Below are 72,089 nucleotides of genomic sequence, written 5' to 3' on the forward strand. Positions count from 1 at the left end.
ATTCAATACACAATGGCAATTACAACAATGGAGAAAGAAACATGATATTCAAAAAAATGACAAAGGTTATAAGGTTAGTTTTTAGTAAACTAGAAATCCCCCAAAGAGACTTCGTCCTTCCAACCACAAGAATCGAACGCGAATTATTCGGTATGCCCCATCTTTTGCTGCTTTGTCGCAAAACTTACCTCGGATGCCTACCAACGATTATCTACCACGTAGCGCCAACTACAGGGCCTCAAAAGAGGCGGTAATAATGGGCCTTGCCCAAATCCCTCCTTACACCAAATACCTACGGTCCAAATACAACCGCTCCATTCAAGGGTTCTGAAACAACCGCTTGCGCAAGACTTTACTTTCAAGGGGAACACGTCCCGCTAATTAATTCAATTTGAACACAATTTTATCTCATAATAGTACTCGTGTAATCAAAACCCCATTAGCCTCCCCATTAAGTTTTCCATTTGGATTAATGATTTAAGTTAGTTAGCACAAACAAGTAACAAAATAATAAATTTGCATAAATGTGAGCATCATCGAAGGACTAAAATAAAAGTATACAATCATGACATATGTAATATCATACCAAGACATGATCATATATTAATAAGTATATTCATGAACACAAGAGCATAAAATACCTATGCCAAACAGAATTTCTAGATTCAGTACCACTTAAAGATTGAAATCAAAAGGGCTATTTCAGATTTTTCCCGAACTTGGCCTTCCTATGGTTCGTAGGAAATTTAATCTAGTTTTTAGAACATGTTTCGGAAATGTGATAGCTTTTCTAGATTTTCAGTTCTTTAAGAAATACTCCAGCGCTGTCCAAATTCGTCAACCATTATGAAAATCGAATTTTCTCACAAACTGCTCGCTCTTTTTCGATGAATTTTTTTTAATTGAAAGATAACTATTTAAGGAATATTTTTACATAAAAATGAAGTCCAAGATATTTTTATACATTTTCCTAAAATTCTCGAAAGTTGGCTGTAAAATAGATTTTTCATGCACAATACTCAAAATAAGAAGATTGGTGAGGAAAGAGGCCAACTAAGGGAAATTTTTCACTTATTTTGTAATGAAAACATACTAAATAATGTACCAATAACTTAGATTTTTAGAGTGATGGTATGCCTTTACAAAAATGTGAGATATGGGAAGAAGAAGATAGTTTTGCATCTATTAAGAGGACATACGAATAAAAGAAGGGTTAAAGCCCACTTCATCAACTTTGAACACATGAACACCATTACAACACTTCTGAAAATATAGTTTTAAGACTCTAATAACATGTATTTGAAAAAGGAAATAGAAGGAGAGATGGTGATATGGCTTACTCAATTACTAGTTTTGCTAAAATGGACAAGTTTTGCCTTTCCTTTCCTCCTCCTCCACCAAGGTTCTCTTCCTTTCCTTTCCTCTCTTTCTCTCTCTCTAGCCAAAATATGTGTGTGTGTGTGGGTGTGTTTGATATGCAAAAATGCTAGGGGAGAGGTCCTATTTATAGAGAAAAAAAATTTATGGTGGAAAGTCTAAAAAGCCCTTGGTTGGAATTGGATGGAAGAATTTGTAATTAGTTGGAACGGAATGAAATGGAGGTTGATTATGAAGATTAATTATAACTTGGAACATGAATCCTAGTTTGGTCAAGATAGAACTAGGTTGAAAATTAGTACAAACATATCTCCCTGATTTAGGGGATTTAGTCAAAATTCTCCATGAAATCAAGCATTCTTGTCCCAAAAAGTACACAACAAAGGGTTCCTCTAAGGTGGCCAGCCACATGATGATGATTTGAAGGAATTAATTTATTTTTTTCTTGTGTACAAATGTTGAAAATTGCAAAATATGGTGTATAAAATAAGTTTTAAGGTATAAGTGTATATATATATATATATATATAACAGTACTTGTTTGGGGTCAATTAATGATTTAATAAAAATATGAGGGCTTTGGGTTTAATTTATGAATTGGAACACTTATTTTAGTGTAGAATTAAACTAAATTAGGGTTACAGTCTAATTCGGTTTGGATTTTTTGTTTCGAATAAAAAGGCGATCAACCGACGAACGTGATAAAAACCAAAAAAACCTAGGGTTTTCAAGTGGTAATCCCATATTTAGGAGGTCAATTAATCAGTATTAGGGTATTAGAAATTATTCATAAGTTATCACAATCGATTAGGCTTTGCGAGTTTTTAGTTAGCGCATGTATTTTGATCCTAGGGTTAAAATTGCAATTAATTAAAAAATTGAGGGACTTCAAAGAAAAAAAAATTAAAAGTAAAGGACTTTTAAGAAAATAAGGTTGCGTTTGGTAGAGCTTTAGAATTATGATTTGAGAATAGAGTTGTATTTTGAGTTTGTGAGTTTTGGAATTATGATTTGAGTGTAGAAAATTTGTTTAGTTATGAATTTTAAAAAGAGTTTTAATTAAGTGATGTGACATATGATATTGAAAAGTTTGTGTTTTGAAAAGTGTCTTGAAAAATGGGTGTGGAATTTAATTTTTTAAAATTGTAACCAAACAACACACTCAAACTAAGAGGTAGAATTAAATTTCAAAAACCCACCAAATAGAGCCTAAAATTTTTAGGGGCCTCACAGACAAAGGGTCCACTCGAGTGGTCAAGCTCTTTTCAGCATATTTTTGAAAGATATTCTATGTTCATATCTTCGTTCCCATCTTCTTCTGAGCATGTCTAGGCATGAATTATGATTCCTTGGGAAATAATAAATAAGAAAACAACATAAGTAATTGAAATAGAAAAGAGAAGAAAGAATCATTCGATTCGAGCAATGTATTACAATGTGTATGGGTTATGTGTAATGTGTAGGTTAAACATTGAAGTGGACCATTGGATTAATCAAGGTGAGTAATGTCTTTGTAACGGTATTTTTGTAAGAACTACTTTGAAATTACTTGTGTTATACGATAGTTTATGAAACCTATACTTGGTACAAGTTATGAGATATGACAAGATTTTCAAATAAGTTCTTTGAGACGCTAAGTGATCCTTTGAAATTCCGAATCGTGTACAATGTGATAGGTTTTTCGAAAACGAGATTTGTTAAGAATGAATGAGTTTCCTTTTGAACAACAATTATGAATTATGCTTTGATCATTTGGTAACTACTAATTTATCTATGATCTATAAGTGATGTTCTGTATAAGTTAATGAACCGTTGTAAATGTTCTGTATGATGTCGATCTTGATGATTGTTCTGCATGACTTCGATAGTAATCATTCTGTATAGAATCTATACATAATTGATGTTTTGTATGCCTTCAATAGTAATCGTTCTATATAGTATCTACACGTAAAAGACGTTCTAAATGAGCTTATCAAATGTATAAGGCATCAATATGATGTTGCGCATTCTGTATAAGGCATCATTGTGATGTTCTGCATTTTGTATAAGTCATCAATGTGATGTTCCGCATTTGTCTCGTTTAAAATCTATTTGGATTTTTTGTTCGGATCCAATTATTGAGACAATTGAAAGGGCGTTTCCTTATTTTGGGATCATCGATATTTTCTTTGTTTTAAATCATTGGGTTTTGACATAACTTTGGTGATTCTTAATCCTTTCAAAATGGCAGCAACATATATTTTTTTGTGATTTCTTTCTATCAAAGAATCATATAAATGATTGATTCCCACACGATGCACTTTGTATCGAAAGAGTTTTATCAATTCCAAGAAATTTACCTTTTGGGATTGGAAACTTGTAACCCTTTTGGTTTCTATATTGAAGATATATTTACGAAGTTGTTCCAATTTATTGATTGGCATTAACCCTAGATCCTTACCCTTGAGAAATGAATCAATACCTTTTACTTGAGCTTCATCGTGGACTATTTCCATTACAACCCAACAAAAAAAGAGGGGTTCTAGTGGGACAGAACAAATGATGTCGAGCCAAGAACACCTTCATTCTTATATAAAATGGTGGATGTAAGAATCCACAATGGATTGTGTCCTTCAAGTCGTATAAGTCATCAGATGTGATATTCTGTATATGTCGTCAAGTGAGATGTTCTGCATGAGTCACCAATATGGGTATTTCGAATAAGTCATTCTATCTGAATGTTCTGCATGGTATTTCGATAAGTTAAATAAGGCCTTCGGGCACTTCGCTATGTGTTAAGTTATGAAAGGTTTAACAAACTGTATTTGTTATTATATATTTCCAAAACATGTTTTCATTATGTCAAGAACTTCGTATTATTTTGATAAGTTACGGAACTCATTCAATAACCCCTTATATTAAGATTACTCATTAGGCTTCCAGCTCACTTCGTTTATATATATATATGTATGTATGTTGGTGAGCATTTGGAAGTTCACGTTTTGGAGTTAGCCTTCTTGTGAAGTCACCTGAGTCGTGCCTCCGCGTCAAGGCCTTAGTGTTGTTTTGGCCAAGCTTGAGAAGCTTTAGCTTTGTATAGTTGCTATGCTATAGTTTTGATCTTGTGTTATGTATATATAATGAATGTTGTAAATATTATGATATGACGTGCGGTATGTGTTGTATGTTTCTGTTTATAGCATATATGCATAGCTCAATGGACAAATTTTTTATTCTGCTTTCGTTTCAGGCCTCGTATATTTAATTATGTTTTTGTTGATTTTGTCTTTGAAGCTTGGTAATTTGAGATTACTGGCCAGTTACGGCCCAAACCTCTAGGGGCGGGTTTGGGTCTTGACAATCTTCATCGGCAAATCCCATTAATTACATCATAGCCACTTCCTCCAAATCAAATCAATTACTATAACACTTGTTTTGGCTAAGGTTTGTTGATGGATTTGGAATAGAAAAGGGGCTGCAAGCATCATTAATGGGTGTTGTAATGCCCTTCCTTTCTCCAATACTAACCTCTCTACCGAATTAGTTATTAAAATTCCAACAGTGACACTAACAACCAAATACTATGCGCCAAACCCAATCTAATCGCCCACTTCAACCCTTCATTTTCCTTTCTTTGCTTGTTCGTCTCACTATATAAATTTTTATACATAAACATTTAACAACAAAAAAAACTTATGTAAACATATACCCTTAATTGGTGGTTGAGGTGGGTATGGGGCAAGGTGGGAGTTTAAGATGTTAGAGATGAGAATAAAATTGGAATGTCAAAATATAACGAGATTAGGGGTCGAAACAAAAAATTGAGGTGCCACTAATAACACTCACTAAACACTCAACTTCTTACTCACACAATATTAGATAATTTATATTTTACGTTGGTTTCTTACTTAGTGGTGGCCAATACTATGTATAAGAAGAGAGAAATACTTAATAACCTTAAGAGTAGGTCATTTAGGAGCAAAATAAATTAGTTTCTAGTAAGAAAAGTGGACCGTCTAAGATGCAACAACTGTAAGGTGATTCTTGCAGAGAATCTAACGTCTCAACATAGGATTTTGGTACTAGATTTATGATTTAAAGGGCAACACCAAGCTAGGAAGGATAGTAAGTGCTGTAGGACGAGATAGCGGGACCTAAAAGGGGATAAACTAGAAATATTTAAGAATAGAATGGATAAAGAAGGTACTTAAGTGTCACGACCCAAACCCGTCTCTATAGGTTTAGCGTCGTAATCGGCCAGTAACCCTTGGATTACCGAAGGCCTCGTAATAGAAAAACATATAATAAGGGGTTGCAGAAGCAATAAATGGTAATATACATAGTCCATTGAGCTGTGAAGACATACATGAGACAGATATTCTTAAACTTCAATAAAGATGTGTGTGACGTCAAAAGATACAGTTAATACACGTCACTCCAAGTATTGTACATATAAGCAAAAAATTGACCCATAATTAAAACAAAAGAACCAAAGTCTTAAACACAAAAACATAGCCACAGGATTTGACATGATTTGGAACCTCCTCGGGAGGCACAAAGGGTGGATGACAAAACGGAATTTTAGGCCATCAACTCTGGGCCTAGTCTCGCGCCTGATCACCTACATACATAAATAATATAAATAGTGAGCTGGAGCTCAGTGAATAATAACAAGGTAAAGATTTTAATGAATGATGTCCATTATAGAGTTAGAAATCAGAGTTTTATGCATATACAAATTTTAAATCAGAAACAGATTCATATACTTGATCATGTTCATTTTCAGAGTTTATACATTTCACATCATAGTACGTGACACATCCATTAACGTTAACAAATCCGATGACCCATAAGGGACAGTCGTGAAGGCATTCTGATAACCCATAAAGGGACAACCATAAGGCATTCCGATGACTCGTATGCACAGAGACGTTTTCGATGACCCATAAAGGGACAGCCGTAAAGGCATTCCGATGACCTATAAAGGGACCTGATGACCCATAAAGGAACGCATATCATATGATGCTAAGGATGCCACCAATACATTTCAGATCATTCATTTGCACAAAACATAGCATTTCAGAAACTAATCGTGTTGTATCATCAAAAAATAGTTAAGCTTAACATAACTTTATAGAGTTATTACTAACAAATAACAAGTGGCTCCAAACAGACAAAGAGAGTAGACAACTAAGATATCTTGTGGCGCGTGACCTACACAGGTACAAAACGAATTCATATTGAATTACACACCTGAAAACATTTACTTTGTTCTTTCTTATCTTGGTGTTGTACTACTTCTTTATCTTCATTATGATGTCTTAAACTTAGCCTAGGAATGCCTAGGATGGAAAGATGATACAAAAATGCACTTGAAAATACTTAACCAAAATTGCTGAAAATAGGGTCCTTGCTCGAGCGTAACTTCTTATGCTCAAGCGGACATGCAAAATGTGAGTGGTCGCTCGAGCGCAAGATCCGTCGCTCAAGCGGTCTGTAAACTTTTGTAAAAGTGCTAGTTGCTTGATTTTTCTGCTCGATGCTCGCTCGAGCGTAACTTTTGTCACTTGAGCGGATTGCAAAACATAAGAACTTTTGAGAGCTTGCATTTCGCGCTCGAGCGAACTTCTGGTCGCTCGAGCAAAAGTACACGCACTCAAAGTAGTCGCTTGAGTGTGGATTCCTTTGCTTGAGCAAAAGTGCAAAATATGGAATTTCTAGATTGCACTCCCTAGCTCAAAATTCAAATCTAACTCATCAAAACATAACTTTTGGCCCCTAAAACTTGAGAAAACAAGTTTAGACTTTGAAAACATTAAGAATTAAAGATCTTTTCACAAAATCAAGGCCCAAGAGTAAGTCAATTGTGCAAAAATTCTACTTGAAATGTAAGAACATGATATGAACATGACATGCATGTATTCACTTGGGTTCATGGCTTCCAAAACATGATCAAATGAGATCCAATGGTGAGGAATGGTATGAATTCTTCAAACCATGCTAGAATTACAACATGCATGAGAGAAAATCTTTGAAGATAACTTCAAAATGTCATAAAATATGCATTCATGCATTGCATGATTTATACTCCTTCATTCTAGTTCAATTTCAACTTAATTCTCTTGTATTCATGAACTTACTAACTCAAGAGCAAGACTAAAGGCTTGAATTATTACCTTATACTTTGGATTCACAAGTGTAGAGGCTTAAATTTCTAAACTCTCCTCAAGTTTCCAACAATTCCTAGCAATTCACCCCTTCTCCCTTGATGACCTCACTCTCACTTGGTCTCTCTCTCTCTCTTTCTCCACATTTATAGCTCAAAAAGAATGAAATGAGAGTGTATGGATGCATATAAGAGTCCATTAGTGCCTTAGTTAGGCTTGGATTAAGTAATTCATCAATTAGTCTTAATTGAGCACTAATTACTCTAATTTAATCGTTCCGAATCGAATTTCAATTAAACCTACCATAAAATTCTAAAAATTCTAATTAACACATAAATCAAGTCAATTTCTGAATCGGATGCTGATAAGACCTTCAATTCGCAACTGAAACGAAAACATGTACAGATTTTTCTTCGTTAAACATATATATACACATATAAGGCAACATATGATGCAAGAATTTACTTTAACTATTTATTAGGCATAATTAAGCATGGATTAACGTTAATCATAGGTCCGGATTGTTACATTAAAACTTAGAAGATGATGCTAATACTATGTAGAACTCGATAACCACTTGTATAAAGAGAATCTCAAAGGAAGTCCTTAGAGAGTCGAAAGGAAATGGACCCAACTCTAAGGAAACTTGGTAGTGGAGGGATGAGGTTCAAACGATAGTAAAGACGAAAAAAGAGTGCTTTAAAAAATGACAAAATAATAAAACAGAGAAAAACCTTAAGAGTTACAGACTGGCTAATAAGAAGGTCAAAAAAGTAGTGAGAGAGGCTAAGTTGAAAGCCTATAATGACCTATACACTAAACTTGATAGTGAAGAGAGAAAAAAGAATATGTACAAACTTAAGAGAGAGAAAAACAAAAGATATTAATCAGGTTAAGTGTATTAAGAGTGAGGACTCAAAGGTGTTGGTAAAAGATGAAGAGATTAAGAAGAGGTGGAAGAACTATTTTGAGAATTTAAATGAAGAACATCAAGGAAGGTCAAAAGGGGAGGAAATAACCAGTAATACAGAAATCCAAGACTACAGGTTCTATTGCAGGATTAGGAACTTTGAAATGGAGATTGTACTCAAGAAGATAAATTCGAATAAGGTTTTAGGACCCGATAATCCCTATTAAAACTTGGAAATGTTTGGGTAAGAAGAGGGTTACTTGGTAGACTAGGTTATATAGCAAAATTTTATTGACTAGGAAATGTCAGAGGAGTGGAGGAAGAGTATTTTAGTGCTAATCTATAAGAATAAAGATGTCCAGAATTGCAACAACTATGAAGGAATCAAGCTGATGTGTCATATATAATGAAAGTGTGAGAAAGAATGATGGAATATCTATTGCAAGATATAACAAATGTGTTAAAGAATCAATTTGAATTTATGCCCTGTAGGTCAACAATGGAAATGATATATCTTTTGAGAAAAATAATAGAGAAGTATAGAGAGAAGAAAAGAGACATTCATATGATTTTTATCGATTTTGAGAAAGCATATGATAGTGTCTCGGGATATAATCTGATAGGTGTTAGAGAAGAAAGAACGTGGCAAAAGGCTATATGGATGTAATTAGGGATATGTATGAAGGTGTGGTGACTACTATTAGATCGCCAGTTAGAGAGGCAAGTGAATTTCCAATTATTGTGGGGTTACACCAAGGATCAACCTTAAGTCCTTATCTTTTTGTTTTAGTTATAGATGAGTTGATGAGAAATATTTAAGATAATGTGCCATGGTATATATATATATATATTTTGTAGATGATATTGTGTTAGTGGATGAGATTAGAGAAGGAGTTAACACTAAACTGGAGACTTTGAGAGAAGCACTTGAATTTAAAAGATTTAGGATAAACAGAACTAAAACAGAGTACATGGAGTGTAATTTTAGTAATAGTAACAATGGAAACAGAAGAGAAGTAAAGATTGAGAACCAAGAACTACCTAAGAGTGGATTTTGTCATTATTTAGGATCAATTATCACAACGGATGAGGAGATTGAAGCAAATGTGGTCCATAGAATTAAGGCATAGTGGCTTAAGTGAAGGAGTGTATTTGGGGTATTGTGCGATAAACGAATACCCAAAAGATTAAAAGGAAAGTTCTATAGAACTGCTATTAGACTAGCAATCTTTTACAAGACGAAATCTTGGGCAACTGTAACAACCCTCATACTGTTTACCGATTCATGACTGATTGATTACCGATAACCATCGATTACCGTTAAACTGAATTGATTATGACTGATAATTGGACTGGTTAAAGTACTGAACTGACTGACTGAAAAACTGGAACTGAATTGACTGAGTCTATCTGTTTAATTGTGCATCTATCTGTTCGATTAATTATTTGATTTGTTCGTGTTTTATGTTTAAACTGCTAATTGAAGGCCTTATCGGCGGCCGAACCAGGAATTGGTTAGTGTTCTATGATCCTCATAATTAATGTGATTTTATGGTATATTTATCTGAAAACTGACTAGGTATGATTAAATTAGATTAATGGTACCAAATTACATGAATTGGACTTATTACCAAATTGCCACCCTTAGTGGCCCACTCAATATAACATATTAGAGCCCTTGCATACTTGAATCAAAACATTTCATTAGTTCCTTCTCCTTGTAATTGCCGACCATAGAGAGAGAGAGACTTGAGGAGTTGATTTCATCTCAATTGTGCTTGTGAATTGCTTGGTAATTGAAGTGTAGATTGCTACTTTGAGCTCCTAGACCTTGAACACAAGACTAAGGTAGGACATTCATCTTCTTGTTGTTGTCATAGACTTAATTCTTGCATGATTCATGCTTCAATTGTAGAGTTAAGTCTTGTTTTAGTTCATACATGTTGTTATAGAGCATAATTCATGCATGCATGTTTGAACTGGTGAGTTTTGAGTTGAATTCATGGTAAAATTGTACATGCATGTTCATACGTATGTTTAAGTCCATGATTTCATCATGTTTTGGAAACAATTGGCTCCTTAGAGCATCAAATTGAAGCTTTGGAATGGTTTGAATTCACGCATGTTTGCATGTTCTTCTTGTTCATGAAAATGGTTTGAAACTGGGTTTCAATTAAACACCCTTGGGCTTTGATTTCTCAAAATTGAGCTTTGAACTATGTTATTCTATATGTTTACAAGTGTTTTTTGGAAATTCAGCCCAAGAGGATCGGTTTTGATGCTTTTGAACTTGGTTTTTGGCTTGGAGGTGCAATCTGGAATTTCCAGATTTTGCACTTCCGCTCGAGCGGAGTAAGTTCCGCTCGAGCGTGGAATCCGAGCATCCAGTATCTCTGCACTGTTTTACAGACCGCTCGAGCGGAGGATTGGGCGCTCGAGCGGAGTCATGTGTCTCAAGCTCGAGCGGGCGTCGAGCGTCCGTTGAGCGGAGATTCCACCCATCCAGCACTTTTGACTGTTTTTGCAGAATGCTCGAGCGGGTGATTATACGCTCGAGCGGGTACCCTTGTCTGCATGTCCGCTCGAGCGGAGTTATCTACGCTCGAGCGTGAACCCTGTTTTCTGAAAAATCTGAAAAATGCTTTTAAAAGTACATCTTTGCATCCTCATCCCATTCTAGGCATTCTTAGACCTAGTTTAAGGCATCTTATTGAGGATATAGATGTAGAACACACCGAGGCAAATTAGGGATTAAGTTATGATATTTCCCAACTGTGCAGCTTAGTGTGTGTTCAATCTGTGAATTGTGTAGGGTTGGCGACTGGGGAGACACGCTCTAGCATACTGTAGCCTAAACTCTGTGAGTAACAATTGTGTAAAGATATGTTCAAATGATTATCTTCCGAATACTGAACTGAACTGTTTACTGAACTGATATTGTTTACTGAATGAATGTATGTCCTATATTCTAAACTGTACTGTGGCATCCTTGGCATCTACTGTTACTGTTACTGTTACAGAGATCTCTGTCGGTTCCCTCGTGGAACCACTACTGTTTACTGATTGATGGCCATCATTACTGTTCGGTCTTTAAGACCTACTGTTTACTGCTATGCTAATGGATGTACCACATATGACTGAATAACTGTTCTGACTGAAAGACTGAAGTATTGTTTAATGAACTGATTTCATTACTGTAAGGACATTTCATTCATAACCCCTTTACGCATTATGTTATTCACTGGGCTTTAGCTCACTGTTTATATATATATGTAGGTGTTCAGCCACCAGATCGGAGCTAGGAGCGTGGGTTAGACTCCAGTTTTGTCAAGCCAGCCTTTGTGCCTTACTGCGAGGTTCCGAGTTGCCATGCTATGGCTTTGGGGTGTTTTGTTTTTCCCCCGTCTGTCTCCATACTGTTTGGATTACTGTATAGACTGTCAGCTGCTAACTGTACTGTTATCAAGGGATTAGGTCCCTGTACTGTGTGACTGTAAATTTTGTATAGACTGTACTGTTTGGATGTATGAATGCATGAAAAATCTTTTTGGCATACAGACTGTCACAGCTCAATGGACATTATTCATTTACTGTATTGGTTTCCGCCAGGCCCTATACTCTGTTTTACTGTACTACTGTTAAGCAGGCCTTCGGTAATCTCAGATTACTGGCCGGTTACGGTACTAAACCCATAGGGCCGGGTTTGGGTCGTCACAGAGTGGTATCAGAGCGATACTTAACCACGAGTTATACCGCACACACGTGTCCAAATGAGCTATAGGGTGTCCTAGAAAAGTGATTAGGGCATTTCATGAACTTGAAAAGTGTGTGGCTATGTTATGACTGAATACGTGTTAATGTGATAACTGTCTAAATATGCAACTGTTTATGTTACAATTGCTGTAACTGCTGTAACTACTTATAGTGAAATGGACAATGCAAATGAACCTGAATCCTCATTTATTGAGGCAAGAATGGAAAGAATAGAAAGAATGATGGAATTGATAACCGCTAGACTTGAACAACAACAGAACCAACAGCCCCCACCTCCTCCTCCTCTTCCTCCTCCTCCGGTACAGCCGGAACCTAATGTGAATGTGAATGACGGGGATATTATTGCTCTCACCCATAAATTCAGCAAGATGAAACCGCTATCCTTTCAGGGAGGACTGGAACCGCTAAAGGCTGAAACTTGGGTGCTTGAAACAGAAAAACTATTTGAGGTGTTTCCGTGCTCAGAAGCGAATAAAGTATTGTTAGCTACCTTCACCCTACAAGAAGAAGCTAGAAGGTGGTGGATGTTGATCCGCGATACAAATACTGTTATGACTTGGGCTCAGTTCAAGGAGTCCTTCTTTGAAAAGTATTTCCCTCAGTGTGTCAGGGATAGAAAAGTGACTGAATTTGAACAGCTAAAGCAGGGCACAATGTCCGTTGCGGAATATGAGACGAAATTCACCGAGCTAGCTAGATATGCACCGCATATGGTGGATACTGAATATAAGAAGGCCAGGAAATTTGAAGGCGGCCTTAATGTTGCAATTCTCGACAGAATAAATGTTTTGAAGCTACCGAACTATGTAAATGTTCTTGACCGAGCCTTGATGGCTGAATCAAACATTGAAGCACTGAAAACTGAAACACCAACGTCGGAATGGCGTAGTAAGAGGCAGGGTTTCAAATTCAAGAAAGGCAAGCACAACCCGGCCAACAAGAAATAGAATACGGGGTCGACAACCAACCCCAGCCAAGGGAGTGGGTTCATACCACCCTGTTCTGAGTGTGGCAGAAAGCACAAAGGGGTCTGCTACAAAATATCTGGTGCCTGTTACAGGTGTGGCAAGGTGGGTCACATGGTTAAAGACTGCCCCTCTGTCCCACAAGCCAGTAGTAAAGCTGCACCAAGCGTGGCAGCATCAACTGTAGCACCAAAGCCTAACCCCAAAGCTACCGGGAAAGAGCCCATGAGGCAGGGCCGAGTGTTCGCCCTAGTACCGGGAGACGTGCAAAATACAGAGACCGTTGTGTCAGGTATCCTCTCTATTTGTACACAAAATGCATATGTATTGATTGATTCGGGGTCTACACATTCTTATGTATCGCATGCTTTCTCACGGAAATTGAATAGACCCTTAGAACCCATGAACTATCTGCTAGCCGTATCATCACCCGTAGGAGGATCCATGACATGTGCTTATATGTACCCCGCATGTGAAATCGTTGTTGGGGATATGCATCTGTTTATTGATTTACTACCATTGAACATTGATCATTTTGATGTAATATTGGGGATGGATTGGTTACAAAAATATCATGCCACTATTGATTGTGTGACCAAGCAAGTTGTTTTCCGTCCACCTGGTTTGCCTGAATTCGTGTTTAATAGGAGTGGAGTAGTACCTCCTCCGTACTTGATTTCGTCAGTGAAAGCGGTTAAATTAATTAGAAAGGGGTATAAAGGATATCTGTGTTCTGTGCTGACTGTATCTACTGATGATAGTGTTAAAACTGATGAGAATTGTATTCCTATAGTCAGGGAATTCCCAGATGTATTTCCAGATGATCTACCAGGGGATTTGATTGACAGGGAGATCGAATTTACCGTTGATGTGATTCCGGGTACACAGCCGATATCGAAAGCTCCTTACAGAATGGCCCCAACTGAACTGAAAGAATTAAAAGTGCAACTGCAGGAACTGCTGGATAAGAAGTTTATCAGGCCTAGCACTTCGCCATGGGGCGCTCCTGTTTTGTTTGTAAAGAAGAAAGATGGCTCATTGAGATTGTGCATTGATTACCATGAATTGAACAAGGTAACTGTAAAAAATAAATACCCATTGCCACGTATTGACGATTTATTTGATCAGTTACAGGGTGCACAAGTGTTTTCCAAGATTGATCTCAGATCGGGGTACCAGCAGTTGAAGGTTAAACCGGAAGACATTGATAAAATTGCTTTCAGAACGAGGTATGGCCATTATGAATTTTTAGTTATGCCATTCGGAGTCACAAATGCCCCTGCTGCTTTTATGGACCTCATGAACAGAATCTTTAAACCATACCCTGATGATTTCATTGTAGTATTTATTGATGACATACTAATTTACTCCAAAAGTATAGAACAACATGAACATCATCTGAGACTTGCCCTACAAACCTTAAGAGAACAGAAACTGTATGCTAAACTTTCTAAATGTGAATTTTGGCTTGACCATGTTATGTTTTTAGGGCATGTTGTTAGCAAAAATGGAATTTCTGTTGATCCACAGAAAATTGAAGCTGTAGTGAACTGGCCTAGACCAACAAATGTGACTGAAGTCCGAAGCTTTTTGGGATTGGCTGGATATTACAGAAGATTTGTCAAAGATTTCTCCAAAATTGCCCTACCATTGACTCAGTTAACTCAGAAGGGGACATCATTTGACTGGACTGACCAAAGAGAATCTGCTTTCCAGGAGTTGAAAACTCGATTAGTGACAGCACCGGTTCTTACCTTACCTTCAGGTACGGATGGTTATACTGTATTTAGTGATGCTTCTCATAAGGGTTTGGGATGTGTTTTAATGCAGAATGGGAGAGTAATTGCCTATGCTTCCCGTCAACTGAGACCGCATGAAAAGAACTACCCGACCCATGATCTGGAACTTGCTGCAGTAGTATTTGCACTGAAAATCTGGCGTCACTATCTGTACGGGGTGACATGTGAAGTATATACCGACCACAAGAGTTTGAAATATTTTTTCACACAGAAAGAACTAAACATGAGACAGCGGAGATGGCTAGAACTGATTAAAGACTATGACCTACAGATTCTGTACCATCCGGGAAAAGCCAATACCGTTGCCGATGCATTGAGCCGGAAATCGATTGGAAACTTAGCATGTTTGCTTACCGAACAGAAAGAGTTGCTTTGTGACCTTGAAAAATCTGAAATTGAAATTGTTTTACGAGAACAAGGCGGAACCTTAGCTGCTATTTCTGCTCAACCGGCACTGATTGAAGAAATTAAAGAAAAACAGCAACTGGATGACTTCTTGAAGAAGATCATCGAAGAAAGAGAATCTAAACCGAGACCGGGATTCAAATTTGAGAACAATGTACTGAAATTTCATGAAAGACTGTGTGTACCAAATGATACTGAACTGAAAAGAAAAGTTCTGCAGGAGGGCCACAACTCAAAATTGTCTATCCACCCGGGGAATACGAAAATGTACCAAGATCTGAAACAGAATTTCTGGTGGCCGGGAATGAAGAAAGAAATTGCTGACTTTGTGTCCAAATGTCTTCATTGCCAACAGGTCAAAGCTGAACATCAACGACCTGCCGAATTATTGCAACCCCTACCCATACCAGAGTGGAAATGGGAGCATATCACCATGGATTTTATTGTGGGATTGCCTCGTTCCAGAAAAGGTATGGATTCAATTTGGGTTATTGTTGATAGACTAACCAAATCTGCTCACTTCTTACCTGTCAAGACAATCTATAATGCGGACAAATTGGCTGTTATCTATATTGATGAAATTGTAAGACTGCATGGAGTGCCTGTGTCTATTGTTTCTGACAGGGATTCGAAGTTTACATCGAGGTTTTGACAAAGTCTACAGACTGCATTGGGTACTGATTTGAGGCTGAGTAGTGCCTATCATCCTCAGATAGATGGCCAATCAGAAAGGACCATCCAAACTCTGGAGGATTTACTGAGAATGTGTGTCCTTGATTTTCAGGGAGATTGGGAAAGTCATCTGCCATTAGTTGAATTCGCCTACAACAACAGCTACCATTCGAGTATTGGTATGGCGCCTTTCGAGGCATTGTATGGCAGAAAATGTAGATCTCCGATTTGCTGGGCAGAAGTTGGAGATGGGCCTTTGCTTGGGCCCGAGATTGTTTATGAAACAACTGAGAAAGTGAAACTGATACAACAGAGATTGAAAACTGCACAGAGCTGTCAGAAAAGTTATGCGGATGTCAGAAGACGGGACAGAGAATATGAAGTGGGTGATCACGTTTTTGTGAAAGTGACACCAATGAAGGGCCAGACTCGTTTTGGAGTCAAAGGCAAGTTAGCGCCAAGATACGTCGGACCATATGAGATTATTGAGAAAATTAAGTCGCGCTCCCTCCTGAAATAGAGCACATGCATAATGTTTTTCACATTTCGATGTTAAGAGATTATCTCCGGGATCCCTTCCATGTGATTGAGCCTACTCGAGTAGTGTTGAGTGATGACTACACTTACGAGGAACGGCCTATACTGATTGTAAATAGACGAATCAAGAAGTTGAGAAACAAAGAGATCCCATTGGTGAAAGTCGACTGGCAGAACCATGGTGGCATGTATGCCACTTGGGAAAGGGAAGACGACATGGCTAAAAGATATCCTGAACTGTTTCCACTGAACCCTGTTTTCTTCCAGAATGAAGGTAACTCGAGTTTAGAGGACTAAACTCTTTATAAGGAGGGGAGACTGTAACAACCCTCATACTGTTTACCGATTCATGACTGATTGATTACCGATAACCATCGATTACCGTTAAACTGAATTGATTATGACTGATAATTGGACTGGTTAAAGTACTGAACTGACTGACTGAAAAACTGGAACTGAATTGACTGAGTCTATCTGTTTAATTGTGCATCTATCTGTTCGATTAATTATTTGATCTGTTTGTGTTTTATGTTTAAACTGCTAATTGAAGGCCTTATCGGCGACCGAACCAGGAATTGGTTAGTGTTCTATGATCCTCATAATTAATGTGATTTTATGGTATATTTATCTGAAAATTGACTAGGTATAATTAAATTAGATTAATGGTACCAAATTACATGAATTGGACTTATTACCAAATTGCCACCCTTAGTGGCCCACTCAATATAACATATTAGAGCCCTTGCATACTTGAATCAAAACATTTCATTAGTTCCTTCTCCTTGTAATTGCCGACCATAGAGAGAGAGAGACTTGAGGAGTTGATTTCATCTCAATTGTGCTTGTGAATTGCTTGGTAATTGAAGTGTAGATTGCTACTTTGAGCTCCTAGACCTTGAACACAAGACTAAGGTAGGACGTTCATCTTCTTGTTGTTGTCATAGACTTAATTCTTGCATGATTCATGCTTCAATTGTAGAGTTAAGTCTTGTTTTAGTTCATACATGTTGTTATAGAGCATAATTCATGCATGCATGTTTGAATTGGTGAGTTTTGAGTTGAATTCATGGTAAAATTGTACATGCATGTTCATACGTATGTTTAAGTCCATGATTTCATCATGTTTTGGAAACAATTGGCTCCTTAGAGCATCAAATTGAAGCTTTGGAATGGTTTGAATTCACGCATGTTTGCATGTTCTTCTTGTTCATGAAAATAGTTTGAAACTAGGTTTCAATTAAACACCCTTCGGCTTTGATTTCTCAAAATTGAGCTTTGAACTATGTTATTCTATATGTTTACAAGTGTTTTCTGGAAATTCAACCCAAGAGGATCGGTTTTGATGCTTTTGAACTTGGTTTTTGGCTTGGAGGTGCAATCTGGAATTTCCAGATTTTGCACTTCCGCTCGAGCGGGGTAAGTTCCGCTCGAGTGTGGAATCCGAGCATCCAGTATCTCTGCACTGTTTTACAGACCGCTCGAGCGGAGGATTGGGCGCTCGAGCGGAGTCATGTGTCTCAAGCTCGAGCGGGCGTCGAGCGTCCGTCGAGCGGAGATTCCACCCATCCGGCACTTTTGACTGTTTTTGCAGAACGCTCGAGCGAGTGATTATACGCTCGAGCGGGTACCCTTGTCTGCATGTCCGCTCGAGCGGAGTTATCTACGCTCGAGCGTGAACCCTGTTTTCTGAAAAATCTGAAAATGCTTTTAAAAGTACATCTTTGCATCCTCATCCCATTCTAGGCATTCTTAGACCTAGTTTAAGGCATCTTATTGAGGATATAGATGTAGAACACACCGAGGCGAATTAGGGATTAAGTTATGATATTTCCCAACTGTGTAGCTTAGTGTGTGTTCAATCTGTGAATTGTGTAGGGTTGGCGACTGGGGAGACACGCTCTAGCATACTGTAGCCTAAACTCTGTGAGTAACAATTGTGTAAAGATATGTTCAAAAGATTATCTTCCGAATACTGAACTGAACTGATATTGTTTACTGAATGAATGTATGTCTTATATTCTAAACTGTATTGTGGCATCCTTGGCATCTACTGTTACTGTTACTGTTACTGTTACAGAGATCTCTGTCGGTTCCCTCGTGGAACCACTATTGTTTACTGATTGATGGCCATCATTACTGTTCGGTCTTTAAGACCTACTGTTTACTGCTATGCTAATGGATGTACCACATATGATTGAATAACTGTTCTGACTGAAAGACTGAAGTATTGTTTAATGAACTGATTTCATTATTATAAGGACATTTCATTCATAACCCCTTTACGCATTATGTTATTCACTGGGCTTTAGCTCACTGTTTATATATATATGTAGGTGTTCAGCCACCAGATCGAAGCTAGGAGCGTGGGTTAGACTCCAGTTTTGTCAAGCCAGCCTTTGTGCCTCACTGCGAGGTTCCGAGTTGCCATGCTATGGCTTTGGGGTGTTTTGTTTTTCCCTCGTCTGTCTCCATACTGTTTGGATTACTGTATAGACTGTCAGCTGCTAACTGTACTGTTATCAAGGGATTAGGTCCCTGTACTGTGTGACTGTATATTTTGTATAGACTGTACTGTTTGGATGTATGAATGCATGAAAAATCTTTTTGGCATACAGACTGTCACAGCTCAATGGACATTATTCATTTACTGTATTGGCTTCCGCCGGGCCCTGTACTCTGTTTTACTGTACTACTGTTAAATAGGCCTTCGGTAATCTCAGATTACTAGCCGGTTACGGTACTAAACCCATAGGGCCGGGTTTGGGTCGTGACAGCAACTAAGAAACAATATGTAGATAAGATAAGTATTGCTGAGATGGGGATTCTAAGGTGGATGTATGGCAAGTCTAAAAAAGATAAAGTTATGATTGAGTATATTCGTGAATGGGCAGGAGTAGCACCAATAGAAGATAAGCTAAGAGAGAATAGATTGAGATGGTTTGGTCATATATAACGAAAACTAATAGTGATAGTAGTGAAGAGATGCGATACAGTGACAGTAGAGAGAAGTATTAGAGGAAATGGTAGACCTAAATTGACGTATGCTTGTGTAGTAAATAGATATATGAATCTCCTTAATTTAACTAATCAAATAGCCTTTGATAGAATCTAGTGGAGAAGAAGGATTCATATAGCTAATCCCATTTGATGAGATTTAAGACTGAATTTGGTTTGGTTTGGTTTGGTATCTTCTTATCCACATTCATTTTCAAAATAGTGAAGACAAAAAACAAGTTTTTCTTTGTATTTTGTTCAAATTTTGAAATGACCTTTTTACCAGTCAAATTAAGTTTTAATAGTTACCAATTTGGACAATCGTCTATAATTATATCACATTAGTTGAAATTAAAAACTCTAAAAACTAAATAGATACAATTAATTTAAGAATTAAATTAAAAAAAATGTCAGTAATTTAGGAGATAAAAGTGAAATGAAGTTGATGTTGACATGTAATGTATTTACATATGGCCCAAGCCCAAAATGGCAGAGAAAACCCAGGAAGGCACAAGCCTATGGTACAACCAACCTGAGGAGGTCCAAGCCCATAATATAATTAGCCCAGTGGGCAGTGGAAGAGACTCCAGTGATTTCTTTGAATTTAGAAATGCTATCTACTTCTTTTAAGACCATATAATTAGTTGAATACTAATTTACTTACCATAAGCCCATAAAGCTTCACAAAGTGGTCCAATTAAAAAATTGTTGAAACCCACATAAGAGACCAATTTGTTTTCTCTAACAAAACTGACACAAACAAGTAAACTATATTATTTGTTTGTTGCAAAGTTTTTTAACATGTGGGTTATCAATAGCTTTTTAACATGAGATAGGATTGAGGTTTTAGTAATGCTAGGTTCATAGAAATAAAACACATATAAGTGTATAAAACAGTTTATTATGGGGATGAGATTTATTTTAAATGTTTCACATTACACTTAAAATAAATTTTTACCACACAATACACTTATTGTGTTTTTTTATATTCTATTTCTGTACATTTCATATTATTGTTAAGTTTGTTTTTATATAAAAGTGTGCTTTTTCAAATTTTTAGAGAGGTCAAAATCTTTATCGGTCATCCTTTCGTCCTATGTATATGTGTGACATTTTCCATAATTAGAGAAATTCTAACTACCATAAAATAATTATAAATTTACCTTTCTTATTGTTAGAATGGTTTAGAAATTCTAGGTTAATAACAGAAATTTTTTCCTTGGTCTATTTTTTAGGTGGGACTCGTGCGTCAAAATTGACGGGTCAAAGTGGTAACGCGTTCTATGCCACGTATGGAAAATTGAAGCCAAAGTGTGCTCCATAGAAATAGAATTTTGGTAGAAATTCCTTAAGGTTGGAAAATGACTTGTCCCACATTGATTTGGTGAGAAGTTTTGAATGAGTTTATTAGGCATGAGATTGGAACTTGGAGTGTGCCCCAAGGGGTACCTAAGTTTTGTAAAGAGTGAGGTTATGGGCTAGATCCATTGGACCCAAAAATCACCACACGCGCACCGCCGTCCGATCGGGCCAGGGTTGGACTTGTTCAGCCTAATACTAATCTTTTTGGATAAAAAACATTTGAGTTTATCTTATTTATTTTGAAATAAAATCTGTCTGTTTTTATTTCAAAATTCTGGGTTGAAATTAAATTCAAATTTTGTAATGCACCTCTCTATAAAATTCTGTCCAAACCGAATACAGAATACAGATTTCGAATTTGTTTAATTTTCAAATTCAAATAGATTCGGTTATCTGTCCAATTCAAAACTCAACAGGTACAGTACCTGTTCAAACAGGTTGCACCTGTTTAATTCAAAACCTGCAGCCACCAATACATCTATAAATAGACTAGTTCTCCATTTGGATTTACATATTCACTAATTTCGTCCTTAATAATTCTGCAAACATTCTCTTCATATTGCTGCATTATTTTCTTCCGAGAGAGAGTATAAATACTTAGTGCGTTCGTTGAACAAATAAATTGTAGTGCTGCATTTATTTGTTGATTGATCATTTCATCCTAGAAGATAGACGTCCATTTTCTCAAAGCACCGTGGAGAGGACGAATCTGTCTTAAGGAGACAGTGTTGAACACTAGACTTGATCAGAATAATATTCAAGATATTAATCAAGTAAGTTATTTATTAATTTTCTGTTTTTATTATTTATTTAAATCAAATTTTAATTTTATTTTTGTAACAAGATGAAATCTGTTTTTATTTATTTAATTCTATTTCTAGTTTGATTTTTGTAATCAAACATTCTCTCTCCTTTCTTATTTTTCTTTTATATTCTGTTTGTCGTTTAGTACCAAAACAAAATTAATTAATTAATTTAATTACAGTAAAGATTGTCCAACACTTTTTTATAATCATTAAATATAGAATGAAAATTCTCAATGGAGACGATCAAAGTCTCATTTAGTAAGTGGTGGCCGTGGCTAAAACTAGCATTTGTCGTTGAAAAAACTTGGCAATGACAACTTCGCCGATGCAAAAAAAGATTACACAACCCTAGCACTTTTTTACCCACATTTGTCGTTGTCACGCCATCACAAATTATTTATTAATGCTGTATTTAGTTGAGAGATTTGAGGAGAGATTTAAAAAGAAAAATAGAAAAGGTAAGTGAAATATAAATAAAATATACTTATATTTCACCTAATTTTACACACCTTTTTCATTTCCCTTTCTAAATCTCTTCCCAAATCCCTTAACCAAACACAACGTACAACAAAAATAGTATTTACAACGGCAAGTTGCTGATGGAAAAAAAAAAAAAAAATGAGTGTAATGAATAATTTTGGTATTTATGTAAGAAGTATATAAAAATATATATAATGTGTATTTAAATTTTAAATTTTATATTATTTGAGCCTTAATTGAAACTTATTGGGAAAATAACAATTCAGTATATATTTATAACATAAATGTCAAATTAGTGATAAACTTTACAAATTTTAATAATTTAAATTATAAATGTTTTTATGAATCAATAATTATTTTTGAAATATAACTCTCATATGTAATTTCCCAAACTTATTCAGTGGTGGTCAACAGGACCCATACTAGTTTAAGTTGAACAATTTTATTAATGTTCTCATCACTGGAGCATCTAATCTAATGGCATTACTTAATTTCTTGGAAACCGTACCTCATGTTGGGTTTTTGGTGGCTTCCAAAATTGTTGCTTCTGTGCTGCCCTCAAAACAACCAAACACATGAAACATATTTGCTGGATCACAGGAAAAATAGTTATATCTAAAGTTCAGGTGAAGCTAACATGGATAAGGTTTTCAACAAGGATAACAAGTCAAGGGCCATAGATTCTAAAGCAGACCTCTAGGAACCCAGTTGCCACTCACAGTCCATCTCCGGCAGAGACAACACCCAAACTTGTCGGAGATAGAACCATTTTCATATGAACCACAGAGCTGAGATCAAATAACTAAAATAATTCATGTCATGGACAACCAAAGCTGTAGCTATTCTGAACTTCATGAAGAGATAGGATAAGAAACTTCACCTTAGGTCTTAGATATTCATGAACCTGGAAAGTCACTTTTGTAACCTGAATCCATATTTTTGTCCCACACCACAGCTAAGAAATCAGAAAGCAAAATCAAGCAAAAACTAAATTGCTAAAACAAGTACATAGTTAACCATTATGGCTTATACAATTAAAACACCACTGAACACCAACATGATAAATAACAGCTGATCAAATGAAAAGAAAAGACAAAAAATGTAGTTCATACTATTTCATGTATGAAATAATTTCAGGAAAAACTTAAATTAACAATCTCAATATTGGACTTAGGGTGAACTATCTTTGATTGCTGGATATAAAGATTCAAAGCACATTACTTTTTAAAAGAAAAGAAGAAGAAAAAGATGTGAAAAAATATGAAATGCATGAGTCTACAGATGGAACTTCCATTAACAATCAAATTAACTTTTCTTAGTACCCTACTGCCATATTTGTTCCATGGATAGGATAAAGGGTAACTTAGTGATTATTGCAAGAATGAGATGCTCTTTTTTAACCTCAGGCATTGATATACAAAGGTTGTCTAGAATTCTGTTCTCAGGATTTTTTTGGCAAACAAACAAAATATTAAACAAATCGGAAGACAAGAATAAGAAGAACAAAACATAGAAATTTGACAAAGAGAAATTGGGAGAAAAAGCACCCCCTGTGTGTTTCAAAACTATCAGTTAAACGAGAGAAATAATATAGAACATAAGGATAATATAGTAACAAATAATATACTCATCAAAGGAAAACCAAACCAAAAATAATTTATTAAAATAAAATAGTAACTGAAAAATTGTAAGATCGGAATAAGAACTACGCAAATTAAGCAATACAAATTAAATAACAAAATAGAAATTTGAAAAGTAGAAATTGGGAGAAAGGCACCTATGTCCATTTCAATACTATCATTTAAACAAAAAAAATTGGGAAAACAAAATAGAATACTAAAAAGTTAATTAGAAAATAAAAAATACTGCACTTGTGGTTGTAAAAAAAATCTGAGAGAGATACTTACTCTGAACGGAGATTGCGAGAAAGAGATGTTCGTTTTTTCTAATCTTCAACATTGAGATCCAAAATATGAATTCTTATCTCAAGATTTCTTGGCAACCAAGTAATAAATATATATATATATATATATATTGAAAAAATCAAATAATTTGAGAAATTTAATTAAAATAAAATATTAAACAAAGAATATAAGATGGGAAATAAGAACTACGGAAATCAAGTGGTACAAATCAAAGAATAGTTGGATGGAAGCCAGGAGTTGAAATCAAATATCTGCAAAATCAAAGAATGGTTTAAGAATTGGAGTAAGTTTGTGGTAGAATGGAAGCCAGGAGTTTATCTAGAACAAGAGAGATGTGTGTGGTTGAGGTGTTATGGCTTACCTCTAAGTCTTTGGAATAGGGGCACATTCAACAACATTGGAAGCTTTTGGGGTACTGTTCTAAGCTTGGATGACGATATTTGCCAACCAAAGTCCTTCTCCCATACCAGAATCAGAGTGGCTACATCTTCTATGGAGATTATTAACAAAAATATATTTTTGGAGTGCAAGGGTAAACTTCATCCCATTCTTGTGTGTGAAGAACATTTAGCAGATTGTAGCATCATGAAGCACGGTGGTGTGGAAGAGTGCAGCTCCAACGAAATTTGTAGCAGTGGTGTGGAAAGAACAATTCCAGAGGGATGCTACAGGGAGGAGGGAAAAAGTGTGATGGAGGTTAACACAGTTGTTGAGGAGTCAAAGTGCAGTGGAGTTTTCAGCGGAGAAGAGGAAGCTTATTCCAAGGAGGTAGAGCAGAGGATAGAGCCTAGTGATTGTCATTTGGGAGAGGAGGTTAACACAGTTGTCGAGAAGACCGTGATGGAGGAGTCAATGCACAGCCCAAAAATTAATATTAAGCAAGCTTTTACTCCTGGTTTTCCCAGGAGATTTAGAGGATCTAGAGATGGGCATGGTCTTGGCCTATGAAGCACGGACACCTCTCCGAGGGCTCCGTACCAGTGTCAGACACGTGTCGGACACGGACACGCGTCGGACACGCAGTGGACACGTGTCCGACACGCATGGGAGAGTGTCCCATTTTTTTTTTATTTTTTTACATCTGGACACGTTTTGGACACGTTATAGACACGTTTGGGACACGCGCGGGGCAATTTCACAGTTTAATAAAAAATTTTGGGGTCAATCTGAAAATAAACAAAAGCAGATCAAATTTGCCCTAATCTGTTTAGCCCTAATCTCTTCGAATTGACTATGGAATAGAAGGTAAACAGCTGAGAAAGAGAGAAAGAAAGAAGACCTGACTTCGTCGTACGTCGTCTCTCGTCGATCGTTGCTCCACGTCGGTCGTCGCTCCACGTTGGTCGTCTGTCGTCTCTCGTCTGTCGTCGGCCGTCTGTCGTCAGTCGGCGATCTTCGATCTTCAGTCGATTTGCAGGTACGACTCTTCGATCTTCTTCGATCGCACCCTCTCTCTTCGATAGCCCTCTCTCTCTCTGTCTCATATCTCTCTTCGATAGCTCTCTCTCCCTCTCTGTCTCTGAATTTCTTTTATTTCATTTTTTTTTCCTTTTCCTTTTATTTCTTTCTTTCTTTTATTTCATTTTTTTTTCCTTTTCCTTTTATTTTGATTTTGATTCTGATTTTTATTTTTTTTTTCTTTTATTTTTTTTCTTTTATTAATTTAATTTTTTCTTTTCTTTTTCTTTAATTCTGATTTTGTTTTATTTTATTTTTTTTTCTTTTATTTTTTTTATATTCTGATTTTATTTTTTCTTTTCTATTATTTGAAGATATAATTTTAATAATGTATGTTTATTAATTTTATTATAGGGACCAATTATTAATTCTGAAACAATGGCTACGGGTGGTAGTTCTAATGATATACTTGATGATGATTTTGATGAGAATAAACCATTGTGGAAGTATATAACTAAATTAGCAAAACCTGGGGAAGGAGGAGGAAATTACCAATTACAATGTAAATTTTGTAATAATACTTTCAAAGGTTCATATACAAGAGTAAGGGCACACTTGTTAAAACTCCCAGGAAAGGGAATTGGTGCTTGTAAGAAAGTGACAAGTCAAAAACTTTCACAACTACAAAATGAGAATGATGCTGTTGAGCTGAGAATTAAAAATGCTCTTCCCAAAAATGTACCATTGCCTCCTTCCACTGTATCAGTGGGTAGTAGTTATGCTTATGAATCAAAGAAGAGGAGAACATGTGAGAATGGGAGTGGGAGTGGGAGTGGGAGTGGGAGTGCGCCTGGGAGTGGGAGTGGAAGTGCTATTGAGAAAGCATTCAACTTGAAGGATAGAGAGCAATTGCATTTTGAAATTGCTAGGATGTTCTACTCGGGGGGGGGTACCTTTTAATCTTGCAAGAAATCCTTACTATGTTAGCTCTTACACATTTGCTGCAAATCATAATATTCCTGGATATTTGCCTCCCGGTTATAATTTGTTACGAACCACATTACTTCAAAAAGAGAGGGCAAACATTGATAAATTGTTGCAACCAATTAGGGGCACATGGAAGGAAAAAGGGGTGAGCATTGTTAGTGATGGTTGGAGTGATTCTCAAAGGAGGCCTTTGATTAATTTTATGGCAGTGAGTGAAAGTGGGCCTATGTTCATTAAAGCAGTTGATTGTTCTGGAGAAACTAAAGACAGATATTTCATTGCAAATTTGATGAAAGAAGTGATTAATGAGGTTGGGCCAAGTAATGTGGTTCAAGTCATCACGGATAATGCTCCTAATTGTAAGGCAGCCGGACAACTCATTGAAGCTCAATTCCCTCATATTCTATGGACTCCTTGTGTGGTGCACACATTAAATCTAGCTTTGAAAAATATTTGTGCCGCAAAGAATATTGAGAGGAATGAAGTCACATATGAAGAATGTAGTTGGATTACTGATATTGCCGGAGATGGTTTGATGATTAAGAATTTTATCTCTAATCACTCAATGCGATTGGCTATGTACAATGAATTTGTGTCATTGAAGTTGCTTTCGGTTGCCGAAACACGATTTGCCTCCACAATTGTTATGCTCAAGAGGTTAAAGCTTATAAAACGTGGTCTTCAAGCAATGGTAATTAGTGACAAGTGGAATTGCTATAGAGAGGATGATGTTGGGAAGGCAAAATTTGTGAAAGAAAAGATTTTGGATGATGTGTGGTGGGATTACATTGATTATATTCTTTCCTTCACGAGTCCTATATATGACATGCTTAGGGCTTGTGATACGGACAAACCTTGCCTTCACTTAGTATATGATATGTGGGACTCAATGATAGAGAAAGTGAAGATGTCAATTTATAGGCATGAAGGGAAAAGAATAGATGAGGAATCTACATTTTACAATGTGGTGCATCAAATTCTCGTGGATCGTTGGAATAAAAACAATACTCCTCTCCATTGTATGGCACATTCATTGAATCCAAAGTAAGTACCACATTTAAATTTGTTTTACATATTTCATTTTAATGGACTTATCTAGTCTTTCTTGAAATAATTATTTTTCCTATTTTGGATTGTAGGTATTATAGTGATGAGTGGCTCCATGAGGATCAAAATAGAGTTCCTCCACATAGGGATGAAGAGGTGACACGTGAGAGGAACAAGTGTTTTAAGAGGTATTTTGAAGATATCACGGAGCGAACCAAGGTGATAACTGAGTTTGGAAAATTTTCGGGTTATGTTGAAGCATTCTCAGAGTATGATTCCATTCATAATAGGTGGCACATGGATCCTTATACTTGGTGGTGTGCATATGGTGCATATGCACCATCTCTTCAAAAACTAGCTTTGAGATTGCTTGTGCAACCTGCCTCTTCATCTTGTTGTGAGAGAAATTGGAGTACTTACTCCTTTATTCACTCAGTGAGAAGGAACAAGATGGTCCCTCAACGCGCGGAGGATTTGGTGTTCATTCATAGCAATCTTCGTCTTTTATCAAGGAGGAGCTCCCAATACTTGCAAGGAGAGACAAAAATGTGGGATATTGCCGGAGATAACTTTGACTCACTTGATGATATTGGAATGCTTGGGATAGCTAACCTCTCACTTGATGAACCGGCTATGGAGGCGGTCCTATTTACAGATGAAGGAGAAGATGGAGGCGGTGGTGAAGATGTTGTAATAGTTTCCTCTACTTAGGTTGATATTTATGGATTTTGTAATAGTTGTTGGTACATTGGATAATTTTATATTTTGTGGTTTGATTTTCATGCATTTTTGGTTGGTAGCTTCGAATGACATGTTATGTATTGATGGAATGCTATTTTATATTAATTGTGAACGATATATATGATGTTAAATCAATTAAATGTTTATTTTTTATAATTTTAATAGTGTTATTTTGTATATTTTATTACCTTTATTTGATTTTTTTTAATAATTTTATGACATATAATAAATAAAATTAATTATATATATTGAACGTGTCCCCGGCGTGTCGTGTCCCCTATTTTTTGAAAATTTGCGTTTTTGCGTGTCCGTGTCGTGTCCGTGTCGTGTCCGTGCTTCTTAGGTCTTGGCATTAATCTTGAAGTGGATTTGGCGCAAGCACTTGAGTATGAACTTAAATGGGAAGGGTTTTCTGAGCCTAAATCATTCAGGCTCAGGGAGGCAACTTGCATCTGTCCCTAAACTCTTGCGGAATGAGAAGAAAAAAAGAAAGAAGAAGGTTCAGCTAGAGGGGTTCTCCAGTTTTGCTAGACTTCATTGGCATAAAGCTGCAGCAGCCAGCAAGCACACCTCTAAGTCTGTCATCTTCAGACCAATAGCAACTGCGATAGCTCGTTCAGATCTATCTGAGGGTGTTACTAGCCCAAGCAATCTTCTCCTCAATGAAGCTAAAGCCACTTTACATTTGGGTATATCTCTTGGCATTAATTTCAATGGAAAAGAAGAGGATGTTCTGAATAAGATTATTGAGTTAGAGTTACAGGACAAAGAGAGGTCCAAATAGGAGGGTTAGGTCTAAGAAGGAAGTAGAATGGCAACAAGTAAGCAACATTGGAGCATGTAGTGAGTTTTGTGATTTTGTTAGATATCCTTTGGGTGGTGGCATCAAGTTGATAAGCTAGTTTTTGGGTGGTGGTTTTTAGTTAGATAGTGTTGGTTTCTCACCAACACCATGCTTGATTTCCTTTTTCTCCCTTTTCCTTTCTCATCCTTATTGATGTATTCCTATATGTAATGTATGGTTTCATCATCAATAAAGATTTTCTTTGTTGATCAAAAAAAAAAAAAAAAATAGTACAAATCAAAGAAAGGAAAAATAAATTTTTTTAAAAAAAAGAAATTGGTAGAAAACCAACTATTTAAATTTCAATACTATTAGTTAAACAATGGGAAAAAATCAAAAAATGAAAAAAAAAATTTGGAAATAATCAATTCAAAACTAATATACAAATTTAAATGCAAAGAAAAGTGATACAAACCTTACTCGCAATGAAGATTGCGAAAAAGAGATGTTCATTTTTTTACCTCAAGTATTGAGATTCAAAAGTTTGGAATTAGGTTCTTAGGATTTCTGGGCAAACAAACAAACCAAAAGACAATGAAAAATCATCCACCAAATATATCAAAAAAAAAAATATCAAACAATAAAAAAAAATTATTAAAATAAAATAGTAACAAAAGAATCGTAAGACATGAATAAGAAACTACAAAAATCAAGCAATACAAATTAAATAACAAAAATAGAAATTTGAAAACAACAAATTGGGAGAAAGGCACCTACTTATATTGCAATATTATCAATTAAATAACAAAATTGGGAAAACAAAATAAAATATGAAAAAGTTAATTAGAAACTACTAATACTATACTTTTGATTACAAAAAAATCTGAGAGATACACTTGGTCTCAATAGAGATTGTGAAAAAGAGACGTTCGTTTCTTCTAATTTCTAACATTGAGATCCAAAATATGAATTCTTATCTCAGGATATCAAATATATCTATCTATCTATCTATATATATATATATATGTATGTATGTATTTATTGAAAAAAAAACAAATAATTTGAGAAATTTTATTACAAGAAAATATTAAAAAAAGAATATAAGATAGGAATAAGAACTACAACAATCAAGCCCTACAAATCAAGAAAGGAAAATAAAATTTTAAATTTAAAAAGAAATTGGGAGGAAAGCAAGCCTTTTAAATTTCAATACCATCAGTTAAAATGGGAAAAAAATGAAAAAAAATATTTAAGGAAACAATTAATTTGAAACTAATATATAAATTTAAATGCAAAAAAAAAAAACTGATACAGAAACTTAGTCACAATGGAGATTGGGAGAAAGAGATGTCCACTTTTTTTGACATTTTGTTCCAAATGTTTAGAATCTCTTTCTCAGGATTTCTGAGCAAACAAATAAACCAAAAGACAATGAAAAATCATCCACCAAATAATAAACTTATAAAAAAAAAATCAAAATATAAAAAAAATATTAAAATAAAATAGTAACTAAAGAATCATAAGACATGAATAAGAAACTACAAAAATCAAGCAATTCAAATTAAATAACGGAAATAGAAATTTGAAAACAACAAATTCAGAGAAAGGCACCTACGTATATTGCAATATTATCAATTAAACTACAAAATTGGGAAAACAAAATTGAATGTCTAAATGTTAATTAGAAACTGAGGAAAAGTAAAGAATGATGAATGATCTTCATGGATTTCTATATTGAGTTATACATTTGCTTATATACACAGAAGTGGGTTTGTTATAACAAACCTCCTCTCTCTAACCTCTATATATCTCTAACCTCTCTCTCTCTAACCCCTTACTTACTACTTACCAGTAACATATTACAAAATATCTCCAACTGTTTATGCCACACGTGCTAGTGGCTTGCATCCTCATAAGCAGTAGTAGATCGTGTTGTGATGAGCTACTTGGACTTGCATCTCTATCAATAATACTATACTTTTGATTATTAAAACAATTTGAGAGATACACTAGGTCTCAATGGAGATTGCAAAAAAGAGATGTTCGTTTCTTCTAATCTCTAACATTGAGATCTAAAATATGAATTATTATCTCAGGATCTCATGGCAATCAAAATCAAGTAATCAAATATATATATCTATGGGATATATTTTTTGAATGACAACACGTGACCAAGGTGACGCTGAAGTGTCAGCCGAGGTGCTACGTGTCTAAGTCATGATGCCGAGGTGATCTCGGCTAGACCGAGGTTATCTGTGGAGAAATCGGAATCCGAGATGAGCGGATAAGGAACAAGAGTCCTAAAATGGGAGAAGACCTTAGTCTGGATAAAGATAAAGCTTTTAGGGAGTTTATCTTTATCTAGCTGGGAGTCCAGGATGAGCATGGAGCAAGAGCCTATTGAAGCTAAGCTTCTACAGGGATCAGGTTAGTAATAGCTATAAAAGTAAGGCACCATCGTGGGTCTAAGGTACGCTTTTTGTATTCTGACTAGTGAGTCAAGCACTATTTGCTATCTTTGAGAGATAACTGAGTACTGACTTGATCGTCGGAGAGCCCCCTGGTAGACAAACCACTGCTAAAGTCTTATCTTTCTGTGACAGGTTGTTCGGACGTGATCTATTCTGTCTGTGCTCTCATGCTGAGTTCTTGTTTGACAATGTGGTCAGAAATTAGCACCCACAATTTGGCGTTGTTTGTGGGAAACGTAAGGAGAATAGATGGCCAACGACGGGTAGAAAGAAAAGATTGGGGGCGACATCCCTAGTGGGAGTGGTAAAAATGCCGATCCTAACGTTGAGGAGAACAACTGTAATGAAGAACCTTGGGATAAGAATCCCGGAGAAAAGGACGTCAGCCAAGAGGGAGACGCACCGAAGAAAGCATGTCAAGGCGGGTATTACAACAAAAGCAACCTCCAGGTATGGAAAGATAGATGTTTGAAGAGGGACGACGAGATGAAGGGAATGGCAAACAAGTTGGCAGACCTCCAATCGGTTGTCAACTTCATGATGCAGAACGTCATGCAGTCGCCGTTTCCATTGGAGGACACGCCGATTCTAGCGGCCAAGAACGATGCCCAGAAAGGGGGACAAAAAGCAATTCCTGCAGTCCCTCAGCATGACAGGGCAAAGGAGCATTCGCATCGGCCTTCACGGCAGGTCGGGCAAGGAGAATCGATGAGAGGAGAGTCTCAGAAGACACCTCGTGTCAAGGAAACTTATGTCAAGAAACATCGACATGTTCAAGGAAAGGAGCTTGTTTTGACACGATGAATGAAGGAAGGTCCAAAAGGACTCATAACGACACTGGGAGCAGCACACCAAAAAGCCTGAAATCTGTTGACAGCCGAGCTCCTGGACAGACTAAGGAGGATTTGAAGGACTACCTCCAGAGGAAGCGACAAGATGCCGAAGTAACATCTCCGGTCAAGCCGAGAATGCCATTCTCAGTAGAATTGGATAAGTTTGAGGCCTCGAAAAGGTTCCACATGCCGAGATTCTAGATATACAATGGTAAGTCTGATCCTAACTTTCACGTCGGCTTATATTTGAACTCAATGGCACTATATACTGAGAACGAACCGTTGCTCTGCAAAGTGTTCCCCTCATCCTTTGGGGATATAGCATCAGATTGGTTTTACAAGTTGCCGAAAGAAATTGTGAAAAGTTGGGAAGGCCTGGCCGAGATGTTTGTGGCTAGGTTCGTTACAAACAAACTGCAGTCGTTAAGAGTAGACTCCCTGATGGCTCTAAGAATTGGCGAGGATGAAAGCCTCAGGGCTTATGCCAAAAGGTATTATGAGGATTTTAATCGAATACGAGGATGTAACCAAGAGTTGGCGGTCGTATCTTTTAAGAACGGCCTGAACGATGACTGCCTGCTTTGAAAGTCATTGGCAAAAACGCTGCCAAAAAGTATGGAGGGACTCATGGCTAGGATCAAAAAATATGCGAGAGCTGAAGAAGACACACTACGGACAAAGGCGTCGAAACAGGAGAAGAGAAATGGCTCGTCAAAGCGAGGCCAAGGTAATACTGGATATAACAGACGAGACAGGACTGAGGATCGCACAGGCAGTCACCACTATATTCCGGATTTCGGTTTATAAAGTTCTGGAAAGAATTAGGAACCAGCCGTATTATAGAGCACCATATAAGATTCCTGGCGAATTCATGGGGAGAAACCTGGGAAAGCACTGTGCTTACCACAATGAAGATAAACACCTGACATAGGGTTGTAGAGCCCTAAAAGCACATTTGGAAGATCTGGTAAGACAAGGTCACTTAAGGGACCTAGTAGATGAGGCCAGAACAAGGGAAGGGCAAGCAAGGCTGCCCTAAGCACCGGCAGCACCACCTCTACCATCACCACAACCGCAAGCGGACGGACCTCGAGTGATCAATGTGATTCACTCGAAGGTCAATGAGAATGAGGTACGTGGGGAGACTCAGAGTTGTACAAATCAAAGAAAGGAAAATAAAATTTTAAAAAGAAAAAAGTAGGAGAAAGCAACATTTTTAAATTTCAATACTATCAGTTAAACAGGGAAGAAAATGGAAAAATGAAAAAAAAATATATATATATATATATATGGAAATAATTAATTCGCAACTAATATGTAAATTTGAATGCAAAGAAAACTAATATAGAAACCTAGTTGCAATGGAGATTGCGAGAAAGAGATGTCCATTTGTTTTACCTCAAGCATTGAGTTCCAAAAGTTTGAAATTTCGTTAACAAACAAACCAAAAGACAACAAAAAATCATACAACTCATATAATTATCAAAAAAAAAAAAAAAAAAAAACCAGGAATTAAAAAAAATATTAAAATAAAATAGTAACTAAGAAATCAAAAGAAAAGAATAAGAACTACGCAAATTAAGCAATACAAATTAAATAACTACAAACTGGAATTTGAAAAGAAGAAATTAGGAGGAAGGCACCTATGTATATTTCAATACTATCAATTAACCAAAAAATTGGAAAAACAAAATAGAATACGAAAAACTTAATTGGAAGCCAATAATACAATACTTTTGATTGCAAAGAAATTTGAGAAAGATACTTAGTCTCAATGGAGATTGCAAGAAAGAGATGTTCGTTTTTTCTAATATTCAATATTGAGTTCCAAAATATGAATTCTTATCTCAGGATCTCTTGGCAACCAAAATCAAGTAATAAATATATATATATATATATATATTGAAAAAAACCAAATAATTTGAGAAATTTTATTAAAATAAAATATTAAACAAAGAATATAAGATAGGAATAAGAACTACAAAAATTAAGCCGTACAAATCAAAGAAAGGAAAATAAAAATTTAAAAGAAGAAATTCGGAGAAAGCAATCTATTTAAATTTCAATACTATCAATTAATCGGAAGGGAAAAAAGGTAAAATAAAAAATAAATATGGAAATAATTAATTTGAAACTAATATATAAATTTGAATACAAAGAAAAATGAAATACAAACTTAGTTGCAATGGAGATTGCGAGAAAGATATGTCCATTTTTTTAACCTAAAGCATTGAGATCCAAAAGTTTGGAATTTCGTTCTCAGAATTTCTTGGCAAACAAACAAACCAAAAGACACTGAAAAATCATACAATAATAATATACTTATCAAAAGAAAACCAAACAATGAAAAAAATTATTATCTCAAGAATCGTAAGATAGTAATAAGGGCTATTTTTGGAAGTGGGTTAAAAGTCACTTCCCAACTTTTTACCCACTTCCATCTTTCACAAAAAAGCCAAAAAGAAACTTTTAACCATCCTCTCAAAATACATGCAAATTAAGCAATACAAATTAAATAACGAAAAACAGAAGTTTGAAAAGGAGAAATTGTGAGAAAGGTACCTATCTATATTTCAATGCTGCCAATTATTGAACAAAAAAATTGGGAAAACAAAATAGAATACGAACAAGTTAATTGGAAACTAATAATACTATACTTTTGGTTGCAAAGAAATTTGAGAGAGAACTTAAGTCTCAACAAAGATTGCGAGAAAGAGATGTTTGTTTCTTCTAATCTTCAACATTGAGATTCAAAATATGAATTCTTATCTAGAGATCTCTTGGCAAACAAAATCAAATAATAAAAAAATATATATTGAAAAAAAAAAAAAACTAATTTGATAAATTTTATTAAAATAAAATATTAAACAAAAAATTGATAGGAATAAGAACTACGAAAATCAAACCGTACAAATCATAGAAAGAAAAATAGAAATTTGAAAAGAGAAATTCGGAGGAAGCCATCCATAGAGATGGCAATTGGAACCCGGCCCGACGGGGACCTGATCCCCCGACCCCGAATTGAATGGTTATTCCCCGAAAAATACCCCCGACGGGCCGGGGATGGTATTAAAATTTTAATCCCCGATGACATTCGGGCCGGGGACGGGGATGCATATTTCAGTCCCGGACCCGGCCCGACCCCGACCCCGATCCCCGGCCCGGTTTCCCCGACAGGAAATTACTAAGTTACCCCCGTCTATATATATAATATATGTGTATGTGTTAGGGCTTGGTCAACACACTCCTCACACACATACACAAACTGTCTCTCCTTTCTCTCTCTCTCTCTCTCTCTGCAGGTGCTATTCACTCACGGTCATGGCGATCTCCTCCTCCTATCACGGCTCCTCCCATCACGGCGATCTCCTCCTCCTATCTCCCCTCACGACTCCTCCCATCAGGTGCTACTCACTCACGGTCATGGCGTCGGCAGTGGCGGCGGCGGCTCCTCCCATCCCTCCTCCCATCACGGCGATCTCCTCCTCCCATCTCCGACGCCTTCTTCCTCCTCCCATCTCTGACGTCTTCTCCCTCCTCCCACCACGGTGATCAGTGTTAGATCTCTGTGTGTGTGTGTGTGTGTGTGTGATCTGATCTGGTGATGAACAATATATATATGATCTGATCTGATCTGAATATATATATATATATATATGTTAGATCTTTTTTTTTTTTTTGTTGAGCTCATCAGATTGTTAATGGTGATGAACAACAGATCTGTTAGATCTGAATTTTTTTTTTTATTTACATTTGTTACATCTTAAATCTTTGAGCTCATGAGATTGTTAATGGTGATGAACAACATTGTTAATAATTGTTGTTGTTGTTGTAGTTTGAAGAAATCATGGAACTGATTTTTTTTTTTTTTTTTTTTTTCTTCTCTTTTGGTCGGGGACTTTTCGGGGTTGGGGAAACCCGATCCCCGTTAAGGGGCGGGGGCGGGGGCGGGGGCGGGGGCGGGGGCAGTGATGAGCTCCCCGTCGGGGTCGGGACCGGGGACGGGGGGAGTTTCCACCATCGGGGATCGGGATCGGGGACGGGGAGGGTGATCCCCGGCCCCGCCCCGCCCCGCCCCGTTGCCATTCCTAGCCATCCATGTAAATTTCAATACTAACAGCTAAACAAAAAAAAATTGACAAAATTTCAAGCATTGAGATCCAGAAGGTTGGCAGTGCCAAAAGTAATAAATAATAAATTTATTTAGCAGGACCAAAAGTTCTATTTAGGGGGGTTCATTCAACAAATTATCAACAAAATTATTACATCAAAATTTTAATTATGCACAAACTTATCAAATTCAACTTTCGCATGATACATTATCCACAAAAATGCTCGTTGAAAAGCAAAAACTAAACTTATAACATAAGTATCAGGTACTAACAAGAAAGAGTAATTCTCAAATAATGTACTATTTAAATGATAATTTTAGAACAACTTCAGTAATATGTTATTGTTCAATTTCATATGATAGACACTAAAAATGCACTCCAATAATGTACTGTTCATGGTAGTTCTTATACTATTCAATTTCGCAGGATGAAACTGACTTCTTTTATATAATTTGTGTCATATTTTGTTTGTTATCTAATGTGACACACATCCATAAATAATTGGTATAATAGGTCCCTCAAGAATTCAATTAATTTTTAACAGAGTTGTGAGTATGTCAGTCAGGTGGTTAAATAACATGTGGTATAAAAATATAGTTACCCTCCCTAATATTTGTTCTTCTAGCAATTCTCAATGGTGTCTGATTATAATACCTTCCTAAAAATTTACATAACATCACAAAAAAATTTCTCAAAGTTGTGTGAGTTCTCCGCCATTGTTCATCAAAAGGAAATCAAATAATTTGAAAAAATTTACTAAAATAAAATACTTAAACAAGGAATTGCAAGAATAAGGACTACCAAATCAAGTAGTTCAAATCAAATAATGGAAGAAGAGAGAAATAGCAGTCTCACAATACTTGCATCCTCAGAATTTAGAACAAAAACAGAATATATAGATGCAATTTTTAGATTGATATCACGCACAGTATCATCGGAGATGTGGTTCAGGAAATTCATACCTGAGTTCGCCAAATCTCCTAGAAACGTAGAAAATCTTCATCAATGGAACACTCTCCTTCGAACAAATCAAATTCTCGCAATCCATCACTGCAAAATCCAAAAAGAAAAACAAAACAATCCACAATTAGACAAAAGACCTTAGATCAGATGAGAAAATGAGTGAAAATCATAGAAGAGTGATAGCGATCGAACCAAAATCAAACAATTTGGGGCAACTGAGTTTCCTGCCAAATTGCCTGTCGAGATTTTCTCTCTCTAACCCCATCTTCATCCCTACTTTCATTCTTTAAATCTGGCCTCGTTTGTGAACCTCTTTTTTAGTCAAAAAGTCAAAAAGTTACTAAATTAGCTAAAAAATCAACAATTCATACCAAAAATTTAAAGATTCTCTTTTCTCTCTACTTTTTGCACATCTTTTCGTAAAAAGTCAAAAAGTCATCCCAAACATATTAGTTTTTTTTAGCTCATATTTTAGCCAAATAGTCAAAAAGTTACTAAATTAGTCTGTTCCCAAACGAGGCCAAGAGTCTGTTTATTTGGACAGACTGAATAAGAGACTGAAATCCTTCGGATTGTTACGCTGTGTTTGGTTAGGAATGTAAGAGGATGTTTGTTTAGACAGACTGAATAAGAGATTGTAATCTTTCGGATTGTTATGCTGAGTTTGGTTAAGAGTTGTGTTTGGTTAGGAAATTTGAGAAGGAAATTGAAAAGAGAAAGATAAAAGTTAGATGAAATGTGATTAAAATATACCTATATTTCACTAAGTTTTACATATCTTTTCTCTTTTCCTTTTCAAATCCCTTCTTAATCTCCCAATCAAATACAGTATTAGTTTTGGGATATATTATCTCCGGACTATTTGGTTGAATTAAATTTGTATCCAAGGTTTGTATAGTCATGAGATTAGATGTCTGGATTAAATTATTTTTAGTGAATCTAATGTTTGGTTGGACGGACTAAATAAGGATAAATGTTCAAAAGATTATTTACTCTTATAATTTATAATTTATATTTAATATATAATTTTAAATTTGTAATCTATAATTTATAATTTATAATTTAATAACACTAATTTTTTTTTATTTATAAGGTCATAATTTTTAATTTATTATTTTCAATTAAATTAAATTTATAATTTATATTTTTTATTTAATACATAATTTTAAATTAACAACACAAAAAAATAATTTTATTTAATATATAAATTTAATTTTTTAACAACACTAAAAAAATTTAATTTATAAAGCCATAATTTTTAATTTATTATTTTTAATTAAATTAAATTTATAATTTATATTTTTTATTTAATATATAATTTTAAATTAATAACACTAAAAAAATAATTTATAAATGTTCAAAGTACTATTTTATCCTTTTTCAATTATTTATTAAGTAATAACATAAGGGTAAAATGAATATTTTACACATTAGTCCCATGGGATACCAATCGTATGAAAATAATTACACATTTCCTAGGATACAATAATCCCTATGAGAAACTAATAGCCCGAAAAAACTATTAGACCGGGGCAAAATAATTCAACCAAACAACAGACGGTTAATTCGGAGGGGCTAATAGTTTAATTCCATGACCCAATCCATCAAAACAAACGCCACATAATTTTCTTATTTTTATAAAAACATCGACTTTAACCTTTTGCTTTCAAATCTGATGGCCTTTGTTTATTTCCAAATCTGGTCCGTTCATTTTACTTTGATTAAACGCTGACGGTTTTTATTTTCTCTTTGCCTTTGTTTGGGAAGTTGAGGTTGGGGCTTTTTTTAGTTAAAATAGTCAAAAAAAAAATTAAATAGATTTTTTAGTTTAATAAGATAAAATATAATATTTAACTCATAATTATTATATTTTTTCTCTCAAAAAAGTCAAAAAAATCAAAAAAATCCTTCCAAACTAGGCTTTTTAATCGTAGGATAAAATAACTAACAAGCTAAAAAGTAAAAAAGCCAACCCACTTCTCAAACGAACTCTTTATAAACCGTGTTATGCACCGACTTAAATAAATATATTTAAATATTAATTTTAAATCTAAATAATAAAATCATTTCTTACATACAATGGAAAATTTTTTTATAATTAAATAAATTAGAGCTACACTTTAGGTGTGAGTTTTTTTATTCATTATTGCTAAGTTATTAATGGTGTATACCAAATACATATGTCATAATTTAATTGGTAAAAATTTTTTAAAAAAATAATTGAATAAATTATACAAATTATATTTATAATAAAATATAAATACATTTCATTTTATACATTTTTTAATTTTAGTTTGCTTATGTTAGCGTTGGTCCGATAATATAGTTAATCACATTTTTTTAATTTTTCAATAAACCCTTTTCCCATGTTGTAAAATTCAATCACCTTGTTTATTTTGTAAAATTTAATCTATCAAAATTAATTTAAGATTTTGTTTGTTTCAACGTAAAATGTTTTCTTCAAAAATATTTTATGCATTTTATGTTGTTTGGTTGAACAAAAAACAAAGAAAACATTTATGGAAAAAATATTTTTTGTCATGGTCCTCAAAATGACTAACCATTATATTTTTTGTAAGTCAATTTTTAATGAGTTTGGATCCTTTGTATCACTAAATTTGTAATGCACTGAAACAAAATCATTACACCAAAAAAAAAAAAAAAAAAACACCAAAAAACAGAGCTCATTTTCTTTTGCTTGCCTTATTCCTCCCTCTAATCCGCAACCAACACCACTTCAACCTTCATTGCTTCAACCCCTGCCCCCACTTTCTTTTTCTCTGCTGTTGTGCGATTATTTTCTCTCTTTATCGCATGATTAGCTAGGCAATTGATTTCACAGAGTCAATGTCGATGATAGCTAGGGTGGCGTGAAACTTGGTCGACGGCATAAGAAGGGTGAAGGGCTTGACATAAACCCTAGATCAATGATTTTCATATTGCAACACAAGAAGAAGAAGAAGAAGAAGAAGAAGAAGAAGAAGAAGAATAGGAATAAGAATGTGTAGCTAATAAGAGAATGTTAGAAGTAGTGCAAGGGTGGCTAGTAGGTATAGAGAGTTGGAGGTGATGAAAATGTGTTGTTGGTGGCAGCCGGAGCAAAAGGAGAGTATAAGGGAAAAAGAAAGGGGAAAAAAGAAAGAAGGAGAGCATGGGAATTGCTGAAGCTGTATCATTCTTCTTCCTTCGTTTTTTATTTTTATTTTTTCTTCTTATTTTTGTGGACTACAAATGCTCCATAAAGTATCCAAGTCAACCGATCTATGGTAGAGAGAACAGAGGCAAGTCCATAGCTGCCTCTGTGATGCAAAATGGAAGTAAGTCGTATGCTTAGGTTGTCAAAGAAAGTGGATCCTCATCCAAACCAACTATTACCATTACGGCAATTGAAGAAGGTAATGGTTGGTTATATGAGAGTGTGATTATTAGGCTAAAATCTACTTGTTCTGCAGCCGAGTTTAAGAAGGAATTGCAGAACAAGGGCCTAAGGGATATCAAGTTTACCCTAGGTGGTGGAAGAGATGTCCTACTCTCTTTCAATTCAGTGACATTGATGAAAAAGAGTCTCAAACATTTGGATGGGTAGATTAAGGAGTGGAGTGACTTGGTTAAAGAATGGAAACTAGGCATGGTGCTTTACCAGGAAAGGCTTGTGTGGTTAGCTGCTATAGGGTTCCTCCAAATTTGTGGAGTTACAACACCTTCAGTTGCATAGGAAGGCTGTAGGGCAAGGTTGTTGGACTAGACGATGATACACTGAGCCTTAAAAACCTTCAATGTGGTAAGGTAAGGATAACTACATCTTGTATGGAGTCCATCAATTACACTATTAACCTGGACTGCAAAGGTATATTATACCCAGTGAAGATTTTCGAGGAGTAGATCGTGATTTCTAAGGTTGTTATGAAGCAGTGCAATTGTCATCCCTAGCAAGGGGATAAGGCTGATCTGAGTTCACATAAGGAAGAAGACATCCTGAGTTCAAATAAGGATGAAGACGACCTCACCACACGAATGGTTAGCTTCAAGGCTGTCCATTGTGGTGATGTAGTGGGGGGTCAGAAAGCTGTCAACATGGCTGCAAGGGAGATAGAGACGGCATATGTGGATGATAGTCAGCAGAGTGTGAATAGTCGGCAAAGTATTTCCATGGTGGAAGAAACAAACATCATTATGGCAGTGTCAAATGCTGGAGGCGCACGGGATATCAGTGTTGCAGACAAAATGGTGGGCTCTATGCATGGTATGAGTGATGGAAAACGTATTATGGAAGGTGAATTATTCACGCTAGGCTTCATTAGAAGTATGAGTGGATTTGCAGGTTATGGGCTAGGATTAAACCTAGAAGTTGTGCTGAGTAAGGCCCACGGTGGGGGGAACTCTGTTAGTTTGGCCCAGAAATTTAGTGGTCCTAGTAGCCCAGGTAATCCAACTACTTCTGAGAATAATAATCAAGCTGCTAGTGGGGCCTTAGATCATGACCAGGTCCAAATGGGAGAAGGTAGTGGAGTCATTCTTGGCAAGTTTAGGGAAAGTTCCTGTTCAGCAGCCCAAAAAAAGAAGGCTTGCACGAGGAAGAAGAGTAAAGGTGCGTGAAGAAAATTTTGGAACAAGAAAGGTGGTCTTGAGCTTGGTCACAACATACTAGGGCCATCTATTAATCTCAGGAAAGGAACAGTTTTTAGATCTGCTGCTATAGCAATTTCTCTCTCTATGGCAAATAAATCTGATCAAGGTAGGATGCTACTCAATGAGGCTGAAACAACTTTACAAATGGGGAAAGCTCTTGTGTTGAACTTTGAAGATAAAGATAAGGAGGTTGTGAGAAAACTCGTTGAATTGGAAGCAAAGGACATGGAAATGGTTCCAAAAAAAAAAAAAAAGAGAGAGAAGGGAATAGTCAGTTGAATGACTATTCCAGGAGGTTCAGGAGTGCTAATTTTTATTAATGAAGTTGTTATCTTGGAATATTAGGGGGCTAAGAAGGCCTGAAAAAAGAAGGATAATCAAGAAGGTTCTCAAGGAAGGAAAGATTGACATAGTGTTGTTACAAGAGACTAAAAAGCAGGGAATCAATGCAGAGTTTGTGAACTCTACTTGGGCTGGAGAAAAAGTGGAATTCATGTCAGTTGATTCAGAGGGGGCAGCTGGGGGGTTACTCTGCATCTGGAATCTTGAGGGCTTTCAGTTCAGTCAATGCTGTTGCAATCGTAATTTTCTTCTACTTGCAGGTACAATCTTTTTTAACTTTAATTGTGTAGTGGTGAATGTCTATAGGCCAGACGATCCTGACAAAATGAAAGGGGTGTGGGATATTCTAGTGAGGCTCATATCACAGTTCTTATTTCCATGGTGTTTGGGGGGTGATTTTAATGAAATTAGGCGCATCTCTGAAAGAAAATGATGCTCTGGGAAGGATAAGGGGATGAGAGAGTTCAATGAAATGATTGAGCAGTTAGAGGTGCCTGATTTATCAATGTGTGGAAGGAAGTTCACATGGTGTAATTCATATGAGAATGAAAGATGGAGCATGTTAGATAGTTTTTTACTGAATTTAGATTGGTTGCAGTCTTTCAATTTCAAGTTATGTGGATTACCAAGATTGTTCTCTGACCATTGCCCCATCCTTCTAATGGAAGATGAGAGAGATTGGGGCCCTAGACCTTTTAGGTACCTTAATACCTGGTCTATGCATCCTTAGTTCTTATCATTTGTTAAGAAAACTTGGTCTGAATTGCAAGTGATAGGTTAGGCTGGTTTTAAATGTTTAGTCAAATTCAAATCCTTGAAATCTGCCCTAAAGAAGTGGAACATCGAGGTATTTGGAAATATGGAGAATAAGTGAAAAGCTACAGAAGAGGAAGCTCATGTCCTTGATCTAATTACTGAAGAAAGGGCATTATTTGCAGATGAACTAGGTAGGAGAAGAGTTTTGCACGGTGATGCTTGGAAGATGAATAAAATGTTGGAGACGTTGTGGTTTCAAAAATCCAAACTCAACTGGGCAACATCGGGCGATAGAAACACCTATTTTTCCATTATGTGGCAAGTTGTAGGCGCAATAGGAATGCCTTATGCTCAATTCTAGTGAATGGAATTAATATTGAAGATCCAATAGGTGTTAGAACAGAGGTGTTGAATCATTTCAACAATCATTTTGCTAAATCTTGGGAGATAAGACCTTCCCTTAATGGCCCTTTTAAGTCAATTGGGGATGCCAATGATTCTGGCCTTTTAGAGGCAGAGTTCACAGAGGTGGAAATTAGAAATGCCATCAAATCTTGTGGGGGTAACAAGGCTCCTGGGCCAGATGGTTTTAATTTGGGCTTTTTTCAGAAATGTTGGAGTATAGTTACGGAGGATGTTTTGCACTTTATGAGGGATTTTCACCTTAATGCTAAGTTAGTTCGAGGTTTAAATAGCTCTTTCATAGCTTTAATTCCAAAAGTTGAGAATCCAACTAGCCTAAGTGAACATAGGCCAATCAGTTTTAATCAATTTAGTTGGTTCCTTGTACAAAATTTTGGCCAAGGTATTATCTAACAGGTTGACTCAAGTGCTTTCAAGAATCATAAATGAAACTCAATCAGCTTTCATCAAGGGTAGAAATATCTTAGATGGTATCTTTATTACAAATAAGATAGTAGATGGCTGGAAGAAAGCTGGTGAGAGTGGTATTGTGCTTAAACTTGATTTTGAAAAAGCCTTTGACTCAAAGAATTGGGAATTTTTGTTTTCTATGCTATCAAAATTTGGCTTTGGGAGCAAATGGGTGAGTTTGATGAAGGAATGTGTAGCATCTGCAAGAATTTTAGTTTTGGTTAATGGATCTCCAACCCCAAAATTTTGTCCACAGAGAGGCTGAGGCAGGGAGTTCCACTGTCACCATTCCTGTTAATTATTGTGGTTGAAACCCTCAACATTTTGCTAGAGAGAGCTAAGTATTTGGGACTGATCAGAAAGGCCTCTGTAGGCTCAAGTGGTCTTAGGTTTACTCATTTACAATTTGCATATGATACTATTTTGTTTTGCAAAGCTAAACGGGGGGAAGTAGCCAACATAATAGAATCTTGAGGTAAACCTAAGACCACTTGAGCCTACAGAGGCCTTTCTGATCAGTCCCAAATACTTAGCTCTCTCTAGCAAAATGTTGAGGGTTTCAACCACAATAATTAACAGGAATGGTGACAGTGGAACTCCCACTGTCAAAGTGTTTTGAAATTGTATCAGGTCTTATGATTAACTACAACAAGAATGTGGTTTGTGGGGTGGGAATTCCTGTTGAGCGGGGCCAAGAGTTTGCTGCAAGTCTGAATCGTCATAATCAAATCTTGCCTCTAAAATACTTGGGTCTGCCATTAGGAGCCAGCCCAAGTAGGAGAAGAACCTGGCGGCTTGTGATTGATAAGTGTAAGCTATGTCTTGCTTTTTGGAAGAGAAGATTTCTATCCTTCACTGGGAGGTTGACCTTGATCAAATCTGTCCTTGTTAGCTTGCCTATTTATTATCTCTCTCTCTTTAAATTGCCCGAGATGGTTGCAAAAGAGATTAAACTAATACAATCTGCTTTCTTATGGGGTGGCTCAAATCTGAGGAGAAAAGTGCATTTAGTAAATTGGGAGGATGTCTTCAAAAGTAAACGCATTGGAGGGCTGGGTGTTAGTAGAGTAAAAGTTATGAATGTCTGTCTTTTACTAAAGTGGTGGTGGAGGTTTGGTGTTGAAGAAAGTTCCCTTTGGAAGGAGGTGATTTGTGGGAAGTATATAGAGCAAGGTAAGGGTTGGTTCCCTTCAACTGATAGGGACAGTAGGTTGTCTAAGATTTGGGGTGATATTGTCAACACTGTAGCTACTAGGTCAGAGCTTCTTCATTTCTTTAGGAGCAATGCAATTGTTTTGATTAGTGATGGTCAGAGAGCTAGATTTTGGACTGATTGCTGGTCTGGTGGTATTTGCCTCAAAGATGAGTTTCCTAGACTCTACTCATTATCAATTGACCAAGATGGGTCTGTGTTTATGTTCCATAATAGTAGAGATGGTTTTGGGAATTGGGTTTTCAACTTTAGAAGACCCCTTTTTGCTTGGAAAGAAGAGGAGCTGAGCAGATTGTCAGTCTATCTCATTAGCATCACTCTGCTCAGAGTCAATGTTCCGGATTGTTTGAAATGGAATGCAACTCCATCTGGTGTTTTTAGTGTTTCTTTTACCTATCACTAGTTTGAATTGGGTTTTGGTTCTACTTGCATGGTCTCTAGTTCGCTGTGGAAGAATGTTGCACCACCAAGAGTTCAATTTTTTGGTTGGTTGGCTTGGAGGGGTAGAATTATGACAGCTAGTTTCTTGAGAAGGATTGGTATACTAAATGGCAATGTGGATGTTTGTTGTATTTTTTGTAAAGAGGTGGAGGAAACTTCTATTCGTGTGCTACTTCATTGTCCTTTTGTTTGGCTGATTTGGTCTTATTTTGTTAAGTAGTGGGGGCTGCAATGGGTTTTACCAGGTTCAGTTCAGGGCTTGTTGGATTGGTGGGCTGGGTGCAAGCATAGTAAGTTGGTAAGGAAGATATGGAGTGTACTTCATTTAGCTATTTTATAATCAATCTGGAAACAAAGAATGATTGTGTGTTCAATGGGGTGCAGCCTACTTTTGATGTTTTATGTGAAAACATTAAGGTCTGAGTTGTAGTGTGGGTTAAGTCGACATTTACTTTGGATTACTCTGTCAATGATTTGATTCACAACTTCAATCAAGTGAGAAGGTGTCTGGGTTAAAGGAATCATGCCCCAGTCTGAGTATGGTGGATTAAGAGAGCATAGTGGTTTGGAATCTTTTGCTGTTGGGATTGCCTGGTTCAGGGGTTTTTTTTTGGCTCTAGTTGCAGAGTTTTGCTTGGCATTGCTATTGGGATATTCTGGTTTTCTGGGCTTTTGTTGTGTCCTGCTAGATTGATTGTGTTTTTGCCTACTGCTTTGTCTCTCTGTTGCATGACCTGTTTTTGTTGCATTATCTGTCTTGTCTCTTTGCTGCATGTTCTGTGTTTGTGATTATCAGGACTACATAAGGGAGTACATTGGTCTGCTATGCTCAGCAATGGCTGCTTAGCATTGTATGGTGGATTACGTGAGCATAGTGTTTTGGAATCTTTTGCTGTTGGGGTTGACTAGTTCAGGGGATTTTGGCTCCAGTTGCTGAGTCTTGCTTGGCATTGGCCTACGGTGTTCTCAGTATCTGTTTGTTCCCTGCTTTGTTGCTGTGTTATAGCCTACTTCTATTGGGTCATCTTGGTTTTCTGGTCTCTTTGTTTTATGATCTATTATCTGTGTCCGTGAATATCAGGTCTACATAAGGGAGTGAGGCATTGCTTATCTTGTGCTTCTCCTGGCTGCAAGTCTTGCTGGTTGATACAAGGTGGACTGCTACATTGGTCTTGTGTATGGTGTATTGCTCTTGGTCAGATTTTGTTCAAGGTGAATCTGCACTACATTGAGGCTGCTGATAAATTTGTGATGCTTATGTTAATGTGTTAGTGGCTGCTATTCTTCTGCTGTCAATGTTCTGGCTGATCTGTTGTTAATACTATGCTGTTAATGGAGGCTGCTGATCTGTTTGTGTTGCTGCTGTTAATGCTCTGCTGCAAGGAATTGGTTTTTCTAGTTTTGGGTGATGTTGTTCTGGGTTGTGGCAACAAATGTTTGTGGTCCTGTGAGTTATTGTTGGTTTCTCACCAACACTATGTTTGGTTTTCCTTTTTCTCATTTTTTCTTTTTCATCCTTATTGATGTATTCCCATATGTAATGTATAGTTTTATCATCAATAAAAATTTTCTTTGCTCATAAAAAAAAAATATCCAAGTCCATCTTAGACAAAGTGCACTAGGACTTTAAAATTTGTTTATTTGTATTAATTTAGTTGAATCTATAAGTGATCCTTTTTCTTCCTTTTTTTTTATTAAAAGAAAAGTTTACAACGGAAAAAAGTAAACAAAAAAATGGCTGAAGAGCAAATTTAAAGCTCAAGAAACATCTCAAAGAGTCCAAAAGAGGCAGATGTACAAATTAAGATCCAAATCATAGAGGTACACGTCTATTTCCTAACTATGTTGGATGGTGATTGCCGTGATTGTGGTTGTGTTTGTTTTATTAATTTATAGAGGGATGTGTCCACGGAAATAAATTAGATGGAAAAAAGTGAAAACAAAAAATCAGAGCAACTTCATTCTAGTTTTCAAAAAGAATTGGACTGTTCAGTCTTTGACTTGTGGACTCTCTACATTTTTAATGATCAGATATATTGATTTTTAAAATTTGTGTACATGTACCATTGATATAAAAAAAATTAAATTATTTGATAATTATACACATTATTTTTGTCATATTTGTATTAAAAATAAATAAATATATTATTTTCAAAATCACGTTTATTGTCTATTTAAAAATAAATAAATGTGATAAAATTGTTAGGATCAAACACACCCAGAAATATATCTCACACACACAGGAAACACAATATTTACGTGGTTCGGCCCAATGCCTACATCCACGGACAGAAATGAGAAGTTTTCACTAAAATGGAGCAAAATACAAAATACAGAGGAGGAGATGAAACTCACTCAACTCACAGCTCTCACTCTCTAATTTCTGATCTGTATCTCATCCTCTCCCTCCCGTCTCTATTTATACACAAAGGAGTAGGTGGGAGAGCCTTCATTCTTGACTTTTGACATGGTTGGTGGCCACCAAGCTTGACTTGGTTGGTTGTCTTTCTTTGTTGACATGAGGATCACCCCTTTCACATGGGGTGACCTTCAACAATCACCCCCTCAGCCCATGTGAGGTGATCCACAACAAACCTGCTGCCAAGGTATCAAGCACCCCCTGATTGGATGCCCTGCACCCCCTGCTCGGGATACCCTTGCATTACCGTGCAGCTTCTTGCATGATGAAACACGGGAGCAACTAGAAAACTTCAGAGTTTGACACATCAACATCTTCAATTTTCCTTGCTCGGAGCTTATTTCTGAACAACCAGCCTTTGCTTTCTGCACTTCAGAACAACTTCCCAGCGATCTCATACGCCCGTTGTCTGTGCTGCAATCCCTGATGTTCGGTTCTGTCTCACTTGTACGTCCGTTCTGATGTTTGACAGTTAGCCCTTCTGCCAAGACACCTTCCACCGGTCTGTACAAGTTACCACTATGCAACTCCGTGCATAGTGCTTGCATCCCCTTATTGGAGTGCATTGCAAAGCTCACTTTGCGACTTGAAATTGCATCCCTCCCTTGCATCTTTTGAGAGGTTGCAAAATGTCTTTAACACGGGAGCAAAAGAAACTCTCTTCTTCACTGGCATAGTTTCTACAGACTTGGTTTCTTTGCTCTGAACTTTCTTCAAGATTGGCTTCACTGGCTCAGATCTGTGCACCTTTGAACTGCCTCCTTGCGTTCCCGTGCACCGTTTTCGCCATTCCTGATGAAAGCCTTGCTCATTCATACGCTTTGGTTGCGTATGTTCTCTCTTTGTACCCTTTGACTGGCATTTGACAACACTCATCTTTGTCAAAGCTTCTCCTTCCAGTCTATACAGTTTGTTGCACAATTTGCCTTGCAACATTTCTCTATCACCTCTGCGTACATGAAGAACCCCGCCACTAGATGAGAAACAATTTCCTTTTAGATCTAGCATACTCAGGGAGATTAGATTCCTCCGTACTCCTGGCACATGTCGGACCTCAGATAAAATTACTTTTCTTCCATCCTTAGTAAGGAATCGCACTGTTCCTATGCCGACAACTCTATTCACTGTGTTGTTGGCCATCCGGATAGTGCTACCGCTGACTCTTCGATAAGTGGAGAAAAGCTTCTTATCCGCACATATGTGGAACGTACACCCTGAATCCAAAATCCAGCCGGGTGTCTCCAACTCTGACGAGATTGTAAGCAACACCTCTTCATCGTCAGAGGAATGCACTGCAACTGCTGTAGTTGAGGGACCTCCGTGTCCCTTAGCCTTCTCTTTGGCTTGTCTGTCCGCCTTTTTCTCTGGGCAATCTCTTATTACGTGATCCTCTTGATCACAGTAAAAACACCTCCTCGTGTTGTCCTGTCTGAACTGTGAACGCCCTCTGCTTTTACTTCTTCCTCTACCTCTGCCCCTTTCTCTATCTCTGCCTCTACTTTCTGTGACAAGGGCATGGGACTGCTCTCCTTCCATCTCTTTCTTCCTTGCCTCCTCGTTGAATAAGGCGTCTGTGACCATTCCCATGGTCAGCTTCCCTTCGGGTGCAGAATTACTGAGAGAAACCACCAACGTCTCCCAGCTATCTGGTAAGGAACTGAGTAATAATAATGCTTGCATCTCATCTTCCAACTCCATTTTGATTGATGCAAGCTGGTTCACAAGGCTGTGGAATTCACTGGTGTGTTCAGCAACAGACACACCATTCTTCAGCTTCAAGTTTATAAGCCTTCTCATTATCAAGGCTTTGTTCCGTGCGGTCTTGGACTGGTACATGCCCTCCAATTTCATCCATAGGGCATAGGCGTCTGTCTCTTGGGCAACATGGTGGAACACACTGTGGTCAATCCACTGTCTGATTTGACCGACAGTCTTCCGGTTGGTTTTTATCCAGTCCACATCCTTGTCTCCATCTGGTTTGACCCCCTTTAGCACTATAGGGTCAAACAAATCTCTACAATACAGGACGTCCTCCATCCGCGGCTTCCATATCGCATAATTAGAAGCGTTCAACCGAATCATCGGCCCTGAAGCTGATGTGGATTCCTCCATCATCCAGAAAGTAATCTCTGTTTGAAAAACAGGCTTTGCTGTGAAGTCCGGACTGCTCAAATTAGCCGGAAAAACACTTTGGATTGCCAAAATAAAAACTGCGAATTTTTGAAAAACTTATTTGCAAAATCTGACCATACGGATGTGTCCGGAATACTCCAAATAGTCAGAAACCACTATTGGATCACCAAAAACGGACTCCAAATGGCTTAGATCAAGCCAAAACAATTTTAACGGTGCAGATCGGCAGAATCTGGTGCGCCTGCGAAGCACCAGATTACTCCTCCAGTTATGCTGACGTCAGGCTGGCGTCATCGGCTCAGTCAGCGGCTCGGTCAGCGGCTCCGGCTCGGTCAACGCGGCTCCTGCTCGAGCGGCTTGATGCGCGCGCGTGCGGCGCGTGTCGCGCGTCAACTCACGCGTCGTCTACCTTCGTCCGCGCGTGTAGCGCGTGTCTGAGACTGTAACCACGCGCCGGGAGCCTGCACGGCGCGTGTAGGCGCGTGACGCGACTGGGATTCACGCGCCAACTTCCAGAGGCGCGTGAGGGCGCGTCCTGCCTCCGTTGGGTGTCTGCTTTATATTTCTGGACTCCTCTCGTCGAGCCCTTGCTCCTGGTATGCTCAAAATCTGATTTCGAGCAATACGATTTCTGGGCAGTTTCGGAACAACACTCTGTTTTTCCGCAAAACGCACAACACCGGCTCTGATACCACTTGTTAGGATCAAACACACCCAGAAATATATCTCACACACACAGGAAACACAATATTTACGTGGTTCGGCCCAATGCCTACATCCACGGACAGAAATGAGAAGTTTTCACTAAAATGAAGCAAAATACAAAATACAGAGGAGGAGATGAAACTCACTCAACTCACAGCTCTCACTCTCTAATTTCTGATCTGTATCTCATCCTCTCCCTCCCGTCTCTATTTATACACAAAGGAGTAGGTGGGAGAGCCTTCATTCTTGACTTTTGACATGGTTGGTGGCCACCAAGCTTGACTTGGTTGGTTGTCTTCCTTTGTTGACATGAGGATCACCCATTTCACATGGGGTGACCTTCAACAAAAATTATATAATTATAATTACTAGATCAATCTTAATCTTTTTATATGAAAAATCTACGCAAAATGACCTAAAATATAAACAAAATGAATCATCAAAGTGGGGCTGTGGTGAGCACACAAATGAAAATCAAGGATTGAAAACAAGTTTTTTGTTTCTTTAAAAAAAAATATTATCTTATACTTCATACACTTCCGTAAACACTTTTGCTAATCGAATTTTAATTTGATAGATTAAGAATGTAAAAAATTGCAACTAATTACAATTACACCCTCTTTGAATTATCATTAAATAACACTTTATTTTGTAATTTTAAAATCGTACATTTGAACATCTCAATTATAAAATTAAATTACCTCATTATCACCCCCTCTGAAAAGGCTATATTTATACCCTACTTGTTAACTTTTTTTTAATAGTTAACGGTTATTTTAGAAACTAGTTATTTTAGTTGGTTTTTCACCTTTTACGAAAAAATATGTGAATAAATATAAAAAATAATTAAATTTTCTTTAGTAAATTTTTTACCTTTTTAGTTATTTTTTAAACCTGGCCAAAGTGTTGTACATGTATCGTTATAAGACATAATATGTCAAATAATATTTGTTAATAATTAGCCAACATCTATAATTAAGTAAAAAATTTATTTTATTTTTTTATATTTGGTTTTACGATTTTAAAATTTTTATATAACAATAAATATGACATATATTTTATGTTAATAAACAAACTAACAACAATTAGTTTGGTTAAGTGAGTTAGAATTTGTCAATTTTACATTTAAAACTAGTGTTCAAATCTTATGAAAAGATTTTATATTTTTATTTTTACATATAAAAATAAATAAAAAATAACAAACGAATATATATATCGGCTCGATTTAAAACCATAATTAAAGTTCTAGAATCAGAAATCGGGCCAGTTTAAACAATTCTATTATTTTTTAAAGCATAACTAAAACTAACAAAAACTAAATCAAACCAACGATTTAAACCAAATTTGATTGGTTTAATGGTATATTTTTTGAAAAACTATTTTCAAAAAAATAATTATAGAATCATTGAAAAAACTTATGACTTTAATTATCAATATTGATATTTTCTTTTTCACTTATCTATAATTATTTTACACAAAAGCACTGATAAGTAATATCCCCTTATTTTTTTGAACAAAGGGGAATGTGAGTGTGAGGTGGTGAGACACCATTCAAAGAATAATCAATCATAATTTGAATGAATCATTCACCCAAATCGTGTAAAAATTATTCAATGCTCCTGAAACAAGTTTAGGTAGTGCTACATATTAATAGTTATTGATTTAAATTATGGAATACATCACTTTTGTATTAGAATTTTAAGAGATAAAATATTGTTAAGTGTCAATTTGTAAATCAAATAGAACAATACTCATGGAACATTGAATAATTTCTCTAAATCGTGAGCTATCAAAAGTATCATGGAGAATAAGTGCAACCAACTGTATCAAGCTTCAATCAAAACCCATGATGAACAAATCACGTCGTCTACGCAAACCCGATCCTTCATGCTCGACACCACCGAACCACTATATGTTAGAACAATTTTTTGTATACAATAAATAATTTGAAACTAAATCAAATAAATAAAATATATAACTTACATGATTTATTTTGTCAAACCGAATGAAAAATTAAAAGATCAACTCGAGTGTGTGATACTCTGTCCTTAAGACAAATTCACCCCGCTTCGGTGCTTACGGACTTATGGCGTCTCTCTCCCAGGATACAATGATCTTCACAAATTGTAGTAGCACTCCAAACAATTTGTTTGACGAATTAGAACCTGTGTTGTATACTTTCTTTAATTTTCCTAAAAACTAATATGAAGAATATATGCAACAGAGCATAAAAGTAGACAGGGAAAAAATAATTTTCAGGCTGTTTTTTCAGATGAGAATGATTGCTGAAAATGGCAGTATTTATAGACAACCAAGATTGTCCGAACAGGTGCTGATTTTGAATGAACACATACAGCACTGTTTCAAACAGATAATTGCTGGTAACTGCCGTAGTTACATATCTGTTTAGAAACTGCCCAACAATCGAATTTGTTTTGGTCTTTTTGAACCTGCTGGACTTGGACCGAAGGAGGAAAGAAATTAGGATAGAAATTAAATTCAAATTTGAATTAAATTAAATTTTCCCGCAAGTATTTTTTGAAAAAATTCAAAAGAATTTTGTTAAAAAATTAATATAAGAACCAACCAGACCCATAATCCACACCTGCGCCCGGTCAGATGACGCGCGCATGTGGTGGTTTGAGCTAAGGTTTCATCCATAACTCCTTCCTTCTACAAACTTGGGGTGCCCCTTGGGGTCCAACCCAAGTTGATCCACCAAGAGCTTATATACTCACAAAAGCTCTCTTAATGTTTCAATGTGGGACAACCCATTTCAAGGAAACCCGTATTTAATTCTTTAAATATCCATTTCATGAACCCGAAAACGACGTCAACTTCCCATTCACTCATAAATGGTTTTGACGAACCATCTTCACCGTGTGACTTGCCATACGGTAAGAAACACGTCACTTCTTCAGACTCACCTTAAAAGACGTTTAGGGCCCACTTAATTTTGGGCTCAAAATTGACCTAAAATAAGCCTATATAAAACTAATTTTCCAACACTATAATCACCTCTACAACAACCATGGCTTCCGCCAAACCTAAAACTCACCATATAAGATAGAAAGAGCCTGGATAGCTGTAGATAATTAGGAGGGATCGTTCTTCTACAGTAAGAGAAGCGACAACAATGATGTGGGGTTTCACACATAGTCTTGGTTCTATTTGTTGGTCTGCTATGCACTGCAAGTTGTTTTGCTGTTTTGATCAGAGCCTGCCTTTCTTTTGATCTTGTTTGTCATTGCTTTTACTTTGTTTGTTGATTTCTCACCAATTAGGAGGTTGGAGTTTTATGTAGCTCCAAACTCCTCTTTATTGATGTTATTTACTGTACTTCGTATGTGTTTCATCAATAAAGTTTTTTTTGCCGATAAAAAAAAAAAAACAATGACGTGGGGTTGTAGAAGACGTGAGTACGAGCTGGATTGGGGTTATTTTTTATTTTCACTTGGCTTACGTGTCAGTTAAGCATTGGAGAACTATAATGTTAATATTAACGAGCCATCGGTGTATATAACTTATTAATCCCTTAAAAAATATGAAATTTGCCAGCAAGGCATAAAGAGAGAGAAGTTGAAACGAGATCTGTGGTAAAATATCAGAGAGGTCAATGTATTTTACTAGGTGTTTGGGGTTTACCTTTTTAATGGGTTTTTTTTCTTTAGTATTTTTTTTTAAAATTTAAATAGTTTTAAGTTTCTGAATTCTATTCTACGACATTTATCGTAGCAGTAAACAAATTTTAAAAATTTTGAAAAAAAAAATCCAAAAATAACACACAAAAAAGTAAAAGATGAGATTGACGTTTTGAATTTATTTTTTACTTTTTACTTTTTTTTTTTCATGGATTATTTTAATTTTTAAAATTTTTTAATTCATTTATACAAGATGAATTAAAAAATAAAAAAATTAAGATAAATTACACTCACTTTCTTAATTTTTTAATATAATTTTTTTAAAATCACTAAAAGTTAAAAAAAAATTTGAGGTTATAATTTAAGGTACACCAAATAATAAACAAATTAAAAACTCTAATTTCACACACAAATTGAATTTGTGATATCAAAATCAGGTGTTCTAATGGGTTGTTGCTCCTAAATGTTGGAGTGAAATTTTTCTATCAACTTGTCTGAATCTCCCAAGGCATTAACCTTGTGTGAGTGTGAGGCCTCCATCATTCACAGACCTCCCTCATGGTTGGAAGTTTGAGAAACAAAACTTGGACGGAAATTGATTTCCTTATAGTAAACGAAGAGTGAAATCAGACCTGTAGTGAACCACACCATCGCTTCTATTAATTTTCTTCTTCTTTTATTTAATATACAAATCAAACCCACCAAATTGGTAGGGGTTTGTTGCCAGAGCAAGGTGTTGTGACAGCACCCATCCCCAAAACTTATTGATATTTATGATAACAGTTCCGATTGGTAGCTCGAAAATAATAAGGCTCGAATGGCCCAAGTCCAAAAACGATGTCGTTTTGAATTTTTTTTTTTTTTTTTGTTCTTTTTCTTTCTCATTTTTCTGAAGATGAAGAAGAAGAAGAAGAAGAAGAAGAAGAGACAAGAAAGAGAGAAGAGGGAGCTGGGGAACACAGAGAGAGAGAGAGAGAGAGAGAGAGATACACATCATCATCAACAAACTGCCTGCTTAGTAACCAGCTGGAGAGCACCGTCAGAATAGATGGCTTTAGTAACCTGTAACAGAAAGAAAAAGGCTCCGGCGGTGGCTCTTCCACCCGGGGGCACTCCGACGATCAAGTCAGTATATCTCTCAAAGATAATCAAGTGCTAAACTCATAAGCTTGAGTATAAAACAGCGTACCTTAGACCCATGGTGTAACAACCCTCATACTGTTTACCAATTAATGACTGATAGATTGCCGATAAACACTGATTACCGTTAAATTGAGCTGATTAAAGTACTGAACTGACTGACTGAAAACTAGAACTGAATTGACCGAGTATGAGTGTTAATCTGCATTCTATCTGTTTGATTGTTTATTTGATCTGTTCACGTTCCATGTTTAAACTGCTAATTGAAGGCCTTATCGGCGGCCGAACTGGGAATTGATTGATGTTTCATGATCATCATGATTTATGTGATTTTATGGTGTAATTATCAAAAAACTGATTAGGTATGATTAAATTAGATTAAAATGAGTTAAATTGCAATGGTTGCCGTAATTACACAAATGCCACTCTAGTGGCCCACTACTTGGACCTTCTTGAGACTTGATTTCACTTAGGAGCAACATTTGATCAGCCTTTTCCTTGAGTTCCACCGAGTAGAGAGAGAGATGAGAGCTTTAAGAGAGAATTGAGTTCATGTTTGTGAATTGGCTTGAGAGACTTGAAGGAAATTGAAGTGTATTTGCATATTTGAGCTCCCTCACTCCTAATTCTACACCTAAGGTAGATCATTCATCTTCTTAATTGTGTCTTTGAGTTGTTCTTGCATGGTTCATGTCTAATTGTAGAGCTAAGTCATGAATTGGTTCATTAATGGTGAATTGAAGCTCACTTCATGCATGCATGTTTGAATTAATGAGTTTTCGAGTTGAATTCATGGTAAAATGGTGCATGCATGTTCATAATTTTGTAATGGTCCATGTTTTCAACTTGTTTTGGGATCAAGTGGCTCCTTAGAACATCAAATTGGAGCTTCAAAATGATTTGAATTCATGCATGTTTGCATGTTCATATTGTTCATGAAATTGGTTTAAAATTGAGTTTGAATTAAACACCCTTGGGCTTTGATTTCTCGAAATTGAGCTTTGAACCGTGTTATTCTATATGTTTACAAGTGTTTTCTGGAAATTCAGCCCAAGAGGATCGGTTTTGATGCTTTTGAACCTGGGTTTTGGCTTGGAGGTGCAATCTGGAATTCCGAGATTTTGCACTTCCGCTCGAGCGGGGGAAGTTCCGCTCGAGCGTGGAATTCGAGCATCCAGTATTTCTGCACTGTTTTACAGTCCGCCCGAGCGGAGGATTGGGCGCTCGAGCAGAGTCATGTGTCTCAAGCTCGAGCGAGCGTCGAGCATCCGTCGAGCGGAGATTTCATCCATCCAGTACTTTTACAGTACGCTCGAGCGGGTAAACTTGAGCTTGAGCGGGAATCTGTTTTTCTGAAAATTCCGAAACTGTTTTCTGATCACATCTTTGCATCGTCATCCCATTCTAGGCATTCTTAGGCCTAGTTTAAGGCATATTGTTGAGGAGATAGATGTAGAACACACCGAGGCATTAGGGATTAAATTATGATATTTCCCAACTGTGTAGCTTAGTGTGTGTTCAACCTGTGAACTGTGTAGGGTTGGCGACTGGGGAGACACGCTCTAGCACACTGTAGCCCGAACACTGTGAGTAACAATTGTGTAAAGAAATGTTCAACTGAGAATGTTTTCTGACTGTTTAACGAAACAGCTTTCTCAAGTACTTAGTGTTAATTGTTGAATGTATGTCCTATATTCCGAAATGTATTGTGGCATCCTTAGCAACTGTTGCATACTGTTACTGCTACTGTTACAGAGATCTCTGTCGGTTCCCTCGCGGAACCACTACTGTTTACTGACTGATGGCCATCATTACTGTTTGGTCTTTAAGACCTATTGTTTACTGCTATGCTAATGGATGTACCACATATGACTGAATAACTGCTCTGACTGAAAGACTGAAGTATTGTTTAATGAACTGTTTTCATTACTGTAAGGACGTTTCATTCTTAACCTCTTTACACATTATGTTATTCACTGGGCTTTAGCTCACTGTTTATATATATATGTAGGTGCTCAGCCACCAGATTGGAGCTAGGAGCGCAGGTTAGACTCCAGTTTTGTCAAGCCAGCCTTTGTGCCTCACTGCGAGGTTCCGAGTTGCCATGCTATGGCTTTGGGGTGTTTTGTTTTTCCCCCGTCTGTCCCCACACTGTTGGACTACTGTATAGACTGTTAGCTGCTAACTGTACTGTTACCAAGGGATTAGGTCCCTGTACTGTGTAACTGTAAATTTTGTATAGACTGTACTGTTTGTATATGTGAATGCATGAAAAATCTTTTTGGCATACAGACTGTCACAGCTCAATGGACATTATTTATTTACTGTATTGGCTTCCGCCAGGCCCTGTACTCTGTTTTACTGTGTTACTGTTCTGCAGGTCTTCGGTAATCTCGGATTACTGGCCGGTTACGGTGCTAAACCCATAGGGCCGGGTTTGGGTCGTGACAGAGTGGTATCAGAGCGATACTTAACCACGAGTCATACCGCACACACGTGTCCAAATGAGCTATAGGGTGTCCTAGAAAAGTGATTAGGGCATTTCATGACCTTGAAAAGCGTGTGGTTATGTTATAACTGAATATCTGCTAATGTGTTAAACTGTGAAACAAATGACTGCTTATGTTTAAAACTGTTATAACCGCTTATAGTGAAATGGACAATGCAAATGAACCTGAATCCTCCTCTACCGAGGCAAGAATGGAAAGAATGGAAAGAATGATGGAACTGGTAACTGCTAGACTTGAACAACAACAGAACCAACAGCCCCCACATCCTCCTCCGGTACAGCCGGAACCTAATGCGAATATGAATGATGGGGATATTATTGCTCTGACCCAGAAGTTCAGCAAAATGAAACCGCCATCCTTTCAGGGAGGCCTTGAACCGTTAAAAGCTGAAGCTTGGGTTCTGGAAACAGAAAAACTATTTGAAGTGTTTCCGTGCTCCGAAGCGAATAAAGTATTGTTAGCTACCTTCACCCTACAGGAAGAAGCTAGAAGGTGGTGGATATTGATCCGCGATACAAATACTGTTATGACTTGGGCTCAGTTCAAGAAGTCCTTCTTTGAAAAGTACTTCCCACAGTGTGTCAGGGATAGGAAAGTGACTGAATTCGAACAACTGAGACAGGGTACGATGTCCGTTGCGGAATATGAAACAAAATTTACTGAACTTGCCAGATATGCACCACACATGGTGGACACTGACTACAAGAAGGCCAGAAAATTTGAGGGTGGCCTTAATGTTGCAATACTTGACCGAATAAATGTTTTGAAACTACCGACTTTTGTGGGTGTTCTCGACCGGGCATTGATGGCCGAGTCAAACATTGAAGCACTGAAAACTGAAACACCAACGTCGGAATGGCGTAATAAGAGGCAGGGTTTTAAATTCAAGAAAGGCAAGCACAACCCAGCCAACAAGAAACAGAATACGGGGTCGACAACTAACCCCAGTCAAGGGAGTGGGTTCATTCCACCCTGCTCTGTATGTGGCAACAAGCATAAAGGGGTTTGTCACAAAATATCTGGAGCCTGTTACAGATGTGGCAAAGTGGGCCACATGGTTAGAGACTGTCCCTCTGCTCCGCAAGTTAGTAGCAAAGCTACGCCAAGCGCAGCAGCGTCAACTGTAGTACCAAAGCCTAACCCCAAAGCTACCGGGAAGGAGCCCATGAGGCAGGGCCGAGTATTCGCCCTAGTACCGGGAGACGTGCAAAATACTGAAACCGTTGTGTCAGGTATCCTCTCTATTTGTACACAAAATGCATATGTATTGATTGATTCGGGGTCTACACATTCTTATGTATTGCATGCTTTCTCACGGAAATTGAATAGACCCTTAGAACCCATGAACTATCTGATAGCCGTATCATCACCCGTAGGAGGATCCATGACATGTGCTTATATGTACCCCGCATGTGAAATCATTGTTGGGGATATGCATCTGTTTATTGATTTACTACCATTGAACATTGATCATTTTGATGTAATATTGGGGATGGATTGGTTACAAAAATATCATGCCACTATTGATTGTGTGACCAAGCAAGTTGTTTTCCGCCCACCTGGTTTGCCTGAATTCGTGTTTAATGGGAGTGGAGTAGTACCTCCTCCGTATTTGATTTCGTCAGTGAAAGCCGTTAAATTACTTAGAAAGGGGTGTAAAGGATATCTGTGTTCTGTGCTGACTGTGTCTACTGATGATAGTGTTAAAACTGATGTGAATTGTATTCCTATAGTCAGGGAATTCCCATATGTATTTCCAGATGATCTGCCAGGGAATTTGATTGACAGGGAGATTGAATTTTCCGTCGATGTGATTTCGGGTACACAGCCGATATCGAAAGCTCCTTATAGAGTGGCCCCAACTGAACTGAAGGAGCTGAAAGTGCAATTGCAAGAACTGCTAGACAAGAAGTTTATCAGGCCCAGTACTTCGCCATGGGGTGCACCGGTTTTGTTTGTAAAGAAGAAAGATGGCTCGCTGAGACTGTGCATTGATTACCGTGAATTGAACAAGGTAACTGTGAAAAATAAATACCCATTACCGCGCATTGATGATTTATTTGATCAGTTACAGGGTGCACAAGTGTTTTCTAAGATTGATCTCAGATCGGGGTATCATCAACTGAAGGTTAAACCGGAAAACATTGATAAAACTGCTTTTAGAACGAGGTATGGCCATTATGAATTTTTAGTTATGCCTTTCGGAGTCACGAATGCACCAGCTGCATTTATGGACCTCATGAACAGAATTTTTAAACCATACCTTGATGACTTCATTGTAGTATTTATTGATGACATATTGATTTACTCCAAGAGTATAGAACAACATGAACATCATCTGAGACTTACCTTGCAGACCCTAAGAGAACAGAAACTATATGCTAAACTGTCTAAATGTGAGTTTTGGCTTGACCATGTTATGTTTTTGGGGCATGTTGTTAGCAAAAATGGAATTTCTGTTGATTTGCAGAAAATTGAAGCTGTAGTGAACTGGCCTAGACCAACAAACGTGACTGAAGTCCGAAGCTTTTTGGGATTGGCTGGATATTACAGAAGATTTGTCAGAGATTTCTCCAAAATTGCTTTACCGTTGACTCAACTGACTCAAAAGGGGATATCATTTGACTGGACTGACCAAAGAGAATCTGCTTTCCAGGAGTTGAAAACTCGATTAGTGACTGCACCAGTTCTTACCTTACCTTCAGGTACGGATGGTTATACTGTATTTAGTGACGCTTCTCATAAGGGTTTAGGGTGTGTGTTAATGCAGAATGGGAGAGTTATTGTTTATGCTTCCCGACAGTTGAGACCGCACGAAAAGAACTACCCGACCCATGATTTGGAACTTGCTGCCGTAGTATTTGCATTGAAAATTTGGTGTCACTATCTGTACGGGGTGACATGTGAAGTATACACCGACCACAAGAGCTTAAAATATTTCTTCACACAGAAGGAACTAAATATGAGACAGCGCAGATGGCTAGAACTGATCAAAGACTACGACCTACAGATTCTGTATCATCCGGGAAAAGCCAATACTGTTGCCGATGCATTGAGCCGAAAGTCAATTGCCAACTTAGCTTGTTTGCTCACCGGACAGAAAGAGCTGCTTGGTGACCTTAAAAAACTTGAAATTGAAGTTGTTTTGAGAGAACAATGTGGAACGCTAGCCGCTATTTCTGCTCAACCAGCCTTGATAGAAGAAATTAAAGAAAAACAGCAACAGGATGACTTCTTGAAAAAGATCATCGAAGAAAGAGAGTCTAAGCCGAGACCGGGTTTCAAATTCGAGAACAATGTACTGAAATTTCAAGAAAGACTGTGTGTACCGAATGATACTGAACTGAAAAGAAGAGTTCTGCAAGAGGGCCACAATTCAAAATTGTCTATCCACCCGGGGAATATGAAAATGTACCAAGATCTGAAACAGAATTTCTGGTGGCCGGGAATGAAGAAAGAAATTGCCGACTTTGTGTCCAAATGTCTTCATTGCCAACAAGTCAAAGCTGAACATCAACGACCTGCCGGGTTATTGCAACCCCTACCCATACCAGAGTGGAAATGGGAGCATATCACGATGGATTTTATTGTCAGGTTACCTTGCTCCAGAAAAGGTATGGATTCAATTTGGGTTATTGTTGATAGACTAACCAAATCTGCTCATTTCTTACCTGTCAAGACAATCTATAATGCGGACAAACTGGCTGTTATCTATATTGATGAAATTGTGAGACTGCATGGAGTGCCTGTGTCTATTGTTTCTGACAGGGATTCGAAGTTTACATCGAGATTTTGGCAAAGTCTACAGACTGCATTGGGTACTGAATTGAGGCTGAGTAGGGCCTATCATCCTCAGACAGATGGATAGTCAAAAAGGACCATCCAAACTCTGGAAGATTTACTGAGAATGCGTGTCCTTGATTTTCAGGGAGATTGGGAAAGTCATCTGCCATTAGTTGAATTCGCCTACAAGAACAGCTACCATTCGAGTATTGGTATGGCGCCTTTTGAGGCATTGTATGGCAGAAAATGTAGATCTCCGATTTGCTGGGCAGAAGTTGGAGACGGGCCTTTGCTTGGGCCCGAGATTGTTTATGAAACGACTGAGAAAGTGAAACTAATACAACAGAGAATGAAAACTGCACAGAGCCGACAGAAAAGTTATGCTGATGTCAGAAGACGAGACAGAGAGTATGAAGTGAGTGATCACGTATTTGTGAAAGTGACACCGATGAAAGGCCAGACTCGTTTTGGAGTCAAGGGCAAGTTAGCATCGAGATACGTCGGACCGTATGAGATTATTGAGAAAATTAATCCGGTGGCGTATCAAGTTGCGCTCCCTTCTGAAATGGAGCACATGCATAACGTTTTCCACATTTCGATGTTAAGAGATTATCTCCGGGATCCCTTCCATGTAATTGAGCCTACTCGGATAGTGTTGAGTGATGACTACACTTACGAGGAACGGCCTATACAGATTGTAAACAGACGGATCAAGAAACTGAAAAACAAGGAGATCCCGCTAGTGAAAGTTGACTGGCAAAACCATGGTGGTGTGTACGCCACTTGGGAAAGGGAAGATGACATGGCTAAAAGATATCCTGAACTATTTCCACTGAATCCTGTTTTCTTCCAAAACGAAGGTAACTCGAGTTTAGAGGACTAAACTCTTTCTAAGGAGGGGAGACTGTAACAACCCTCATACTGTTTACCGATTAATGACTGATAGATTGCCAATAAACACTGATTACCGTTAAACTGAGCTGATTAAAGTACTGAACTGACTGACTGAAAACTGGAACTGAATTGACCGAGTATGAGTGTTAATCTGCATTCTATCTGTTTGATTATTTATTTGATCTGTTCACGTTCCATGTTTAAACTGCTAATTGAAGGCCTTATCGACGGCCGAACCAAGAATTGATTGATGTTTCATGATCATCATGATTTATGTGATTTTATGGTGTAATTATCAAAAAACTGATTAGGTATGATTAAATTAGATTAAAATGAGTTAAATTGTAATGGTTGCCGTAATTACACAAATGCCACTCTAGTGGCCCACTACTTGGACCTTCTTGAGACTTGATTTCACTTAGGAGCAACATTTGATCAGCCTTTTCCTTGAGTTCCACCGAGTAGAGAGAGAGATGAGAGCTTTAAGAGAGAATTGAGTTCATGTTTGTGAATTGGCTTGAGAGACTTGAAGGAAATTGAAGTGTATTTGCATATTTGAGCTCCCTCACTCCTAATTCTACACCTAAGGTAGATCATTCATCTTCTTAATTGTGTCTTTGAGTTGTTCTTGCATGGTTCATGTCTAATTGTAGAGCTAAGTCATGAATTGGTTCATTAATGGTGAATTGAAGCTCACTTCATGCATGCATGTTTGAATTAATGAGTTTTCGAGTTGAATTCATGGTAAAATGGTGCATGCATGTTCATAATTTTGTAATGGTCCATGTTTTCAACTTGTTTTGGGATCAAGTGGCTCCTTAGAACATCAAATTGGAGCTTCAAAATGATTTGAATCCATGCATGTTTGCATGTTCATATTGTTCATGAAATTGGTTTGAAATTGAGTTTGAATTAAACACCCTTGGGCTTTGATTTCTCAAAATTGAGCTTTGAACTGTGTTATTCTATATGTTGACAAGTGTTTTCTGGAAATTCAGCCCAAGAGGATCGGTTTTGATGCTTTTGAACCTGGGTTTTGGCTTGGAGGTGCAATCTGGAATTCCCAGATTTTGCACTTCCGCTCGAGCGGGGGAAGTTCCGCTCGAGCGTGGAATCCGAGCATCCAGTATCTCTGCACTGTTTTACAGTCCGCTCGAGCGGAGGATTGGGCGCTCGAGCGGAGTCATGTGTCTCAAGCTCGAGCGGGCGTCGAGCATCCGTCGAGCGGAGATTTCATCCATCCAGTACTTTTACAGTACGCTCGAGCGGGAAAGTTGACGCTCGAGCGTGTACCTTTGTTGCATGTCCGCTCGAGCGGGTAAACCTGAGCTCGAGCGGGAATCTGTTTTTCTGAAAATTCCGAAACTGTTTTCTGATCACATCTTTGCATCGTCATCCCATTCTAGGCATTCTTAGGCCTAGTTTAATGCATATTGTTGAGGAGATAGATGTAGAACACACCGAGGCATTAGGGATTAAATTATGATATTTCCTAACTGTGTAGCTTAGTGTGTGTTCAACCTGTGAACTGTGTAGGGTTGGCGACTGGGGAGACACGCTCTAGCACACTGTAGCCCGAACACTGTGAGTAACAATTGTGTAAAGATATGTTCAACTGAGAATGTTTTCTGACTGTTTAACGAAACAGCTTTCTGAAGTACTTAGTGTTAATTATTGAATGTATGTCCTATATTCCGAAATGTATTGTGGCATCCTTAGCAACTGTTGCATACTGTTACTGCTACTGTTACAGAGATCTCTGTCGGTTCCCTCGCGGAACCACTACTGTTTACTGACTGATGGCCATCATTACTGTTTGGTCTTTAAGACCTACTGTTTATTGCTATGCTAATGGATGTACCACATATGACTGAATAACTGCTCTGACTGAAAGACTGAAGTATTGTTTAATGAACTGTTTTCATTACTGTAAAGACATTTCATTCTTAACCTCTTTACGCATTATGTTATTCACTGGGCTTTAGCTCACTGTTTATATATATATGTAGGTGCTCAGCCACCAGATCGGAGCTAGGAGCGCGGGTTAGACTCCAGTTTTGTCAAGCCAGCCTTTGTGCCTCACTGCGAGGTTCCGAGTTACCATGCTATGGCTTTGGGGTGTTTTGTTTTTCCCCCGTCTGTCCCCACACTGTTGGACTACTGTATAGACTGTCAGCTGCTAACTGTACTGTTACCAAGGGATTAGGTCCCTGTACTGTGTAACTGTAAATTTTGTATAGACTGTACTGCTTGTATATGTGAATGCATGAAAAATCTTTTTGGCATACAGACTGTCACAGCTCAATGGACATTATTTATTTGCTGTATTGGCTTCCGCCAGGCCCTGTACTCTGTTTTACTGTGTTACTGTTCTGCAGGCCTTCGGTAATCTCGGATTACTGGCCGGTTACGGTGCTAAACCCATAGGGCCAGGTTTGGGTCGTGACACATGGAGGTGACTCTCTTTTATAGCCAACACAATCCTAGTCCCAAAAGGAGCCTGGCCCTAATGGACTTAGGATTACTGCTAATCTGGGACTCCTAGTGGGATTAGGATTAACTCTCTAAGAGTCTTATCTTTACTAAAACTGAAGTCTTCTCCCAATCTAGGACTCGTGTCCCTTATCCGCTTATCTCGGATTCCGATATCTTCGGAGGCAACCTTGGCCTGGCCGATATGACCTCGGCACAACGACCAGGGCACGTGGCACCTCAGTTGACACGTCGGCGTCGCCATGCCACGGGTTGGTATCAAAAAATATATCCCCACAACTGCGCCCTAGGTTCTATTACCTCGGCATTTTGAGGTGATGAAACCTATATCGATATACTTTTTTGGATAGTAGCTAAAAAACTATTTGGCGAGATAATTCATTTTCAAGCCGATGTGTTCTCTTCGGAGAACAAAATTTCAAATGAACTTCACCACGCGCATGAGCTGTCATGCACATCTAACCGTTCCTTTCGCGTGCTTTGTCTTCATTGGTCCGTGTTTGTGACGCGCCTGAAAGCTGTCTTTCACTCGTCTGCGCCGTCTGATGTGTGCGTTGCTCCAGGCGTAATAAATGCCCTGCCTTTGTTGCCGTTTTAAGTTTTTGATAAAACTTTTCTTTCCCTCTTCCTTCCTCCACTTTTTACATTTTGATTTCTTGCTTTTTCTTTCTCTAAAAGCTCTAGCATTCTTCGAATCTGCCATTGCTCCAAGCCCCAAACTCTGCGACCGTCCTTATTCTTCCATTCCCGCGAAGCTTTCGCCATTGTTACAACTGTCGTCTAATCTCGGCGAATATCGCTTCGGCTTCATTTTATCTGGTAAGCAACTGGCCCCCTTACCCTCTTTTTTCTAATTCTTGATTGTTTCTGAAGTTTCTTGCCATTACTGTTCTTCTTAGGCATTATTTGTGAATCATTCACCTGAATGCGTCTTATTTCATGATTTTTCACATGCCATGAACACTTTGCACTGTTTCACCACTGTTCTTGGCCCTTAACCCTTTGTATTCTTTGTGTTCTTGATAGCCCATCCCTGTTCTTTTTCTGAAACTTCGCTTTTGTTCTCTGTTCTTTTGTGTTTTTACCAGATCTGTGCCCTCGATCTTCGTCTTTATAGTTTTAGGTTTGAGATTTGTCTGTAGAACCTTCAATCTTTAGGAAAAACTGAAACAAAACCTTACCAGTTCTTACCCAGGTTTGAAACCGAGGTTCTAGCAACCCTTCCGAAACACCTATCTTTTGAAACACAACCTTCTTTGTTTTTAGGCCGACGTAATGGGTATGTGGAGACACCGGGTAAACACCCCAACTAAACTTGAATCTTTTAGGCAAGAATTTTCCATTCCTGCCGATGTCCACTTGAGGCTGGCCAAAGATAATGACTCTATCATGCCCACGGATAACTCAATGCCCTTTCCTATAGTAGCTTTTACTGAGTGCGGACTCTGGCTTCCATTCAATCCCCTTTTTCGTGAGGTTCTCCACTTCTATAAATTGAACCCCATGCAACTTACCATCAACTCCTATCGAGTGATTAATGGTATCATAGCCCTAACTAGGCAGGAAAATGTTAGGATCACCCTTGCCGATGTACAATATTGTTATACCATGTGCCCCCTTAACCTGAAGGAAAGAGGTTACGTCTACTACCTTAAGCCGAGGTCTACCGAATTCAAAATTGTAGCCGACCTCCCGGACTCCAACAAGGGAGCCGGGGATGACTTTGTCATTGCTTCGGGAAATTGGGAATTTGGTCCAGACGAAGATGTTCACCTCTACCCTCTTCCTCGAACAGTTAAAGAGGGCAAGGGTAAGAGCCCAGCATCAATACTTAGTTATTTCTAAGTCTTTAAAACTTTGTTTGTTTCTAATGTCTGTTTGTTTGTCCTGCAGATCTTCACCAGCCACCAAAAAACTTTCGTCAATCGTACTTCCCAGGAAAAGATTTAAAGAAGCTCCTTGATCTTCCAATCCATAAGCGCAAAGCTCCATTATTACTAAACTTTATTCCGACATACAAATCCACATTGCCCGACGTCCCGAAGAAAAAGAAGAAGAGCCTCTCTCCACCTACTGCCACAACTATAACCGTTTCTTCATCCCGAACAGATCAAGAGTCCGCATCTGACCCAACCAATCAACCATCCACTTCGGCCCCATATTTGATCCCAATACCAGAAAGAAAACGTCGGCGACGCCTTGTCAAAACTGCCGAAATGGGTCGCGCAAAGCCAATTGCCCAAAATCTCCTAGCCGACCTCTCGACTGATGCTGATGCTGTACCAACCCAACCAATGCCCCCACCGAAGCCAAGAAGAATCAAGAAGGCCCAGCCTAAGGCCAAGGCTACTGAGGTTGAGGCTGAGGATACTTTGCCTATCTCAAAACTGGCTAAGAGTAAGAAGACTTCTTCTGCTCCTTCAAAAAGGTCGGCTGAGACCCAGCCCTCCGAGTCTACCCAATCAAAGAAGCCGAGGTCTGCCTCAGCTACTACTTCGGGGTCCAAGAAACCCGATGTCCCCTGGGCCCCAAAGTTGACTTTGGAGGATAGGCCAATTATGTCAACTGAGAGTGCCGACGACATTAATGTCGGTGTCGCCCCCAGTACTGCTCTTCTTCTTCCAAGCGATTTGGAGCGAAATGCTGGGTATAGCGAGTATGAGAACTATGCGCTAATGCTCTAGCACTCCGTTCAAGTAAGTGTTTCCTGTTTTGACTTTTCTTTCTGCTTCATACTTAGAAGATTTTCTAATACTTTTATTTTCTTTCAGGCCATCCAGCACGCCCATTCGTTTTCAATGCAGTCTTTTGAAAATCGGCAAAGATTGGCCGACATGAAGAGGGAGGTTTCTGTCCTCAAAGAGGAGAACAAAGCTATTCTGACAAAGATGAAGAAGCTGGAAGATCAGGCCGAGGCTGCCACTAAGGCCCAACAGATGGCCGAAGAAAAAGCGGAGTCTGCTGAAGCCATCAAAAAAGTTGCCGAGGCCAAGAAGAAAGATGCCGAGGTAAAAAAAGCTCAAGCCGAAAAAGAGCTCGAGGAGGCCCTGACCACTAAAAACGCCGAAATTACTGAAGCCGATGAAAAAGCTTACGCCCAAGGAATGGCCGATGTTGCTGAGGACTACAAACTTCAAGTTAAGCAGGCATGCAACAGGGGATTCTCCCTTGGTTAGATGTCCCTTCTAAAAAAACTCAACGTCCCAGATGACTCGTCGTTGCGCAAGGCTGAAGCTATTCCTCTCCCATTTCCTCCTCTTCCACCTCCAAGTCAGGCTGAAGAAGAATCTGAGTCTGAGTCTGAAGCCGAAGATGAGGATGATGACGGTGATGCTCTAGTAAGGAAGCCCAAGGACGCTGATGAGATCCAATCTCTTCCTCAGGATAATCAAATCCTAGACCTGACTCATGAAGAGGATGAGGAGGTTATTAAGGAGGCTACTCCTGAACAAGCATCATCTGACGTTCCTCCAACCGATGATAGTCTTAATCAAACACTTGCCGAAATTGATGCCGAGATCATGGCCGAGAAGGTTGCCGAAGTAGCTTTTCAAGAACCTGCCGAGGTCCAAACCCAAATTGCTCCTGAGGTTGAAGAATCATAACTTCCATGTCTTTTGTACTTTTTTTTTGGTTTTTTGGACAATATAAGTTTCTTTGTATGGCCGATGTGCCTTCTTCAGAACAGTTATTCTTGGATTGTTCCCGCTTTTATGAAGGACTACAACTGTATTGTCGGAATGCTTCAATCTTTGAATTTCTGTTTGATTTGCTTCTGCATGATTCTGTACTTAGGATATTTTGCTACCTTTGTGCAATCTCCTCGGGGTTACATCCCTCGGGTACAATGACTTCAAACTTTACTTCGGCAAGATATAGACCTGAAAACTCTTGATAAATTCCAACAAGTGTTTAACATATACTATTCAATATTAACTCTGCAAGTTTCTTCTCAAGTTTCAATAAGTATGTAAACAGTGATCTCGGTCTAGACTACTTGTAAATTGCTACAAATTTCAACAAGTGTTAACATATACTGTAAACTGTTCTCAAGTTATAACAAGTGTTAAATAATGGTATATTTGTAAATTGCTGCAAATTTCAACAAGTGAATTAAGGAATCAGCCTGACTCCAACTTGTAAATTGCTACAAATTTCAACAAGTGAAGACAAGGAATCAGCTTAATTCCAACTTGTAAATTGCTACAAATTTCAACAAGTGAATTAGGGAATCAGCTTGATTCCAACTTGTAAATTGCTACAAATTTCAACAAGTGAAGACAAGGAATCAGCTTGACTCCAACTTGTAAATTGCTACAAATTTCAACAAGTGAAGACAAGGAATCAGCTTAATTCCAACTTGTAAATTGCTACAAATTTCAACAAGTGAATTAAGGAATCATCTTGACTCCAACTTGTAAATTGCTATAAATTTCAACAAGTGAATTAAGGAATCAGCTTGACTCCAACTTGTAAATTGCTACAAATTTCAACAAGTGAAGACAAGGAATCAGCTTAATTCTAACTTGTAAATTGCTACAAATTTCAACAAGTGAATTAAGGAATCAGCTTGACTCCAACTTGTAAATTGCTACAAATTTCAACAAGTGAAGACAAGGAATCATCTCGGCTTAACTTCGGTTAAGCATCATCTCGGTCTAATTTCGGTTTTAAACATTATCTTGGTTTAACCAACTTGTAAATTGCTACAAATTTCAACAAGTGGTAAACGCATTCTTCTTCTTCCTACCCCCAATGTGAACCTGAGTTCTACTTGGGTTCTCATTTATTCATGTCTCCAAAAACATCAGTATATAACTTTATCAATCATATGTGTTGAAAGAACTCTTGAAAAAACTTTATTAAGACATCGGCAAAAAATACTGCACATCTAATGATAGAAGAATTTTAAATTACAAGTGTTCCAAGGTCTTGGCAGTGCTTTGGCCTCGTTATCTTCAAGCCGATAGGCTCCATTGCCTAATACCGAAGTAATTCTGTAGGGTCCTTCCCAGTTTGGGCCAAGCTTGCCCTCTTTGGGATCCTTTTTGTTGCCGACGACTTTTCTCAAGACTAGGTCGCCGACTTAAAAATCTCTTGGATTGACCTTTTTGTTGTAAGTTCTAGCAAGTTGCTGCTGGTATATTGCTAGCTGAATTGCAGCCTTTTCACTTCGTTCTTCCAAAAGGTCCAGATCTCGGGCTAAGACTATGTCGTTAGTGCCATTCTCTACTTCCTGGGTCCTGATCCCTGGGATGCCGATCTCTAATGGGATGACAGCTTCTGTGCCATAAGCCATGGCAAAGGGGGATTCCCCTGTTGATCTTCTCGGCATAGTCCGATATGCCCAAAGCACGTTGGGCAACTCGTTTACCCACTTTCCTTTTGCTACCTGCAACCTCTTCTTTATTCCATTCAAAATTACTTTGTTGGATGCTTCTGCTTGACCATTACTTTTGGAAAAACTTGGTGTTGAAAAGTAGTTCTTGATCTTGAATTTGGCACAAAAAGTTCTTGATGAGTTTGCTGTCAAACTGTGTTCCGTTGTTGGCAACTATTGCTCTTGGAATGCCAAATCTGGTGATGATATTTCTCCATATAAAGTTCTTGACGTCCACGTCTCGGATTTTGGCAAGAGGTTCTGCCTCTATCCATTTTGTAAAGTAATCTGTTGCCACCAGCAAGTATTTTCTCTGCCCAGTTGCCTGGGGAAGTTTCCCAACCAGATCTATGCCCCATTGGGCAAACGGCCAAGGGCTGGATACTGGGTTTAGGTCAGCAGCTGGCTGATGTATCAAAGGTGTGAACTTTTGGCATTGTTCACACTTCTTTACGTAAGCTTCAGCATCCTTTTGCATGTAGGGCCACCAATACCCCTAGGTAATGGCCCTGTGGGCTAATGATCTGCCCCCAGCATGGCTTCCACAGATTCCTTCATGAATTTCATAGAGGAAATCCTCAACCTGCAAAGGGTGCACGCATCTTAAAAGTGGTCCAGTGAAGGACCTTCTGTAGAGATGTCCATCTTCTGTTAGACAGAATCTTGCAGATTTCAATCTGACTTTGTGTGCCTCCTTACGATCATCTGGCAACTTTCCTTCTTTCAGGAATGCAACAATTACATCCATCCAGCTTGGCCCCATGTCCACACACATTGCTTGCTGCTTTGTGCTGTCTGGTTTTATGCTCGGGCCCGACATATAGTCGATCATAATTGTTCTTGTTTTTCTAGTCTGTATTGAACTTTCCAGGTAAGCTAATGCGTCGGCGTGGGTGTTGTCATCTCGGCTGACTTGCAGTAGTCGGCAGTTCTGAAATAGGGCTGCCAATCTGATGACCTCTTTTGCATATGCTGACATCCTTTCGTCTCTGGCTGCAAATTCTCCTGTTGACTGGTTAACAATAAGTTGTGAATCACAAAAAACAATTACCTCATCTGCTTCTGCTGCTGCTGCCAGTTTTAGCCCTGCAATTAATGCTTCGTACTCTGCTTCATTGTTTGAGGCCTTGAACCCCAAACGGATGGACTGTTCTATTATTTCTCTATCTGGAGATATCAGCAGTACTCCTGCCCCCGCTCCTTGACGGTTTGAACTTCCATCGACGAACAGTCTGAATGAATCGCCAATG

General features: G+C 37.7%; 1 protein-coding gene and 1 long non-coding RNA gene across 6 annotated transcripts; one reads left to right on the forward strand and one right to left on the reverse strand.

Moving 5' to 3' along the window:
* Positions 1-5,718: 5,718 nt before the first annotated feature.
* Positions 5,719-37,803, reverse strand: LOC145822600 (uncharacterized). Of its 5 annotated transcripts, none has more exons than XR_014364124.1 (6): positions 37,680-37,803; positions 37,487-37,574; positions 23,107-23,151; positions 22,921-23,014; positions 22,735-22,815; positions 5,719-5,976 (listed from the first exon to the last, which is right to left on the reverse strand). It is a non-coding gene; the product is annotated as an uncharacterized LOC145822600 (long non-coding RNA). The 5 variants fall into 5 exon arrangements; XR_014364125.1 differs by lacking the exon at positions 5,719-5,976 and adding an exon at positions 21,527-21,649; XR_014364123.1 differs by lacking the exon at positions 5,719-5,976 and having other exon boundaries at positions 22,650-22,815.
* Positions 26,529-28,426, forward strand: LOC145822599 (uncharacterized). Its single transcript, XM_082920013.1, has 2 exons — positions 26,529-27,580; positions 27,676-28,426. Exons 1-2 carry the CDS (start codon positions 26,739-26,741, stop codon positions 28,292-28,294), a joined length of 1,461 nt encoding a protein of 486 aa, XP_082776139.1. The 5' UTR covers positions 26,529-26,738; the 3' UTR covers positions 28,295-28,426.
* Positions 37,804-72,089: the final 34,286 nt, after the last annotated feature.

The sequence above is a fragment of the Camellia sinensis genome, chromosome 3, assembly GCF_055761805.1.
Source record: "Camellia sinensis isolate YWXY chromosome 3, ASM5576180v1, whole genome shotgun sequence".
Lineage (NCBI taxonomy): Eukaryota > Viridiplantae > Streptophyta > Magnoliopsida > Ericales > Theaceae > Camellia > Camellia sinensis.

Excerpts from the sequence above, each read along its gene's own strand:
- LOC145822599 (XM_082920013.1), top strand. The coding sequence starts at position 26,739 with ATGGCAGTGAGTGAAAGTGGGCCTATGTTCATTAAAGCAGTTGATTGT. Across the intron at positions 27,581-27,675 it reads GCACATTCATTGAATCCAAA|GTATTATAGTGATGAGTGGC; the intron begins GTAAGTACCACA and ends TTTGGATTGTAG.